At 47.7% G+C, this 72,089-nt stretch overlaps 1 pseudogene; it reads right to left on the bottom strand.

The window, feature by feature from the left end:
- Window positions 1–14,489: 14,489 nt before the first annotated feature.
- Window positions 14,490–33,536, bottom strand: LOC144146210 (uncharacterized; annotated as a pseudogene).
- Between the last annotated feature and the right edge of the window lie 38,553 nt (window positions 33,537–72,089).

Genomic DNA, 72,089 nt, shown 5'->3' with positions numbered 1-72,089 from the left:
TCGTTCGCTTGGAGGAAGAGCGGGAAATGAAGATACATCGGCCCGAGCAGAAGCACGAATAGGCGCGAAAACAATATACAGCCACTGCCGCCCCCATTGCGTCCTCTAGTTCTAGCTGGTCGAGTAGCTGCGAATCGTCCCGCATGAGCGGCAACTTGCCCACTTGGAATGCCGACGTTATGGAAAATTACTTGTTCAGCTTTTAGAGCGATATTTTCGACGGTTTGTTTCACTTCTAAGCACCCTCACATAACCGCTGCGGCGTGCACGGGTTAAGAGGGGGGCGAGCACGTGAAGCTGACCGCTCCAACGAGGGCGCCGCCATCTTGCGTGCGCAGCGCCCTCTCGTAGCTGGCCGACTTGCTGGCTTGGGCGTTTGCTCCCCGGCGCATGGGCGCCTACGGCGGCTCGGTGAATTTTTCATTGTAGCGCGTTGTACGTTCTTTTTCGTAATATACTTTAAAGGGAAAGTTGTTGCATAGCACCAGTTTAAGCGATCTGGCTTACATTGGCGGCTTTTTGGCGCCGCGGTGGAGCTGAAATTCGCCTCGAGGTAGCGTGGTCCACGGCGGGTAAACGATGCCGTGTCTAACATATATTTGCAGTACTTCGTCACAACTTTTTTTTTTGCGTGTGTGTGTCCGGGATCGCTTATAGCGGGTATTTTGATCGCTCTACTGCAAAAACTGCTGTTTGTTAAAACGATCTAACCGCGATACGCTCGGCGCTCATTGGAGACAAGCAGAAGAGCGTGCCAGTGTAACAGTCTTCTGGCTTCATATCCCGGCAGTGTTTAATACAGGTAGTTTTCTATGTTTTTTGGCATGTTACATAGTTTGTATATCTTATCGATACATCAACACATCATCCTCAGCCACCACTGCCGCGAACTATAAACAAAACTTCCTCTCTAAAATTTCAAGCTGCTCTGCAGCACAATTAAGCCGTGTAACTTAAGTACAACATACATAAATAAACACCGCTCCTGGAGAGCGGCATTTAAAGACTAATTAAGCGTCTTCCCTTTGGCAACCAGACAATCGTTCGCTTTTGCGTTGCTTATAGTCTGATGTTGCCGACAAAGAGACATCACATTTGGGTAATAGACTGAACTATTGGCGGGAGTAAGTGAACAACTGTATTTTGTCCGAGTCGGGGATGCGGGCAGAAGCTAAGGGGAGTCCCACCTCTCCCCCTTCCCCTCAGATTGGCTGGGGAAATGGACAACCTACGGAGGTGGTAGTCACTGTGAAAATGGCCAACGCGAGCCCATGAAATACTTTGAGCTGGGTATGCCGCAATGTGATGGCAGCAACGGTAGAGATGGAAATAATTGCATCTGCGGCACAGGCAAGTTTCAGTGACTCATTTTAGTCTGGAAAGACGGCAAAAGAATTTTCTGCCACTACTCCAACGTAGGTCTACAGAAACAGCTCATCAGAACTAAATTGCCAAAAAACATGTGTCCTTTAAAGTGCGCAACTCAGAAGCTGCTAGTTTGGCTCATTTATTAGCAACATTTTAATAACGTAATACGTAAATCAGTGGTAAACCCGCACGCGCGATGCCTACAAAGCGTATTCAGGGCAAAGGAGCAGCCGCGCCAGGCCCGCCGTGATCGGCGCGCACACTCCAGAGAGGGAGAAAGGTGTCCCGCGCGCCGCGACCGCTGAGTGCGAGAGTACGTTCATGCCCTTACTGATGACATGTCCGTTGTGCTGGCGGGAGGTTTAAACGAGGGCGTAAACAGCCCAATAAGGCTTGTCCGGTGTCCTCTCAGTAGTCGAGCGGATTGGGTTGGTGTGTAAGATTCCTACTACGTGGAGTGAAACAGACAGCTCCGTGTTTGTACAGAGGTCACAACTGTTCACAACAACGCGCGAACGCGTGGCCTTAGATACGTGCAGCCCAGCCTGCTGATAGCCACCGGCGTGGCCATCGACTAGGTGGCGGCGCGACTAGGTGGCGGCGCTGCGGCGGCTTGGAACGTGAAAGCTATTGCCGATGCTTCCGTGTTTGGGGAGGGGGGCAGAGGTTTTACGCCGAAAGTCCCTCACCACGACCGCCGCCAACGCCTATAGTGAACGTTATCTTACGCTGATAACCAGTGCAGTCTTATTTTCACCTTGGGTATGGTTCCGATATTTAAAAAAAAGTGGAATGTCGGAACCATACCTAATGTGAAAACGAGGCGGCGCTTGTTATCAGCGCAAGATAACGTTTCCTATAGGCTTTAGTGGCGGTCCTGGCGAGGGACTTTCGGCGTGAAACCTCTCCCCCCACCTCCCAAAACAAGGAAGTTTCGGCAATAGCTTTCGCATGCCTATAGCTGCTGCAACGCGGTCACCTAATCTCGCTGGTCACGCCGGTGGCTATCAGCAGGCTGCGCTGCACGTATCGAAAGCCAAGTGTTCGCGCGTTCTTGTTAACAGTTTTGACCTCTGTACGAAAGACTGAAGCAGGGGTCCCTGCAAGTTTCATGCAGCTTCTTGGATATGCTCAATCGCAAATTATGAACAATCGTGTTTTCTTTCGCGCACTCCGTGGACTGCGTCCTGTAGCTTCGCAGGTCATGCTTCTTCACAGAGTGCAAGGGCACTAATTGTTTCATAATGTGCAGCGTCTGCCATTTTCCACGCTGGTTCCCGCAGATCGGCATATGTGTCAGTACTTAAATGTGTGTTTTCAGGAATAAATATCAGTTCAAAGTAGCGCTTGTGCGTGTCACCACTTTTCGTCCTTTGTTCTATTTTTTCGCGGTGTAAACTTTCGTTCTGTGGTGTACGAACTAGCCCAAACCTACTTTATTCCGTTACACTTCTCTCTACTTTCCCCATTGGGTGAGCAGGTCCTTACACGTTCGGAGGTGAGGGAAAGGGGGGAGCGAGTTCCCCTTATATGAAGGTCGCTGAATGAAGGTCGCTAGGGCCTTCATATATGTGAGTGAGGCCGCTTATATTTCCCCTAAAAATGGTCCCAACGGAAGTTCGTTTGTGAGAGTAGTGAAGCCGCATTTAATGGAGCTCGCTGTACAGCGCTTCATACGGATGCACGGGGCCCTTGGAGATATTTAATGCAAGGCGCTAGGGCCTTCGTACTTTGATATCAAACTTCTTTTATTGCTCACAAAAGGTGTCTTCCGGGCGATGCATTTTTGTTTAGTAGTAAAGCCGCCTCGAAAAAGGATCGGTATATAGTGTTCTATAGGTATACGCATGGGGTCTTATCAATGGCTCTAGGACCTCCCCATTTTGGTGCCAGAACGCTTCATGATGTAGAGAACAGCGTTGTACACCGTACCTCTTTCTTATGTCCTTGTGTACCTTGCGCTGTTTTTAGGTGATGAGTTCCAACCAATTGTCCCAAATGGCCAATCCTCAAACTAGCTACACCCCACCTGTAAAAATTTCTTCCCAGCACAGCGTTTGTGTACAGCAGCGAAGCCAGCGGTAAAAGGGTTTGCTGTATTGCTGATCGGCTTATGTAGTAATCCGACGGTTTCCACTTGAGAATTTTTGCATTTTATGACAGTGCCGCGTTTGTGCGTCTAGACAAAAAATACAAAGAATATGATGCGAGCCCAGCCGACGGGTAATGCAGTGACCCTCAAGGTCAACACACGGGTTTCGGTCCCAGCGCAATGTCCAATTTCTCGTACAGGCCGCTGTATGGCCGCGCCACGGCCCTGTAAACATGACAGCTATTATTGTGGAAATATAAACGTCTCGCGAAATTTAATTTCGGTCTAAGCCAGTTTATTTCAACTTGGCCCAGTGCAGTTAGACCTGGATGTAAGGAAGCTGACAAAAGTTTCAAATTTATCGTTACATGCAGGTTTTGAGTTAAGGCTCGCTGGAATGAAACAGAAATGAAGCCAAAATGCTAGACATAGTGATGGTGAACTCACGATTCCAGGATTTACTTTGCAGCGAGTGAGCCTGCTGTTTTTCCACGAGCTTAGGCACCACACGGCGCTCCAAAAAAGCAAGGTCACTTACCCCCGTACTAACAAACGTAACCTGCTAAGTATCGATTTTGTCTTCTGAAACTTTTAGGCGTGTTACCACGTTTCAATAGCTAAACTTACGCTGAAAGGTCGCCTTTTTGCGAACTTGACGCTCTTTTCCCCATTCAAAACTGTTCAGAAACTGCTAGCTGGGACACTGTACCAGGCGGCGACATTCTTTCTCGTCGGCGGAGACGGCATTTAAAATCTTGAGCTTGTCTTGAAAAGACACCACCTTTCGTTTTAGAGCAGCAGAACACATCACCGACGAGCCGATACCGCAGGTTGCAGTGGAGAGGCTCGACAACACGCCGACAGGACGGCCTAGCGCCTCAAAACACAAGTCTCTAACCGAAACCGCCCTTACACGTGGAAACTCCCGGTAGTTTGCGGTGCTGGCGAAAAAAAAAAACATATAAGTATAGTTAGCAGTCACACTACACAAGCAAAAACAGAAGTGGATGCTACGTCACTCAAGGTACGGTCCCTTCGAACCGTACCTTGGTTTTAGGGACGTCTAGGACCGTACGGTTATAGATACCGTAGCCAAGGGATGGCGCTTGCCGCTCCATTCATCATCACGACCATGACGAATTTCGTTTTTAGGTGATTCTGGACGTTTTCGTTGGCGCCGGCTCTTTACAGTAGTGCTAGCATTCCCTATACTAGTTTATTTCACCGGTGTATTCTCAATAAAAGTACAAAAAAAATGACTGGTCAGCTTGCCGACTTCGTTACATGGGGGTCGCAAACACATGGCATTCAAGGGAGGCGGCAACGGGAAATTTAAAAAATTCGGCAAGTACAAGAATTTGTTACAGAGAGGTTTGTTGCATCAAGCTTTAACTGCACTAGCGCTGCCTGCAAAGAAGTGCGAAATGAAGAGGCCGTGGTCATCCCATTAAACATGCGCATTACTTGCTTACTTCATTTGACGAATGATTGATTGACGTAGTAAATACTAACACTGAGTATAAATTATCTGTGCAATGCTCTCAAATGTGGCTAGTAGCACGCGCTAAAAATGAGTGCAGGTGGTCGATTTCACGTACAAGGTAGCTTACCTCCCGACATTAAAAAAAAACGCACAGAAACCACCACAATGGTTGTCTATGAAACATCGTGTATGAAGACTCACGATGTCACCTAAAACAAGGACGACGCGGCTTAGTTTCTTGCTGCTTTGCCGTTGGCCACAACTCCGGGAAATCCAGCGCCGCCGCTCGCGCAAGCGCACTCATTGGCGTTGCGCTAGCGCCGATAGCGCGAGTCAGCGTTTATTTCCTTGTTTTGATTGTATAGTTTCTCGCGCCTCTCGCGCCAGTTAGAGGAAGTCTTTTGTTCACTTTTTGTTTTTGTTCCTCTTTTATCTCACATCTCTCCGCAAAAACCAATCAGTGTAATTCTCGTTGCCCCAACCGCAACACCAGCAGTCGTTCCGGTGTCCACCCCTAGGTGTGACAATTTACGCCTGCTGGTGGTCTTTCCTTTCCTTTTCTTTGACAATAAATTCATTCATTCATGCTCATTGGTGTACGCGTGTTCTGCCTCCAACAGACTTGGCAGTAATGAAATCACAGTAATTAAAGCACAGTAATTAAATTACTTTTTGCTGTAGTGCGTAATGTAAGGAATTACTTTTGACTGTTGGAAATTTAGTAATGTAATAAATTACGTCAGGCCAGTAATTTCATTGAAATTACTCATTACTTTCCGAATTACTTTCCACTACTATATAGCCTGTCTGCTTCTCTTACAGCATAAACAGTTCACCAGGAAAAGTTGACCAAGTAGAGTTCCAATGCCCAGAGTCTCTGGGCAATGGAACTCTATGAACGCGAAGGAAACAATGCTTCGATGAGGGCTATGCCTACTTTATCGTGCCTCGTCGTTCCCGTTTCATGCGTTCAGGGAATGCAATGGCGACAGTCAGTCTGGTTAAACAAAAACGTGCACATTGTGTTCAAGGCTTCGTTACACTGGTCACTCGTGTAGCCAGCTGCTGAAAATGAAAAAGTTCTTCATTATATATACGTTCAACAGAGCCCTGCCCTCATCCGCGCCAGCGGAGCGTCTTTTTGGCATGGCAAAATGCACTGTTTTGTACAAACGGGCACACCTCTCCGATGCCCACTTTGAATCGCAGCTCCTTCTGAGATGTAATAAAGATTTCCAATATATCAATGTATAGCGCTGTAAATACACTGTACATAAGTTGGTGTATAAATAAATATTTTTGAGATTGCAGTGTATATTGTCGCGAAGACAAGGACGATGCAGTTGTCTTGAATGAGAAACACGTTTATTGGAGCGAACTTGTGCTCCCCTAACAACTCAAAAGAATACAGATGCGGCGAAGCAGCGGTCAACAAAGTGACTTGCACAGGCGAGTGTCGTCGAATCGAATGCTCCGGCGTCCGCACTACAGGCTTTTTATCTTTCGGCGCGCGTGGTTCTCGAAACGTCGATTCGCATCGAGAACATAGTAGATCCAAGAAGATTATTCTGGGCTGTTCACGTTAGATCGGAATGCTCTCCCTATCACGACAGATAACACATGCGGCACAGAAAGAAAGAATGGAACACGCGCTTCCCTTGGCGCAGTGATAACACAGACCGGCGCAGCCGGGCGGTAAAAGCAAAATACAAATAAACAAACCCAATGTATGGTTCGCGGCAATATGTATATGAGCGTAAACAGAGTGTATGTGAGTTTGTAGTGTATGAGTGAAGAATTTTTTGTCAAAGTAATCTTCATTATTTTTGGAAAGTAATACTAATGTAATGTAATTTCTTTCGGCCACCTGTTTTTCCAATGTAATTTATTACAGTTTAGAAAATTCTAGGAAAGTAATGAGCAATGTAATTTAATTACATTTTTGAAGTAATTTTGCCATCTCTGGCCTCAAATATAACCCAAACGTTGCTTTGCGCCAAGGAAGTTTGGCATGTACACTCATGGACAAATGAAATGCGAACACGAAAATATGACCCGAAACGCGCAAAAGTGAACAATGCGTTGAGGTCGAACAATGGCGCTTTTGATATACTTGGATAGCCGCATTTCCCAAGTTTGTTACTGTAAATAGGCAACGCGTCAATTTGACCAGCATGGAAAGACATCGCATTTTTTGTGCGTTGTGGTTCCTATTTTTGCGATCACGTTTCATTTTCCGTGACTGTACGTGACGTGCCAAGAGATTTGGAGAGGTCGTGCCAATGTGAAGTGAGTCGTCCTCATACTGCTCGTTATGAGAGAATTGCTTCAAAGTGTAATGGCGGCTCAAAACAGCTTTCTGAGCCAAGGGACAACGCCAAGATTGCGACGCCAAAATCACCAACGTGAGAAACCCCTCTGGGTTCGCCGGGTTATGCTACGGATGTAAAATCACTGTACGCTCTTCTTAAAAAAAAGCAAACATCGTGGCCACAAACCCCCCGAAAGATTTCTTTTTTTGTGGTCCACAGGAGCAGAGAAGGCGGAAATTGAGATGACCCAAGCTGACAGAAGTGCTCAGTAAGTGGAAGCCTGCTTTTGCTTGCAGTCAACCACTGTACCATACCGTTTTTTTCTTCATTTCGTACTACGATACAGCTTTGCCGCTTGCCCCTTGTTTAGCATCACCCAAACAACAGCCACTTTGTCCCATTGAATCGCTGTGCGGAAAATGAGGAAGGGAAATGCGTCGTTTAGTTTGCGATTCCTCGGCATCTCTCGCCGCCGACTGAATACTTGAAAGGGCTACAGGAAGGTCTGATTTTAGTTTGAAGCAAACTTGCTAATTTCCTTCGCAGCATCAGGAGAGAAACGAATCAACGTTATGTCTTAGTGTGTCGGTATCCTATCAGCAGCTATGTTCTGATCCCAGTGGCGTACGAACTGATAAATGTTCATCCCCGAAGAGCACCCTCAGCGCACCGGTCGGCGTGTGCGCGAAATCTATGCAAAGCGAATCACCCGGTGCAACTTCCATCATCCAAGCCCTGAGTTGTGCTGAACGGCCGAGGCTTCAGGCCGACGTCATCCATGGCGACATTCCTGCGGGATTCGAGGCCCCGGCGAGCCCAAAGCTGACGGTGTTACTTTGAGAGATCCGCCATTTCCCGGTGAGAGCCGTTGATGAATCAAGCGAGACCCGGGCAGTGTTAAACACGGCGACGCACTCCAGCAATCGACTTGTAATTAAAATTTCACGTGATAATTTATATTTAGCAAAAAAGAGATCAGCCATTTGAGGCTGCCTTTTCGAGTTGGTAGCCATTTATTTTGCCTGAAAAGTTTTGGCGGCGAGGCGACAGCAGGCGACCACGTTCACCGTGGTAAAAGCTGGCATCCCTTTTTCTTTATCTTCACTTGAACCTTCCAGTTGGCCGTCCTCAGTCTGCTATAAGAGAGAAAAACGGATTCCCGTTGATGTATATAGGCAATAAGTTAAAGTGGGCACTAGTAAGTGACTATAGCTCTTAATTCACAAACTCTAGTTAATATTGTTCAATAATGCTTTACTATTGCATATGTTCATCGAGGAGCATGACTGAAAGAAGGCAAATTTGGAGAGGGAAAATAGGGCTACATTTTCCCCACTGCCATATAGCGACGTTGCTGCACCGTCCAAGGAGTTAAGTTGCATTGTCGCCGCCGTCGAGGTCCATCCGGATCTGTCAATACTTACAGGGGCACGTGTCACGCACTTTGTTAAAAGTATGACCAACCTATTTTATTTGAAACTATTATTACTAGTACTTCGCGAATATGCATACAAATGCGATGTCAAGCACACAGATGTATTCGATTTGTTGCACTGCAGCGGTAATAGGCGTCGCACTAATTAGCGTTATGAAAATGCCAGCGCGATAGTAGTCACCTTCCACGGGCCTCGAAAAGAGCAGTTTTGCGTTCCGGCTTCCCCCCCACCCCCCCCCCCCCTTTTTTTTTTTTTTTGTTGGCGCTTCGTTCTGAACAGAATAAAATGCATTGTATGCCCCAGCAGTCAACAGCACACGAGCCTTAAATTAGGCACTGCATTATACGCCTTAAATGTTGCATTAGGTGTTCTCGCATAGTACGTTTTTTCTGGTGTGTTGGTTTATCCGTACCCCGAAGGAAGTCTATACGCAAAGAAATAATAATTTATTTGTTTTATTTATTTATTTATTTATTTATTTATTTATTTATTTATATTTCATCATCATCATCATCATCATCATTTATTTATTTATTTATTTATTTATTTATTTATTTATTTATTTATTTATTTATTTATTTAGCTACCCTAACGGCCCAGAAGGGCATTACATTGGGGGGGGGGGATCAGAAAAGCAAAACTTGAACGTAAATTATACATAGGGTCAGTATACAGACAAAAACAGAAGATTTACCTCTACAAGGCAAGCAATACAATTTTTGCTTAGAGAGATTCCATCAGCCTAACAATGGACACAAAATGTGTTTTAACAGAGGCAAACGCAGCACTTGAGCATTTAACACTTGTTTTCACAATTTACAGAGTTATAACATAGATGAAGCAATGAAAGAACATATAACACTGGGCTTGAAATTGACTAAGTTCCATCAATTCGCTCAAGCTACTCATTTTGTAGATGTGATAATAGCGCTGTTTGAAAAGATGGCAAGTTTGTTGAAGAGACTATGTGTTCGGGTGACGTATTCCACCCTGTAATGCTCAGGACAAGAAGTGAATTCTGGTATTTATTTGTTCTTGCAAAAATTGGTACGATTTTACGGGAGTGGTCTGGTCTGGGGCAGTTCGAAGGTGGAGCTGGGAAAAGGAAGAAGCGCGGCGAAACACGGAGTAGAAAAAAGCAAGACGGTTATATTTTCGGCAGCATAGCAAGCGTTTTCACATCTAATGTCATCTCCCGCAATTTGCAGAAGCTGCAACATTTCCTAAGAAAGCAGCTATGCAAAATGCGCACCAACTAGCCCACAATGGGGCCCCGCTATTACGATACCTGAACGTGTGAAGCAACTACGGCCGGAAATGGGCATAAGCACGCTATTCGCTGTTTAGTCATTTATTTTTGATCACTTATGCCATGTACGCTGTCTAAAGAAACGAGCAGCCGGCGAAAGTCAAAACTTAAGTCTTGTTTGACGTGTCGAAAATACACAAGCCATTGCCATAGCGAACGATATCGGTATTCATTTACACTCCCTGCAAATCCTTCACAGCCGTGCTCTCAATGTCACGTATATTGGTCTTTTTCATTCCGCCTCCATCGGAAGCAATGTGCGCCGTGTTCGAGAATCATACCCAAGACCTCGTGCCCAGCATAGGAGCGCGTCGGCCACGAAGCCATCAAGACAGATGCAGAAGCTCTGTTTGTAGAGTTTGTTTACAGATTCCCATCCGTGAAACACAAGCGCATTGATTGTGACCCTTGACAGTTGCCCGGATTCGGAGCACACAGACTAAGGGAACGCTAAAACAGCTTCCCGGGCATGTTCATGTGACTGAGTGGTGCCGGCAACAAAGTCGCAGGGCCAATTACAGGCTGCCGCGGTGTCTCCACTGACTCGCTGTAAAGGGCGCGTCATAGCCATTTTCCTCAGCACCGGTACTATTGGGCCCATACAGCCTTGTACTCATCACACTTCGTAATCTCCTCTAGCAAGAATATTTTTAATTCGATACGCAATAACGGAGTTACCACGTATCAAAACAGAGCTTGTTTCTTTCCATCTCTCCCGTGTCAAACAATTTGTAACTATGTGGATGTTACGACGCGCTGGCTAGAGAAGGCCACCGGCCTTGTCTTGTGCACTACTTTGTACAAACTTGCACCTTGCTTTCTCAGACATTTCACAAAAGCTCCTCAGGAAGGTGATGCCATCTGTTGTGCCTGCAAACAGTTATATTATTATCGGAGCAGGGGTTCGCGAGTGGTGGTCGTCGCGGTCTAGCCTACGACCAATTAAGGCAGAATAACTCATAGAGCTGTGCACGAGCCAAACATTCGGGCCCGAGCCCTGCCCGGGCCCGGTGCTTATCGCAGTAGGCCCGGCCCGACCTGACGAAGAAGGCCGACGGGCCGGCCCGGGCCGCCCCGAAACCTTAACCTTATGGCCCGGGCGCGGCACCGCCCGGCCCGGCTGCGTGTTTCCAACCCAAATACCGTAAGAGCACGCGCCCGATTGGGGCGCGTTTGGAAGCGAAAACTATCTAAAGGCGGTAAAATGCATCGTAAGGGAAATGATAACTGGCAAAACCAACATTCAACGGGCAAAACAACCCAAATTAGACATAACAATCATGCACATATCCCTACCGCAGCTGTCCTTCGCTCAGCTACATACGAAAGAATTGAAACCGACGACATAAAGGTGACCGAACCGCCCAGCCTAAAAACAAGATGAACCAAAAAAACCCCCGACCACGCACAAATTCATGGTAATATTGAAAAATATTCAAGAAAAGTAGCCGAAACCGAAATGGCCCAAACCACTGAAAAGTAAAACATAAAAAGCTGGAGCTCACCTAACGGATACAAAACCACCCGGCATTTTGTGTAGAATTTCATAATGTTCCATAAATGAATTAAAACAAGCAATTAGAAATAGAATGGCACCTTGGGCATTTGAACCTGATTCTTGCGATTGCTATCCAGACATGGTACCTGTATGCCAGGGGACCAGCCGGTTCGTGTTTGTTTAAACAGGTTGTGTACTTGCTTTGTTGTTTCGTCCGTATACGTTTCCTTTTCTCGAGAGTATATAGGGCTGTCGGACTCGGTCCTTTCTTTTTATCGAGACGCAAAGTACACGCACGCTGAATTGCCATTCGTTGTACTACCCTATGCGGTGTGTCGCTGAGCCACATGTGTTGCTCCGTTCATCCCAAGACATACAGTTGCAAACATACTTACACTTACCGGCTTGCCATACGCCCACATGTGCCTCAGGGCCTAACGATAATTCCCGTGGAATGTAAAAACAAACTTGAACCGTGCTTTTACCGCGTCACCAACATGTAGTTTCTCTGATATCATAGAAAACCTAAGTATTGCTTCACTGTGCCGGGCCAGCCCCGGCCATCAGGACGGCCCGGCTAGGCCCGTCCGAAGCATTTACATTTCGGCCCGATTCCGGCACGGGCCCGGGCTTTTGGGTAAGCCCGGGCCCGTGCACACCTCTAATACCTCATGCGGATCATTCTTTGAATACCTCATCCTGTGTGCGGTATTTGGCTGGCTGACTGGCTGGCTATGAGGACTATCCAGCTAAATTTCGTACTCTGGGGGTCGCATTCCTCCCTTCCGAAAGGGGTGGCTTCGGAGACAGATCACGCCATTGACTCTGCCTATAACCATTACTGATAACCATATCTCTGTTACAAGCTTGGACAAAGCTTATGCGGCTTCACCGTATGATCTCAGCACGCTACGCAACCATTTTCAACACCCCTCAAGAAAATGAACAATTGTCAAAACAATTGTTTTCGTGCTCCTTTCATCTTTCCTGCCCTCTCCACCTACCTCCCCAAGTAAATCCTGGTTATCCCACTGATCTAGCCTCTTAAGCCCTGTTCATAGTGCTGCCGCAAGGGTCGCAATATTTTAAACAATGACGTCGTCTGAAGTCATAGACAGTTTAATTACGAGAAACGCTGCTTATTACGTGTACAGCTTACACACAGTATGACAATTGCGTCGGTAGTATGAACAATCCCTTCGCCGAGCCATCCATTACCGACTTGCCTGTAAAGGGTGCACCACAGCAGAAGAGACCTTGCGGCGGTGAAGCACACTTAAGTATTAGAGCGAAAAATACGTCCGCTTCCCGCACTACCCGACCTACTCGCACCACGCCCACTACATAATTTCTTTCCTGTAAGGATCCAGGAATCGCCATCTCTGGATGTCTGAGGGGTAATAGCGAACCATTCTTTCAAGTCAAAAATGATTCGCGTTTAAAAACGATCATCGGAGATGAAGACTTGTTTCTTTGACGCAAACTGAAATGCAGTCATGATGTGCTAAGCACTTTGGTTGAACTTCGGTGGCCCTGCTTCGCTCCAGTTCCCGTCTCCCCTGACGGATGCAGCAATCGCTGCCCCTATCAGTGGGGCAACTTCATTCAAATTTGTCTTTGTAATTCCGCCACTTGCGCTCATGAAGAAACCCAATTACAATGCGGAGAAAAGTAGGTTGCACCATACGCGTCTGTATATGCACAGCTCAGTCAGATGCTCGAACGCGCGCTGCTGTGACCTGCACACGAGGTTCTGAATCTAGCAGACTATACATCTCCTTGCCACGGGGCGCTTGCATGGTCGTGCGACAAAGTGCAAGAAAAGAAACCATTAAAAACTATAAAAACAGGCGAACACTACAACGCCTAAGCATACGTTCGCGAGTGGTACGTGGTCATTGCGGCCTAGCGTTCGACCAATTTAGGCAGGGCATCTAATGCGAATCATTCTTCGGACACGTAGAGTCGTGGACAAATAAAACACAAACATGAAAATATAAATAGGAACACAGAAATAGCGCAATTTCCTTCCATGGAAGTGAAATTAGACGTGGATTTATTACCGAAGCAAATATTGAAAACGTGGCTTTCGAAATGCCATTAGCGAGCCGTTATTTTATCTCCACAACCTACATTGTTTAATTTTGCGTGTTCTGGTTCATATTTTGGCGTTCTCCCTTCATTTGTCCGGGACCCTGCGATATGCAGACAATACTAATCCACGAGATTCAGTAAACGGTCACCATTGACACAGAGCGCACAGCGTAAGGGGACGCCTGCGCGTTACCGGAAGTGTACGAAAAAAGATGACCAATAGCTAGGATCTCTTCTTTGTGACACGTAAACACGGTGATGACGCGCGGCAAAAGATGGCTGAGATTAGAAATGAGCACAGGAAAGAGGTGGCAAACGTTGCAACGTTGCAGCGTAATTGCGAGCTTTCTGCGAAAAGCGATATGCTCAGATGTCCACTGGTACACAATTTCACTATTGACGGAGCTTGTTTGCCATGTTCAATACCTGCTTCGAAACCTTTTAACTGTTTCGTTGCAGTGCGTTAAGCACTGCAACCTACATGTTTTCCTTTTGTGACGCAGCCGGCTGAGCCCAAAGAATGGTGCGGCCAATGCCGGTGAAAGACAAGCTGCGCGCCAAGGAGGGCACCGAGAGATCAACACCGAAACGGGCATGTTCTAAGGTGAACCACTTGTGATAAGCCTCGCTCAGCGAGCTCTGTTTGTGCCAGTTGCGGTTCCAGGCATTGCAAAGGCACAGCTGCTACCTGGCATCGTAATTTTTTTTTTCAACTGTGGCCATCCGTAACTGCGTGCACGTGAAAGGTGATCAGTATCTTCCAGCGCACCCGCATAAATTACTCAAAAACTGCCCAAGATCCGCCGGGAGCAGCAGCACGAGTGCCAAGATTATACGCGGGTTCCTTCATTTATCAGCTGTCTTTCCTTACGTAGGGCTGTGCGGTCAATAGGTGAATCACTTATCCTCTGAAAAACACCAAACGGCGACTTTTATATGCCCGCGTCGGTGAGTTACACGTGAGAAATGCGGGAGGCACACGTATATCCTGCTCTTCCTCATTGCGGTCGAGAGCAGCCCTCAGCATGTGGCCTAGCCTCTCCAGAATGATCCTATCCCTCGGTGCCTGCGAGGAGATATAAATAATACGTACACCCGGCGACATTATAAGCCGGGGCACGCGAGCGCGTGGCAAAATGCATCGCCGCGACATCTGACGTTGCACATCTGGCGTCGAGACACCGATGTGCGCGTGCGCGTCCAACCACGCACGCTAGCCTGTCTTTTCATTCGCTTCAAACGGCAACGCTTGTCACATTCAGCGCTTGGCGCCAGGTGCCACTTTCTTTGGTCAACCCGTCTTTCTCGCACACGCTTCAGCGGCCGAGGGCGAGGGTGAACATGCGTTTCTCGCTCTGCGCTGCTCTGCCTCTGACAAAGGATACATGGCAACGGGACTGCTATCTTCAAAGATTCAAAGATTTTATTTCCTCTGAAGTACGAGGAGGCAGGCTGGGACTAAAGGCTACAAAGCCTGACAGAGGCCCCAGCCCCCTTTGGTAGAGTACAATGATGAGGCAAAAGTTTTAAACACTGCCTTCTTTTTTAAACGAAAGCTGTCTATGGCTAGGATCCAGCAGATCGTCTCCGGTAATAGAGCGATGTAGACAAGAATGTAGACAAGATGTAGACAAGAACTGCGTCTTCGGCCGGGTTCAGAGTGTTGTCGCAACTGTAGTAATGCCTTTAAATAATGACGTCAGTTGACGTCTCAGCCAACCGAACTGTGTGAAACGCCGTTTTTTACGTCCATAGCGCACGATACGGCTGTTACGTATTTAGTCTGAACATAGCATTAACGGAACGCACATCATTGTTGCGCGAACGCCCCCCTCACGTTTTCTCCAAGCGTCGAGCGCCTCGTGCGGGCACAGCATACTGCCCCTTCCCTTCCCCTACCGCACACTTTTGGAGAGTGCTGGCTCGCGCCACCACGGCGAACCTACTCCCCTCCCAATTTCGCGACATTCTCCTCCTTTGCTTTCCTTCACTCGTCGGTCTTCCCATCGTTCGCTCGGTCACGACAACGCCGACGCAGCTGAGCCCAGAGAAGGGCGCCAAAGGGCTGTTTTCTAAAATGTCTTCCTAGCAATTCTTTTGTGTTAGGAGGTGAAGCAGACATTAAGGGAATCGTTGTAAGCTTGATCTTTGTAAGATGGCTTTCCCACATCGACTGTTGAACAGTGAATCACGTCAATCTTCGGAGGGAATACCATCATAGAAAGCGGCGCTTACGCTTGTTTCATTGAAACTATACTGAAACAAATTATACGACAATTAGCCGTTAAGACGAATCTAACACAAAGCCGGGTTTTATATAGTTCTCAAAATTACATGGTTCACAGTGAAATTGTAAATATTGTGGAATTCTCGTCCGCTGTCAGTACATATGGGATTCTACGGGAGGGAAACGGACAGCCCCATGTTTGTTCACCGGAAGGAAAATCTAGTTCATCAAGTTCATTCAGTCAATTAACCGGGAACTATGCTCAATCGCAAATTACAAACAAACGTGTTTTGCTTCGTGCACCCCTTGGACTACGACACAGTTAAAGCTCGCGTTGAGGCTCGGCACCGCAGCTTTGATGGTCATCCTTCTTCCCAGAGTGGAAGGGCACTGAATTTTTTGTGAATTTTTTGTCAAACCCAGGACCACGCCGAACTCTTCTCCCGTTTCCCCTTCTTTAATTGTTTCAGAACGTGTGCAAGGTGAAGTCTCATAACACCTTCATAAAATAGATTATTTCTAAAGCTTCAGTTCGTATTGTGTTTTGTGTGCTCATTCTTAGTTAACAACCAATTACATGTGTTACGAAAAAAAATATTACAACTCGTTCTACCGATTGTGATTGATATCTACGGAACCTGCGTGGAGCCACAGTTTCAACCGTTTTCTCCAATACATGGCGATCTCTCTCCGTACATTGCATTATAATGACAACAAACGAATCCTTCAACGTTTACAACTTCACTACCTAATTACGACAAGTAAAAGAAACTCGGCATAGCGGTATAATCGTCCGATCAGCATAGTTTCATAGAACTGGTTTTTGGATACATTTAATAACACATGAGTTAAAGCCATTTTCTTTAAATCGTACTCCCTCCGTCGATTTCCATGCTTCGCTGCGCAACAGGCAGTGTCGGAAGGCCAGCTTGCAAAGACCAAGCTTCCGCCTATCTTCATAAAGGCGGCTTTACCTGTAAACACAAACGCTTTGCTGGGAACTCCGGAGGGAGCGTAAAACGATACAAGGACAGGCTGTAGTCAAGCCCAGCCCAAGAACAGCGTCGCTGTTAGAAATACCGAAGTGGGAGAGCATATGTGGGACACAATTTTGTCACCGCGAGACGGGCAAGATTAGTTATCTGTCATAGCAGGGCAGGGCGAGCAACGCATTTTCACCCTCACCCTCGGCCGCTGAAGCGTGTACGAGCAAGACATGTTGAGCAAAGAAAGTGACCCCTGGCGCCAAGCTCTGAATGTGGCCAGCGCTGCCGATTGAAGCGTAGTAAAAGACAGGCTATCGAGCGTGGTTGGACGCGCACGCGCACATCGATGTCTCGACACCAGAAGTGCGACGTCAGATGTCGCGGCAATGCATTTTGCCACGCGATCGCGTGCCCCGGCTTATTTTGACGCGGGGTGTACACAGCGCAGACTTTATTGACGTCGGGCAACACACCTAGGCCTTGTGCATTGCGTCTTCTTTTCTTTTCTATTATGCACCTTGAGTAGATTAGTTAAAAATAGGCATTACTTGCAAGACCAAAACGCGACTTATACGTCTTATCACTTGTATATGCAGTTTGAGTGGATTAGTTATTAGTATTCGCCATTTTTAAGACCAATATAGCCAAAATAAAAGTGTGCTCGTGTCCTGCAATGGGATAACCGCCGTCAACGCTGAAGAAATTCTTGGCCGAGGCTTTCAGCGGACGAAATATGGTAACGCGGCCGCAGCGATGTGTCGAGGGCATGGCCCGGCGGCGCTATTACGTTTCGTCTACTTTCCAACGGGGGCGTGGCCCTCGGGGCCGCTGACATCTCTGACGTCGACGGCGCGGCGCCGTCACATCCGCTGCACGCTTTGCAGTGGCAGCATCTGCCCCAAATAAATTTGACGATTTACCTGTAGAACTCCTAAACTGTAAACGAGAACATATGCGCTTTTGAGATGATTACGTTAGGCACCGAAAAATTTTCGAATCCACGCCCGCATCCATTGCGAAGTCACGCTCTAGTCTAGCCGATCCGCTGAGCGAAGAAAAATGTCGCGCACTATGTGCGATTAACAAGCTGTGCTACGCTGTAGCTGCTGCGCCGTAAAGTTTCGCTGAGCTGTGCTACCACATAACCCCTCGCTGGGTTAGGTGGGTGGTGGTGACTATGATGAAAGTGCGCCGTGTGCTTCATAAGCCGTTGTATTGTGAGGTGCTGAGAAACCGTGCGAGATTCCCAGCCAACTTTCCGAACATGCGATCGTCCATTTCATCGTCAAAGGATTTACTGCGTGACTTGATGTGTTCGCTTCTTTTTTGCTTTTTATTTACGCATCACGGTGTGCTCGACGCCTGAGCGAGCATGTTTCGTATGCCCAAACGCATCGCCGCATACCTTATGGTTTTCTTACGGACCAAGGCGGAGTGGCACTGTGTTCGTGTATCCTCTCTGCAGGCATCAAACAAAGCTTATCATCTCAGGCTAATCAAGCGTACAAGGTTCCCACTAGTTGAATACGTTGAATAATGCCTTTAACAATACCTTTAAGACGAAAAATAGCGTGTAGTACTTCCTAAATTAAAAGATAATGCCGACGCCGGCGCCGCTCTTTTTCGTATTGTAGCAAGCACACTTGTTTAATTCAAATATATTGCACAATTGTCCAGTTTTGAATATGCTTTTGTTTCCCTTTTAAATTGCGTGAAGTTTCTAATAACAATGTATTAGTAGCTTTTTGCGAAACTGCGGCCTGCGTTAACATGCGTGCTACGAGGCTTTCGGCTGCGGTTGCTGCGGTGGCATGCCTGCGGTGGGAACCGCTGTGTCGTTCCAGTTTCTGGTGCTTCAGGCATGTAATTTGACTGCTGGTAAGCTGCCTGCTTTCTGTCCGGGAATTGGAATGTAGTGTGCCAGCTCTGTCAAGCAACTGTTGGTGGGTGAGCCTCTTACCGGCAGTTGTGGAAAGCCAAATATCGTGCTGTGCTTCGTAACTCCTGAAAAAGTGGTGCGCAGCATTGTTATCTTTTGTGAACGCTTCTTTTTTTTGTGGGATAGAGGCATTCAGTGGGCAGGTGCCGTGCGTGACGTTGACTGTTCTAGATGACGAACAGCTGTATTGCTTTCATTGCCGATGTGCTTCAAGCTGTACCCAAAAGGTCGACATGTCAACAGTGGACCTGTATTGTCTAATATTAATCGGCGCTTCCTGTATCTAGGCCAACCCACTAAGTTTCTCTGTATTTGTCTCATGCGTTAGCAAACAAATACCAATTGAGCTATTTAAATCCAGCCCTGTAAAACCGGCTTCACTAAGCACAAACGCATTGCTAGAAAGACATCTAATAAGGGGAAATATAAGCAGTGTGACAACAAAATGTGGGGTTCCAAAGACTTTTTTAAATGCCCAATTAGTGCATTACGTCACACTTTTTATTCCTATCGGGTCTGAAGGTACGAGTCTCTCATAATTACGCATGTTAATTTGCCTGATTTAGTGTTTACATAGCATGTATTACGTACTGCCCTTTTTTTCATTAAGGGCCGACTTGCCAAAGAATGCTGACACATTAACACTGTTACACTTCTCGTCATTGAATTTTTTAGTGAAAAGAACTGCTGAAATGACCCCTTAAATGCTGCTCATCCGATACCATTTTCACAATTTTCACATCAGTTCTTACAGTGTCCACCATGTGCCCCTAGCATACAGCCAAAGACTTGTGGAGGCATGCACAAAAAATTTTGATGCATATCAAATAATTGGGTACCACTGCATAGTTACATGTTCTCTGAGCATGCCTAGACTGGAGCTCTCCATTGCAAAGTACTGGTTTGGTGCATAAGGGTGTGAATTTTGTGAAGCAACCAGTCTCGCAAAAACAACTTTATTTTATGTTAGCTGAAAGTCTGGTTTCTGATTACTCTGATCGCTGATTACTGTGGTTTCTGTTGGCGCCACGTGCCCGGTCTTGAAGAAAAATTTCGAGTATGGCAGGCAGTGTGATAAGCGAATAACAAAAAATGGGGCAGCTGTCTGCTCTTCAAACAGCCTAGCAAAAATGACGGCAGCAGCGGCCTTTGCTTAGTGCGCATGCGGCCACTTTCGCCGAGTTTGCTGTATCACTCCATCACGAGGCGCTGATCGACCGAACGGTCGATGCTCCGGTGATATTGGTAAAAAATTGGACGGGTGTACATTGTTGGCAGCTGTTTGTCTTGTGTTACTCTCCGATAGTACATCTTAGGCACCTGTTTGTTTTGTGTCACTTATTTATTTTGTTTAGCTGGACTTGTCCTGCCACCAATTATTTCTAATATTTTAGGACGTTCAGTTTCCATTTTTAATGTTTGTTTGCACTGCCTGTGATGTGTAAGGCGGCAACTGTGGCTATTAAACACAGATTTCCTGGGCACATTATTCTCACCATATTGCACATAGCTTGTTCTTAGCTTATGAACCTATGATTCCAAGCTATTGCCTTCAAACCTACCGCAAAAACGTTAGTTATACCGGGGTGTCAGCTCAGACCAAGTTATGAATCTATGTGGTACTGAGAATTCTTTCAGGCATGCCGCTTGTTGCATTTTAAGTTGTCGGATACACAGAGATAACCCAGATGAAGAGAAGGACGGACCAAGGGGGCAGCCTTAGTCTGAACAAGGAAGTCGAGGATGGTGCCTGGAAAGCCGAGAAGGAAGAAGTCGGGGGATATTGAACCGGCCTATCATGTCCAGTCGGTAGGACCAACGTTGGTGACCACAATGTGGAGAAGGCATTGTTATAATCCGGAAAGAAGAATGCTTTGGCTGAAAGTAAACAACAGCTCGTCAGCAACAAAACACAAGGCTTTTAAATGAAGCAAAGACGGTGTTGGATACTCCTGATGTGGAAAGTTCAGGCTCACTCATAGAGTGGCTGCAGTCCAACAACAATGAGTTGAGCAAGCTGAATGCCGAGGTAAAAAATGTTTACCTGACGACGAGTTCGACATGCAGTAGAATCTCGATAAACGGAAATCGCTTAAACGGAATTGCCGCTTAAACGGAACAGTCGCCTGTAAGTTGGTTGGTTTTGTATTCAGATAACGCAAAAAAACTCGGTAATCAGAACTAAAATTTCCGCGCCACCGTGTAAACGGAACTAGAAATGGAACTTCTTATGAAACCCATCGGGATGAGAATCAGCTTTCTACGCTTCCGGCTGTTTTGTTTTTGTTTGTTTTTCTTCCATGTTTTTTTTACCTCATTGGTCTCGTAAGCCTCATCTCATTAGTGGTCAGCCGTATTAGCGCAACGAATGCAACATCGCAGTTCTTGTTCCAGTCGTTTGGTCTCGATTCAAGGCGGTCAGGTTACAGGGCTTAGCTCCTTCTGCCTTGTTTGTGCCATCGTGGTGCTATTCGCGCTTCATTACCGCGTTGCCGTATTCTACATTCGGTGGCTCGTAATACTCGCGAAGTTGAGGCCTCTAACCTCCGTGAAGACGCAGTTTCAAGGACTCAAAGATAATTGATGCATTTTGTAGTGCACAGCGACTAATTGTTGTCAAATCAACTTTGTAAATGCTGTGCCTAAACCTTTTTTTAGTTTTCTTGCTTTCTAAAAAACTATCAGCTACATTCACCTCCTAGTGCTTAGAGTTCCATGAAGTGGTATGAAGAGTGCGTACGCACACAAATGTGCACTTTTACACATCTATCTCAGTAAACGGAACTCCTGTTAAACGGAACTAATTTTTTTCGGTTCCGTCTATCGAGAGTCTGCTGTAATTATGAGGTACGATGACGCCACCGAAGGCATGCTGGGCTAGCTAAAGGCTAAGAAGAGAACGGAGTGTAATTAGGATTAATGATTAATAAATACATATTACAACAACAAGAGATCGCTATGGAATGGTCAACGGCTGCCGGGATCGACAGCCCCAGCACCTTCTGTAGTGTATTCTCAGAGTGACGAGTGTCATCTCCATGGAAGCTCCATGAAGCTCCCAATGCTGCAGCTCCAAACATTTAGTGGGGAGTTGTGCCAGTGGCTCAGCTTTTGGACGCAGTTTAAAGGAGCCATGAAGACAAATACGAAGACAAAGTTAGATGGGCAGATGAGATCAAGAAGTTTGCAGAGATAAATTGGTCACAGTTGGCACAGGACCAGGGGAATTGGAGAATAATGAGAGAGGCCTTTGCCCTGCAGTGGGCGTAGACAGGCTGGTGATGAAGACAAATACAAGTTTATTTGATTCGAAAGATTTCGTGTTTTATCGCGCCCCAGCGCTTGTCCGGATGTGAACGATGCTTTATTCATTGAGAAATTAAGTTAAAATTTTGATTTTCCCACTAAATTGTGCGTTTTCGTGGTCTGCAATGACATCACAGGAGCCGACGTCTCTGCAGCCGATTGGGAAGCCTTGTTTACCGGTTATTGAACCTAGATGGCACCATCATAAAGTTGCAAGCCATTTTCTGCCTTTGGTTTGTTTTTGACCGCATTTAAACCGGGCTTGTTTTTGTTCAGGGAGAAAAGAATCGTTTCGTGAAACATAGTGCTCGCTTGACAGATATGGTCGCATAAGACACCGTTGCTTGCGTCAATCGGCCAGTATCGTCAAGCCTCGCAGTCCTGTGCAGCTACACCAAGCATAGTGCGCACAGTACCAACAGCAGTACGCATCGGTACTTCTGTGTGCTTTCATAACTTCCACTGTTTGTCCGCCCATTATTACTACTTTAAAAAGAATGTGCACTAAAATTAAGCGCAAATAGCTCGTTCACCAAGCTTATAAGCTCTGCCTAATTTGCGTTTGCTTTTGCCGGCCTCCACCAATCCCAGAGCTGGCTGGTATGACATCATAGGTTCTGTTGTGGAAAATGAGCTAGTGAGTCGCATGGCCATTCTCTTTTTTCCTAATTACATAGCTTTTTGAGCGAAGTTTATGTAAAGTGGTGTCAGTATGATTCTAACGAGGCAATCGTTTGAATGAACCAAACTTGAGTTTTCTCTTCATGGCTCCTTTAAGGCAGCCATCCACAAAAATCCCAGCCTGAACAGTAGACAGAAGTTTCATTACCTTTGGTCGCTGCTGCATCCATTGCCAGACTGCAACCGATGTTACCCAGACGCCGTGGAAATTCTATTGCGACACTTTGGTGACACGCCGGATTGTACAGGAACATCTGGTACAGCTTCGATCGCTCCCTTCAGTGGTGTCATCGAATAATGTTGGCGGGCTCCAGCGAATGCTGGACCACGTGCAGTGTCACGTGCGTGGTCTGGCAGCCCTGAAGGTTTCTTCACACGTACTTTACGATGATGACAAGCGTGCTTCTGACATTTTAAGCAAACACTACATCGCAGTGGGTGGCTAAGGCGTTGTGCAGCTGAGCCCAAGGACGTGGGTTTGATTCCTGGCCGCGGCAGCCGCTTTTCTAATGGAGGCAAAATGCAAAAATGCCTGTGTTCGAGATTTTAGTGTGCGTTAAAGATCCCCAGGTGGTCAAAATTAATCCAGAGCCTTCCACTGCGGTGTGCCTCATCGCCTGTGTAGCGTTGGCTCGTTAAACCCCATAATCAGGTCGCGTGGGTCTGTCGTATGCGGCAACAGTGTTGTTTTCGAATAAAGTTGCATAGATTACATAAAGCGTCACTGTAGTTTGGTTCCGTCAGACGTAAATTTTCTTACTTGACCTTTAATTGAACGTAACTTCCATTTACATTTACTTATTTATACATTTGTTTACAACACTGCTGGCCCTTGCAGGTTTCAGCAGGGGTAAAAGGTGAACAATACACGTACGTCCTCATAAAAAACAAATCTAGCTGCCCTTCAAAGTTTTCAGAGGATTTGCATCTTGTGAACATTTTGGGAGGAAGAATTTCAATGCACCATTGTACAAGAAACAAAATTTTTATCAATTTGTGGTGCATACGACTGAACGAATGGATTCAATTTCTTGTTCTGTCAGATGGGAGTAATTCTTTACTGTAAATGTCAGGTTACATCAGACGTAACTTGAAGCATATGAATAAGGTTACATCGGACATAATTTTAACTTTTCATATTGGGTTACATCAAATACATCCGGCTAAATTTTTTGCATGGCATGTGTTTTAAAGTCAGCTTCTTCTGAAACAAACAAGCCATACAAAAAAGCCCGACAAACTAAAGCGCATGTATATTTATAAGTAACTTTAGCCATAACACACTGTTTCTCAATATGGCATGGGTCTACATATTTAATCGAGTTGGTAAATACATGGAAAATATATAGCTGTCATTCAGCAATATTCTGGTTTGCCTTGACAGGATGCATTGCCGATGATCAAAAACCAAGGCTAGCATTCTAATTGTGTGACACTCAGTTCTTAGCTAGGCTGAAGACAGCTTTTTTTTTACTTCTACTTTTCTATGGTTTAATAGTTAATTTCAGTGTCTGTCAACATCCTCAAGGCCTGCAGGACAGCACCACTTCTTGTACATGAGTTTGGCTTAAAGCATTTGAAAGAAGTGGTTTATCTAATTTTTTTTAATAAAGAAAGGAAGTCAAGGAGATAACAAAAAAGAAAAGGACTCTCACTTCCAAAGACATGCTATCACGCTTCAATGCATAATGGGAAGAATGTACAAAAACTGAAAGATGTCATGCAGGAACATCAAAATGTATGCGCTCACTTGTGTCGGTGGGCCATGTGGAAGAATATTTACATAAGCAGTGTGCATAGTACCACTAATGCGTCCTGCCGGTGACAAGATATGGGGCAGAAACGGCGGCTTGCTTTAAGAACCAGAAAGAAAACTAATGTTGCCTCAATATGCCATGAAATGAAGAACGTTGGGAGTAATGCTTAGGGTCAGGAAAAGAGCGGCTTTGGATGGGGAAACAAATTCGCGTGTAGGATAGTATGTATAGTTAAAGTAACCTAAGAAAAAGTCGACTTGGGCTGGCCGTGAAATAAGATGAAATGACAACCAGTATTACCAAGGTAACTCGATGGAGAGGAGAAGTAAAAAAATTTGGGTGCAAAGAACGGACTGGGGTGGCTCAGGACAGGAGCTGTTGGAGGTTAATGGGAGAGGCCTTCCCCCTGCAGTGGACCTAAATAGGCTATTGGTGATTGATGTTGAGTATATGTGCACTTGCGTGTTTTTCCAGATGGGATGTACTAGAAAAGCAGCGCCAAGAACTGGCGACAGTCTCAAATTCAGAGCCAAACTTGACGTAAAAATATCGAGTCATGTGCAACCTTCCCGTCGCAAAGCAAAAGGTAGATTTGATGCTGCAAAAAATTGCAACCAATGCATTTGAACAGTGAAAATGAACCTACACTGCACTCTTTCATATCATTACTTTTAGACAGATGCTCAATTTGACACGACAGACTACATGTAAAATTGGCTTGGTTGTGCCTATTAAAGGCTGGCTTTCAGTTTTTAGTGCCTATTGTTGCACCTAAATTTTCGCTTTAGTTCTGAAAAGTTTGCTTGGCAAGTGTCAAATGTTTGATCTTGCTTAGAGCTTTTCATTTTCATTTTTGTAAACAAAGCAACGTCACCGATAAAAAATTTACCACAAGGCTGAATTTTGCCTGTCAACTTTCTTTAGAGGGACATTAAAAGCTAAATATTTTACTTGAACTGTTGGAACTGAAGTTTTAATTCTGCTTTGCGACCGATGACGCTTTGTTTGCAGGGGATTAAAAAAATTGTGCAGCACTTGCTTCATTTCCCTCCCATCTTGCATGATGCAGCAGAATGTGTATGAACTGCCACGTAGTTCTTGGTAAAACTTAAGCAGGTTTGGCCCCTTTTACAGAAACTGTGTGAACGACCACAGTTAAAGGCAAAGCTGATGCCTAACTTAGTTGCCTATTTGCTGGTTGTAGTACACTACAGTTGAGCGAAAGATGTTTCATGTACTATACTTGGTCGTTATGATTTAGGGCACCCATAAAGTCAAGGCACTTGTACACAGCCATTGTGAGTGCATGTGTCGGCTTTCACTTCCACAAAAATGGTATGTTCCAATCAGTTATTCCACCGATGCATGGCTATAAGCATTACTAGTCTTTTATTGTGGTAATATTTGGCACGGAATATACCGCAAGCATTTCACACCCTGCAAGTTCTTCAACAGAGAAAATAGAGCAAAGGCAAACCATCTGTATACAGCAGGTAAGAAATGCTGTACACAATGGCTCTGGTGATTGTCATCATTTAGCAGAAAATGGGACATGAAATTGAGAGCAATAAGTTACACTTTGTTGCAACTGGTTTCGAATATCACTGCTTCATATTTATGGTACATTAAAAAAATCTTGTAAACTGTGTACTTCAAAGCACCTTAATTGTATTTGCAGAGAGAAGGATGTTCACAGCATTTATGTTTGTAAATGCATTTACGTTTGCAAACTCCATTGGCATTACATTTCACCGAGCATCAAAAAAGAAAAGCACTGCACTTTCACTGCATAAATATACAGATGCACTAAAAAAATGTTTGGTCATCCAAATAACCTCACTGCACCAGCTCCGTGATCACTAAGCGTTGCACAACTACAAGCTACGAGAAAGAACTGTATGGAACCCATCAGAGAGGAGGTTTGGAGGACACAAGTTTTTGTGCTAGCAGCAGCCAGTGCAGCCATGAATTTTGTGGAGAGCTCTACAGCTGGAGTATTGTATTGCTGCCTGAAATGCAGTGCCACACAATTATTGTTTACTAGTCACTCTTGTCCACGCTCTAATGGCTACGAAATTGAAAAGAAATGAAGGGAATTATGCGCAAAAAATTGCTTGTATTCAAGCACATTCTTTGGATATAAACAGAACAATGTAACAGTGGTGGTTAGTAAAACCAGTGGAGTTTAAAAATTTTACATGCAACATAAAAAACAATAACAGAACTTCTCTTCTGAACAGAGAAACTTTCGAGAAACTAAGCAACAGTACCAATTTGTCCAAAGGTGTACTCGCCTTTCTATTACTACTTGAAAGATTTCAGAGGGCAGCACTTGAATGCATTTTTTTTATTACTCGCGCTAACGAACTTCGGTTACCCATTCAACCCGTCAAGCCCGTGCAATTGTCTCGCCATAATCGCTGGCATTGCGCAAGCTGAGTGAGTACAGCAGGCATAAACAAATTCACACTAACATAACGGCGAAACTGCAGACTGTTTGTTAATCTTGACATGAGTTGTTCAACCAGTGTAAATCTAGTACGCTTGCTTGGCCCGAGATGAAAATCCTGGTTTCATTCTTTCAGCGCGCATACAAGAACATGTAGTTCCCCTCCGCCTTGATCACTACAAAACCCAAGATAAACGGCAATGCGTTTGGACATACGAAACATGTTCACTCATCTTAATGCGTAAATAATAATAATAAAAAAAAAAGACACATCACGTCACGTAGAAAATTCCCTGGCAGTGATGCGGGCAATCGCAGGCTTCAAAAAGTTTGGCTGGGGATCTCACACCATCCTTCAGCATCGGACAATGGTAAGTATTCTGAAGCACAATGCGCAATTTTTTGAAGTCACCACCACCCACCCAACCCAGCGGGCGGTTCTGGGGTTGCACGCACAGAACCGGGAGGATTTGTTGCACAGCTGGCACACACCATGGCAGCTGTCACCAGCTGGCACACAGCATTTTGAATCGGCTATAGCGTGATTGCGCAATGGATGCTGGCGTGGATTAAAAAATTTTTCGGTGCTTAACAAAATCATCGCAAAAGCACATATATTCCCGATGAACAGTTTAGAAGCTCTACAGGCGAATTTCAAAATGTATTTGGGACAGCTCCGCTGCTGCTACTGCCACTGCACAGCGTGCAGCGGATGTGACGGCTGTGTGGCCTCGACGTCAGAGACATCAGAGGCCCCAAAGGCTACGCCCCTGTTGGAAAGTAGACGAAACAGAATAGCGCGTTTCGGTTCGTCTACTTTTCCAAAAGCAGACTGTTCCAAGAGCAGACGGCCGCCCCATTTTTTGTTATTCGCTTATCACACTGCCTGCCATACTCGAAATTTTAAAGACCGGGCACGTGGCGCCAACAGAAACCAGAGTAATCAGCGTTGTCAAACGCAAAGTTCGTTCAGCGCAAGGTTCGTTCAGCAACGCTGACTACTCTGTTTTCAGTTGGCGCCACGTGCCCGGTGTTGAAGAAAAATTTCGAGTATGGCAGGCAGTGTGATTAGCTAATAACAAAAATCGGGGGCGGCCGTCTCCTCTCGGAACAGCCTAGCAGACAACGGCAGCAGCGGCCTTTGCTTAGTGCGCATGCGGCTACCCTCGCCGAGTTTGCCGTATCACTCCATCACGAGGCGCTGATCGACCGAATGGTCGACGCTCCGGTGCTATTGGTAAAAAATTGGGTGGGTGTACAATTGGATAGATTTTAAGTATTCAGAGAACTGCAGTCCAAGGGCTGTCAGGCACAAAGCTAATCACTTTCAGCTAACATAAAATAAAGTTGTTTTTGCGAGACTGGTTGCATCACAAAATTCACACCCTTGTGCACCAAACCAGTACTTTGCAATGGAGAGCTCCAGTCTGGGCATGGTCAGAGAACATGTACAGGTGCAGTCAAAAGTAATTGGAGCACGGGAGCTGTGGCCGAACCGCATCGGAGCGCCGTGTAGGTGCACCGGCGGTAAACGAAAGGAGCAGAACACGCATGCGCGCCTGCCGACGGTGATAGCCCATCTATACTTCTCAACCCACTTCTTTTAACGCGGCTTCGAGCAAATTATTCGCAGCATACTGGTCTCAGCGATGGTGCTGATAGCATACCCACCTAAACATATTAGAAAAGAAAAATTGTCATTTCAGACCCTAGCGATTACGACGCTTCTCCAGCAACTCGCGGGCGCTGAAAGTGTGTGAGCGACGCTGCCAGATACCACCTCTGCTATCAGCGCCATCGCCGAGACCAGTATGCTGCGAATAATTCATTCGAAGCCGCGTTAAAAGAAATGGGTTGAGAAGTATAGATGGGCTCTCACCGTCGGCAGGCGCGCATGCGTGTTCTGCTCCTTTCATTTACCGCCGGTGCAGCTACACGGCGCTCCGATGCGGTTCGGCCACATATCCCGTGCTCCAATTACTTCTGACGGCACCTGTAACTATGCAGTGGTACCCAATTATTTGATATGCATCAAAATTTTTTGTGCATGCCTCAACAAGTCTTTGGCTGTATGCTAGGGGCACATGGTGGACACTGTAAGAACTGATGTGACAACGGTATCGGATGAGCAGCATTTAAGGGGTCATTTCAGCAGTTCTTTTCACTAAAAAATTCAATGACGAGAAGTGTAACAGTGTTAATGTGCCAGCATTCTTTGGCAAGTCGGCCCTTAATGAAAAAAAGGGCAGTACGTAATACACGCTATGTAAACACATAATCAGGCAAATTAACATGCGTAATTATGAGAGACTCGTACCTTCAGACCCGATAGGAATAAAAAGCGTGACGTAATGCACTAATTGGGTATTTAAAAAAGGCTTTGAAACCCCACATTTTGTTGTCACACTGCTTATATTTCCCCTCATTAGATGTCTTTCTAACAATGCGTTTGTGCTTAGTGAAGCCGGTTTTACAGGGCTGGATTTAAATAGCTCAATTGGTATTTGTTTGCTAACGCATGAGACAAATACAGAGAAACTTAGTGGGTTGGCCTAGATACAGGAAGCGCCGATTAATATTAGACAATACAGGTCCACTGTTGACATGTCGACCTTTTGGGTACAGCTTGAAGCACATCGGCAATGAAAGCAATACAGCTGTTCGTCATCTAGAACAGTCAACGTCACGCACGGCACCTGCCCACTGAATGCCTCTATCCCACAAAAAAAAGAAGCGTTCACAAAAGATAACAATGCTGCGCACCACTTTTTCAGGAGTTACGAAGCACAGCACGATATTTGGCTTTCCACAACTGCCGGTAAGAGGCTGGCACACTACATTCCAATTCCCGGACAGAAAGCAGGCAGCTTACCAGCAGTCAAATTACATGCCTGAAGCACCAGAAACTGGAACGACACAGCGGTTCCCACCGCAGCTGACCGCAGCCGAAAGCCTCGTAGTACGCATGTTAACGCAAGCCGCAGTTTCGCAAAAAGCTACTAATACATTGTTATTAGAAACTTCACGCAATTTAAAAAGGAAACAAAAGCACATGCTTGCAGAGCGGATACACGAACACAGTGCCACTCCGCCTTGGTCCGTAAGAAAACCATAAGGTATGCGGCGATGCGTTTGGGCATACGAAACATGCTCGCTCAGGCGTCGAGCACACCGTGATGCGTAAATAAAAAGCAAAAAAGAAGCGAACACATCAAGTCACGCAGTAAATCCTTTGACGATGAAATGGACGATCGCATGTTCGGAAAGTTGGCTGGGAATCTCGCACGGTTTCTCAGCACCTCACAATACAACGGCTTATGAAGCACACGGCGCACTTTCATCATAGTCACCACCACCCACCTAACCCAGCGAGGGGTTATGTGGTAGCACAGCTCAGCGAAACTTTACGGCGCAGCAGCTACAGCGTAGCACAGCTTGTTAATCGCACATAGTGCGCGACATTTTTCTTCGCTCAGCGGATCGGCTAGACTAGAGCGTGACTTCGCAATGGATGCGGGCGTGGATTCGAAAATTTTTCGGCGCTTAACGTAATCCTCTCAAAAGCGCATGTGTTCCCGTTTACAGTTTAGAAGTTCTACAGGTAAATCGTCAAATTTATTTGGGGCAGCTCCGTTGCTGCTACTGCCACTGCAAAGCGTGCAGCGGATGTGACGGCGGCGCGTCGTCGACGTCAGAGGCGTCAGCGGCCCCGAAGGCCACGCCCCCGTTGGAAAGTAGACGAAACGTAATAGCGCGGCCCGGCGAGGGGGACAGCAAGCGCCAAGCACACACGCAGCAAGTTAAAAGAATGCTTGAACGAGACGCTTATGTAGGCAAACTTTTATACTTGCCAACATTATTCAGGAAAAAGAAAACGTTAAGCCTATTTGAGGCAAGACATCAATATACAGGGTGTCCCAGCTATGATGCACCAAGATTTAAAAAAAGAGAAATTGCGTAACTCGAAGAAAACCTAGTGCATAATGTTTGCAGTACTCTGAAGAAGCGGAGAGTAATTTTTTCGTTAATGAGACATAATTAATTAATTGTAATTAATTATCTAACTCGAGAAATACTGTCCTAATCACTAAAGTGTTAATGAGGCATTTGTAGGTAACCACGAGGGGCATCTAACTGCGCTATTTTCAGCGACGAACTAATTGCGTACTCATTTATTCTGACTGATAAAGTAAACCCGCGAAATATGAAAAATACCACGTGACGACGCTTACGCGCGCATTGTAAAGCAGCGTCCCCAAACAAAGCTGATTGAAAGCAACTGCTTCGCGTGTTACCCGACCGAAGAGACAGCGCATCACCTTGATAATAGCATGCATGGAAGGAGCAGCAGCAGCACGATTCGCGGGACGCGTGTGCAGATAAGGAACAAACTCGGTCGCGATTTATTCTTTCTTTCTTTTGTCTGTTTCATTCTGGCTAACTCAGAGGCAGCCTGTTTGAGGGCGTTGCTTTACGGTACGCGCGGAGGCGCCGTCACGTGGTATTTTTCATATTTCGCGGGTTTCCTTTATCAGTCAGAATAAATGTGTACGCAATTAGTTCGTCGCTGAAAATACCGCAGTTAGATGCCCCTCATGGTTACCTACAAGTGCCTCATTGACACTTTAGTGATTAGGACAGTATTTCTCGAGTTAGATAATTAATTGCAATTAGTTAATTAAGTCTCATTAAAGAAAAAAATACTGTCCGCTTCTTCACAGTACTGCAAACATTATGCACCTGCTTTATTTCGAGTTACGCCTTTACTCTTTTTTTAAATCTTGGTGCATGATAGCTGGGACACCCTGTATAGGTGATATTTGCATTTTTGATTTAAGCGAGAATACACGGCAGACTAACTTTTGCGATAGAAATAAAAAAATGCGCCTTGAAAAAACCAAAAAGCGCTTGCGGCAGCCCCTCGTGGCTGTGCTCCAAGCTCAAAAGCAAAAAACGCGGCCAAAGTGAATCTTCGCGAACGGAAATCGATCTGCTGGCTCTGTTGTTGAATTGGTTGAATGCTCTGTCGGCGTTGTTTACCGCATCTCCCTGAACTGCAAAAGAGGCTATATCGGACAGGCAGGAAGGCCGCTACCGATGACATACCCGTTGTGGTGGTGGGAGATCTAAACATGGGAGTCGCGTGCACCCGGTCAGCTGCCCTCCACAGTCGAGCTCTATGGGTCTCGGTTAGTGTGCTGCACAGACAATAAGGTGCCTAAAACTTGGCCGCGAAAGGGACGCCTACGTGTATGTCCGCTAGTATAGAGATCGAAGCCCTCGAGGTGTTAACTCGCTATTGGACGGACGCGTGTCTTTCGCTTGGAGGAAGAAGAGCGGAAACTGAAGGGGCGTCAGCCCGAACAAAAGCGTTAATGGGCACCAAAACAGCGGAAAGCCGTTGCCGCCACCGTTGCCGCCTCAAATTCCATCTGGTCGTATAGCTGCGATACCCTCACGGATCAACAGCAACTGCACCGCTTGGAAAGCCGACGTGGGCCAATATCATTTGTTCAGCTTCAAGGGACTTCACAGCGACATGTTCGACCGTCTCTTTCACTTCTAAGCACCCGCTCGTGACCGGTCGCGGGTTTATGCCTGCACTGGTTGCGAGTGGAAGGAGGGCGAGGGGCACGTGCAGCTATAAGCTTCATGCCCTTACTGATGACATATAAGTTGTGTTGGCGTGAGCTTTAAACGTGGCCGCCAACAGCCCAGTGCGTGCGTTCGCTTTCGTGCACTCCGTGGACGTCCGTGCATCTTCGTAGGTCATTCGTTTTCACTCAGTGGAAGGACAGTGTTTTTTTCGTCCCCCCCCCCCCTTCCCCCAGTTTTTTAGCGTTTGTTTCTTCTTTCATGCGCAGCCGTGCGTTCCAAAGAATAAACAGTTAGTTTGCGCTTTCACGTTCGTGTTGTGTTTCCTCGTCCGTGTATCGGAAGCCTAAGCAGCGCAATAATCTAACCTAAGTCTTTAATGAACCAACTATCCCACAGCAGTGCGCCTTTGAGAAGTTCTATGAAGCTTAGCCTTGCGATTATGGAACGCAAGGCAGCGTCTCTGTTAGCATCAGCGTTCGCGGCATTAGGTAAGGGAAGTTGGGCTAATTTCTCTTTCCCCTGCCCTTTTTCTGCTACGCAGCACTCACGAATTTCGAGAGGAGGTCGTCCTCGACGCGGTGGTCAGCTGCGACGCGGGCCGGAACAGCCACGATCGGTCCGTCCCTTCTCTTGCCGTTGGTCCATCCGCGGCTGTACTCGAACGTCTGGCAGTTAGGCGCCCATCGCCAGGCACACCAGTGGCACCCCGCACGCAGCGACGCCGTGGCTCATGGCTGCAGCAAGACAAGGCGCGCTCAAGAAACTGATCCTCGGCACAACTTCCGTGCAGTGCAGAAAACATTGCACAGAAATTGCGAGAATTGCCTGCTAATGCGTAAGCATTCTTAAGACGCTTCCCGGTTTTATCGCAATCGCTTTTCCTTGGGGGCGTTAAAGTAACCCGCTCGTTTTAATTTTTTTTACATGTTTTCACAAACTTCCTTTGATTTCCTTATTTCTTCTTTTAGAGTTAACCCGGTGATGGCGAAGGATCAGACTTTTGTAATTTAGTTAGTTCATTTCCAATTTTTTGTATAACTTGTTGTTTCAATTGTTCCGTATATTTTCTTGTGTTATTTCTTTTTCACTGAATCGCACGAGGGCGCACCTTTGTGATTTCGCAAGTTCGTTTTCAGATTTTTTATGTCCGCTTCAGTACTATAACCAATACATTGCGGGGAAGGTATTTTTAGGGGCAATGTGAGCAGTCCTATGTCAAAGTAGGGAGGCCTCGGGGCCTTTTTTTTACATCTGTGTCTCTAATGAGCGGGATACAGAGCACACAGTTCGCCTGAAGACGGCTTTATTACCATATATACAAAGGCATTGCTAGCGCATAATGTCATCATTTTTTTTTCTTTTTTTGTAGTTCGTATCAATCTTGAAAGTGCCAATCATTAACATTTGCACCGTCGTAAAGGTCAGAAATGTTAACTTGATCAATTATGCACTTTCCCCAGGCATGAGGCTTCCCGCGTTTGCAGTGGGATACACGCCAAAGAATGCTGAGGCATTGTTACGTATCGGCCCGCCGACGGGCTTTCTTTTAGCACTCCTCGGCTGTGCGGCGAAGCCATTACGTGCGCCTTTCAGACAGGCCCCACCGTGTCGGTGAATCATACTTTCACGTCGAGAAGCGCTCCAAGGACACAGAGGCCCCGCGATCGCAGCGGAGTCCTCCTCTCTCCCTTCTCTCGAACTCAACGTGCGCCGATGCTAGCGACTGCTCATGAACTCTGGAAAGAGCGTTGTGTGTGTCTGTGACGTTCGTAGCGTGTGCACAAAATAGAGGGAACGCTGTTTCGACTGTTACCGCTTTTGGGTGTAAATAGAGCCGCCCAAGCGCTGTAACCCATTACTGTTTTAGCAGTGAAACCATGCTGTCACCCTGCTCGAGTCCTGTACTGTTACCTGGCCCGTCGGGGCGTTGTTCTTTGGCTTAGGCTCACCCCTCGCTATGAAGTAAACAGTTACGTTAGCCTACCGCTTCTGGACTTCTTCACGGCTGCAACAGCGGCTGGCCGCTCGCTCGTCCCACCACGCTACCACATGGATGTCGGAGGCGACGGTGCTCGGCTCGGGTCGGCCCAACCGGTCGCAACAGCATTGAAACACATCCTACGTTCTAAACGGGTACTCTTGATGAACTGAAATAGGTGTTCACGACGGCTTTAGTTGGATCACAAAACTTTCACCTCCGCTACACATTAACGTTTATGTAGTTTGTAGCCCTATTCGGTGCCTTTGCATTAATTAAAAAAAATAGAATGTCACACTGCTTTCCGGTAAAGTCAACCAGTTCCTCATGTTTCAAACCTGTCTAAGGGCACTGCACCAGCGCAGTTCACCCGTGTAATCGACAATATTGGGGTAATTACGGCTGAGTGTACCACATTTCAGGGCCAGACAACGGCGCTTCACCGTTCATCCATTCCACTGTTTCTCCCTTCCACTGTGTTCATCCTGCTCACTGTTCATCATGTTCACACGAATTCCGCCGTAAAGCCTTTACTGGCACGCACCACAGTAGGAAAAAAAACAGTTAACTTCCGATTATTATTTTTGCATGCGGCGCATATTTTGGCTTGAGAGATTTAGTGCGTGCGTGCGTGCGTGTGTACGTGGATCTAACGCGCCTTCTAACCACGATTTTAACCCATTCGTGTGGCGTTTCTAACGCTAGGAGGTTTTTGATAGGAAGTCAGAAAGTGAGATAGGCAAGCCTTTGGAACCGGGATTACTAGCTGAAGGATGCTTCCCTTAAAATTTTGGCGAGTCTGAAACTTGATACCGCTTACAAATACCGGGAAGCACAGAATGTGTTGATCCATTTTTCCCAGTGCGGACAGCGTTAAGTTGTGTGGCAAAGTTAGTCTTTGGAGTGCCGTGGAGTGGGGCAATTCACCGGGACGCCAGCTGTGCGGCTACTGAGCGTTGCGAGAAAGCCTCCATGCCTTTGTCATATTTTTTTGTCGCGTGTGGCACGTGAGCAGCGCCGCAGAACTGCTCCGGCCTAAGGCACGTCGCATCTTTCTTTTTTTGCGTGTGCTGCTATTTCGCCTTTTTTTGGAACAGTTTTCTAAGTAAGATGCAGCGATTCAAATTAATGTTCGTGACAATACACCAAAATTTTTATTTTTCATTAAAAGAGCGGTGTTAGCACTTGTTGCGCACCTTTGCTTTGCCTCAAATGTGTTCAACGTTGTTTTTTTTGCGCTAAATAATGCTGATATGTATGAAGTGTGTCATCAGTACTTGTATAATTGGTAAAAAAGTTTACCTATATATACTTGCAAGGGGTCACCTCGAATGCGCTGCACATAACCTAAAGGGACACTAAAGTGTAAAAGTTGGTTTATGGTAGATGAAGGTGCCGTATATTGAAATATACCACTCGCAGAAGCAGTAGTTCCTAATTAATAAATTCAGAAAACAGAAAATTTTGAATGTTTAAGAACAGGTATCGCTACCCAATACACGTTTTTTTTTTTACCCGCTGCGGTGGCTCAGTGGCTAAGGCGTTGTGCAGCTAAGCTTAAGGACGCGGGTTCGATTCCCGGCCACGACGACCACTTTTCTGATGAGGCGAGAAGAGAAAACGCCGTGTGTTCGAGATTTTGGCGCACGTTAACGATCCACAGGTGGTCAAAATTAATCCGGAGCCCTTCACTACGACGCGCCTCATCGCCTGTGCAGCGTCGGCGCGTTAAACCTCCTAATAAATCAACCAATACACTATTCCGCGCTACACTTTGTGACGTCACAAATCTTAAAGGGTGAAGCGTGGGATTGGTGGGGCTTGCCTGAGGATTTTTTATGAAGCAAGCACTAAGGCAGAAGGGACATATAAATGTACTATAAATGTAGACGAGAACTTCTGCTGGTCATGTGCTGTTCAAAAGACACAAATCCCCGTTAGCAAATGCTTTGCTTTGCATTCAAGCTTAAGCAAAAAACGCATGCTTATGTGGGTGAAAGCGAGAGCCTAGCACACCTACTTATATACTCCTACCGCACAAATATGACGCAGCCAGGGGCAAAATCATATAGCTACGAAACATCTTAAAACAGCGCGAAAGAGACGAGACAAAGGAGAGAGAGAAAGAAACAACATTTATTCGTCCAACATTGTTTTGAAGCAAAGGAGGCCGAGCCTTTTCGCCCCCTCAGACGGCGGCCAGAAGTCATTGGTCTCCGGCGGCGTCTTCGGCCATTTGGGCGACCCGGATCTGTACGTCCGGATCGGAGCTGCGCACAACGGTCTCCCACTGCTCCTCGATCTTAATTACTAGCAAAGCACCTAACGAATTATTTGTCTGGGGACATTCCCAAATATAATGGCGCAGGTCTTCCCTGCCCGTACATAGCTTACATTCGCTCGTGTAGAGCTCCGGGTAACAATGGCTGTACATGACCGGATTGGGGAATGTATTTGTCTGTAAGAGGCGCCATGCTACAGATTGCCATTTGTTGAGAGTACAGTGAGGGGGAGGATACTGAACCCGTTGCAATCTGTAATGATTAATTATGTCTCTCTACTAGACCATGCGGTCCCTCCCCATCCCAGCGCGCGTGAAGTGCTCAGATGTTTCCTCGACGTGATCGGCTCGGTTAGCCAAACCTCGAACCGCGTCGTGAGCGTTCTCGTTACCGGGAAGAGAAGAGTGTTCCGGCGTCCACACAATTTGGACCTTTCTCCGGTCTTTGAAGCCGACCAGAATTCTCAGTGCCTCGGACGAGATCCGACCCTTTGCGAAATTCTTAATTGCAGTTTTAGAGTCGCTGACAATAAATTTAGCTTTCGTGGAGGCCATCGCCATCGCAATGGCCGCCTCTTCGCCGCATCCCGCGACGACGTCAGTATCGTGCCGCTAGTTAAGGAATTGCCGTTGCAATCGATAGCTACCACGGTCATGGCATCGCGGGCTGCGTATTCCGCGGCGTCCACGTAGACCACGTTCTCAGAGTTTTTGAATCTCTTTTGTAAGGCTTTCCCTCTTTCGCGTCTTCTTTCTTTGTTGTGTTCGGGATGCATATTCCTCGGTATAGGAGGGACGTGTATGCATTCCCATACTTCACATGGAATCTCGCGTTTGGTGCCGAATTGAGATCCGTACCGAATGCCTAGAGTCATTAAAGTTTGACGGCCAGTCGATGTCTTTGTGAGTCTCTCTAGCTGGGCAACTCTCTGCGCCTCTATTAGTTCCTCCAATGTATTATGAATTCCTAACGCCTCGAAACGTTCGTTGGACGTGGTAGCTGGTATCCCGAGAGCTTGTTTGTATGATTTCCTGATCATGGTATTAATTTTGGTCTTTTCGTCCGCACTTAGTCTCAAGAAAGGTGTTACGTACGCTATGCGACTCAGGACGAACGCTTGTACTAGTCTGATCAAATTTCCCTCCTTCATTCCATGATGTCTGCCTGGAAATCAGTCTGGAGGTTTGACGGACGCCTTTTTTCTGAATATTTAACGGTTTCAGTATTTTGTCCGTTGGCCTGAATTCTCAAGCCGAGAATCCTGATACTAGTCACAACTGGAATGAGATTACCATCAGCGAAAAGCTCGATTTTGGGGACTTCCAAGGCACGGTTGCGTCCTCTCATCGTGGGTTGGTAAAGCAACAACTCGGATTTTTGCGGAGAGCACGCTAGACCTGTCGGCTTCACGTATGTTTCGATTGCGTCGATCGCTGTCTGGAGAATATCCTGAATTCGACCATCACTACCTCCGGTTATCCAGAGGGTGATGTCATCAGCGTAGAGGCTGTGATTCAAGCCTTCTATCCGATCAAGTATTTCAGGAAGCCCAATCATAGCGACATTAAAAAAAAATGGCGAGAGGACGGAACGTTGCGGTGTTCCCCGGCTACCCAATTCTATGTCCTCTGATCTGACCCCTCCGATAGTTACATGAGCTTTCCGGTAGGAGAGAAAGTCTTTTATGTAATCGCAAGTTCTACGACCCACTTCCAGTTTTTGTAAGTTTTCTAGGACGGCCTCGTGAGCGATGTTATCGAAGGCCTTTGTTAAGTCCAATCCCAAAATTGCTTTAGTGTCTAAGGCCGAGCTCTCGTCTCCATCTAGGATCTGATGTTCGAGGCGTAGCATTACGTCCTGCTTGGACAATTTGAGTCTAAAACCTATCATGGTGTGAGGGAAGAGCCCTCTGTCCTCCATGTAGGCGTTCAGTCTATTGAGGATGACGTGCTCCATCAGCTTGCCCACGCACGACGTCAGTGAGATGGATCTCAAGTTTTCCTATTGTAATTTCTTTCCAGGCTTTGGAATCATGACCACTTGGGCAGTCTTCCATTGCCGCGGGATGCTACCCCTTTCCCAGCATACATTAATGTACTTCGTCAAGGCTTCTATAGATTCGTCGTCTACGTTTCTTAAAATTTTGTTCGATATACCGTCGGGGCCAGGGGTGGACCTTGTCCGGAGATTGCCCAAAGCTGCCCGAATCTCGGATATCGTAACGGGTCGGTAAAGGTCTGCGTTTTCTTTACCGGTGTACGGTTTTAGCGCCTTCTTTTGAGTAGATCCAATGTACCTATCTTTAATTTCTTTAAGCGAGTCCTGATCAGTTCCCTGGTAAGTGTGAACAATCTTACTCAGGTTGTGTTTCTAGGTAGTTCTACTATTTTCGGGATCGATGAAGTATCTGAGAATATGCCAAGTTTTAGCGAGCCCCACCTGATGTTCCATGCCGTCGCACATACTGTGCTAGTTCTGGCGGGTGAGCTGATTCGCGTAGTCCTCAATTTGTTTGTTTAAAAGTGCTATTCTTCTGTGCAGGCTACGATTATGTTTCTGCTTACTGAGCCGTCTCTGCAGGCCATTCTTGGCTTCCCACATGTGCAGGAGCCTGCTGTCAGCCACTTTCAGTGCGGATTCCTCGGGGATGGTTTTAGTAGCTTTTTCTACGCATTTGTGTATATTTTTGGTCCAAGACTCGATGTCATCAATTTCGCTACTCAAGTTCTCTGCTCTTCTGATATCCCGAAAAGAATCCCATTCTGTTATTTTGATCTTGTTACCCTTTAATTTGGAAGGACCGGCCTTCACAGCGGTGGCTACAATAAAGTGATCACTTCCCAAATTTTCTTGAGTGTTTAGCCAATCAGGATCCGGCACGTTCTTGACGAAGGTTAAGTCGGGAGTGGTGTCGCGGCATACGCTGTTACCCATCCTAGTGGGATGAGCGGGATCGGTCACCAGAGTGAGACCCTGCTGCTGTGCGTCCATCCAGACGTTTCGTTCTTTGGCGACCTCCCTACCGTACCCCCAGGCTGGGTGAGGCGCGTTAAAGTCGCCTACTACGACGAGTGGTTGTTTTTTGACTATGTCTAAGACCTTACGGAATAGAGATCCGAACCTGTGTCTTTTCATGGGACTACTGTATACGTTTAGGACGAAAACGCTGCCTTCGCTTCCTTTTTTGGTCAGAATAATTTCGACGAGGACGTGGTCCACGGTGGCAACTCCAGTCTCGTGTTCCATAACCGGTAAATTTCGTCTTACTAGAGTAGTGACGGCGTTTTATTGTCCGAGGCTTAACTGAAGTTTTATACCCGGATAATTTTGCCTGTGCCCCTGTCTCCTGCAGCGCTATTACGTCTGGCGCCTCTTGCACATTGGTGTCGATGAACTGCTGCAGGTTCCCTCGTTTCCGGCGAAACCCACGACAGTTCCATTGCCAAATCACGTATTTCTCGTTACGCCGGGCCATTGTTCGAGTTCGAATCTTCCTTGTTAAATTTCGTCATGTCCGCCGAAGCGGGTCTACTGTAAGGTTTTGAGGATTTGATCGGCCCAACTCCAGCCGGACGGGAGTTCCTATGGGTAGCCTCTAAGGCTGTAAGCCAGGTTACCACCTTGTCAAATTGATTTTTAATGGCGTTGGTTAGCTCAGAGATTGCAGCCTCGATCCTTCGGTCCATAGCTTCAAACCTGCAGTTAATACTCTGGTTCAATTGTTTTAGTTCTTCGGAGTCGTTATGTTCTTTGTGTTGTTCACCCGCCTTTCTTTTGAAATGTGGTGAAGAATCCCCATCACTCTGCATCGCTACTGCGACCGGAACAGTTTCCGTTTCTGGTTGCCCCGTGTCATGTAAGAGACAAAGGAAAGAGCCCACGAGCTCTCGACATGCTAGTCCTGCGTGTGCAGCGCTAGTCCTGGGTGTCCTCTTCGTCTCGTCTCTTTCGCGCTGTTTTAAGATGTTTCATAGCTCCAGCAACCAACTAGCGCACATTTATGCCTTGACAGGCAAAAGCAGAGAGTAACGAAATCGACTTGAAACGAGACACCCGTCGGCTTTTCTGTTCAGTTGTGCGAGTATTTACCACACCTGCTCCCAGGCGACAGCGTTTGCGTGAAAAACTTCGCCAAAGTTATCAAGACCCGCCTATACAGGGTGGGGCTTGATGACTAACTTTTTCTGGGCGCCGCCACGCTAACATAACGTCAAAAAACAACCCCTTTATGATTGGTTTTCAATCTTTGCGATGAAAGGGAAAGCCAATGAGAACAATCACTCAGAAAGATGGCCACGATTGAGTAAAGTCGAGAATTGGGCCCCGGCTTGCTCTGGACACTGTGATGTGCTCTTCAACCTCCATAAAATGTAAGGGCAACTGTACAGGAAAGCACCAACTTTAACGATTTATTTCCCAGGAAACAAGGCATCGTTAGGCGTCGAACGAAAGACGAGAAAGCAACGACACGTATGGTCTTTTCGTTAAAACAATAGCTATTTCAACCATTAGTGTCCCTTTAGGAGGCACGTTTGGTAGGGTAAAGTGAGAACGCTTCGCATTAAAAAAATCCATGGATAAGTTGCAGTGAGAACATCCAAACTACGGTAGGGCTTTCTCGACAACGTAGCCCGAAGAAGGAGCAGTTGAGACCGGGTTTGCTCGAAGCATAGCTACAGCTGACACAATGTATGTCTCTAATACAGCTTGCGAAAAATCAGTTCCCATGCTTCGTATGGTTCTGCTCGCAATAAATTTCTGAAAAGTATTTTCTCCTGGTTCCCGAAATTGACGTCAGCGGTGCATACTGTACACAAATTATGCTAGCGCTGCATAAAGTCAAAAGTGTTTTGTCTCGTTCGCGTTTCACAGACCAAGTTTAAGTAAAGTTCCCTTCTCTGTGTACTCTTGCTCAAGAAAAAAAAGGTTAGAATTATACGCTCGCAACATATAACTCGTGTTTATCCAGTCGATTCGTTGTTTAGTTGCGGTTTGAGGGCAACTGCTGTAATGAACTGAGAGCGCTGGCGACGCCAACTTTCGGGGACATCCCGAAAGCTTCGAAAATCTGACACCACGTGGCGTTCCGAAGTGGATACTTTTTCTTTTCTTTTTTTTCTTTCCTTCTCCCCTACTCGGGAGGCCCGAAGCCGCTCTTACCAACGCGCCCCAAGGGATCTTTCCGGTGGATTCCGAGTCACTAGATCCAACGCGTCAGTAGATCCAACGAGTCATTACATCCATTCGTGGATTTACTGACTCGTTGGATATAGTGACGCGTTGGATCTTGTGACTCGGTTGGATCTACTGACCCATTGGATCTAGTGACGCGTTGGATCTAATGGCTCGGATGGATGTACCGACCCTTTTGATCTTATGACTCGTTGGATCTAGTGACTCGGTGGGGCGGGAGGGAGAGGAGGATAGTTAGGGCAGAAACCTTTTTGCCCCCTCCGCCTACCCTTCCCGCTTTACAAATGAACAAAAGAAGCGCCCCTCAGCTTACTGCTTCGGTAGCGGGTATGCTTTCTCCCGACTCGTTGGATCTAATGACACGTTGGATCTAGTGACCATAAGCGTTTCCGGTGAAGCATGCCGAATTATCAAAAGAAGGAAATAGGAAAGTCGGGACGGGCACAAAAGGCCGTGCTCTTTTGTGCTCTTCGGGTCTTCACCATTCCTAAACATACAAGAAAACACGGCTGGGCGCTCGCGGGCCGCGCACGAGTGGGTGTCTTCGGTCCCGTGAATGCGACTTCTTACCTCTAGAGATGTAGCCGTTTTATGCTCCTTGCGCAGTGTGCCTGCGAGGGGCTGCAGCTGTACATATGTGTTGGAAGCAAGCGCTAACAGCAATTAACTGCACTTCTCCATGCGTTTTAACGTGGTAAATATTCAGGGAGTGGTCTACAGTAAAATTATTATTCAAAGGCTTGTGTTTAGAATTGTGTTTAGTCATCGCTACTGAACATTTTAGGTGAGGCGTTGCTGACGGTTTTTTACTTCGCGGGCAACTTTAGCTGCCGAAAAGGTGCGATGTTTATAGCGTATATTATCTCGGGAAAAATTATGGTGTGACCTGACAGATCTTTCATCACCGCGAGTTCATTTACTTGTCGTAATTAGGTGGGCCACAGTGAAATAGTAAACGTTGAGGAATTGTTGTAAACATATGAACGTCTACGGGATGAGAATGGTTACAGAAAATGGCTGTAACTCTTGTTGTGCTGAAGAGACCCCGAAACATATTAATGAAGTCTGACTGCTCAGGAGGCTACATGTTCATGTATAGTTTCATCTTAGGCGATATCGCGCGCAGGTAATTACGAGTCACAGTTTTAACACAAAGAACATGAAGCCGCTGCCCTAAGACATTCCATTAGCGTGCTGAAAACACCGTAAAACGGACAGCCTCATGTTTGTCTGCTTGAATAAAACTGCAGGCTTTTCAAATTTGGTTACTATATTGAACAGCAGAATAGCTTAAATCGCAAACAACAATCGTGTCGTGTTCCTTGTGCTCGTTCGGACTACATCCGGTCAATACGCTCGCAAACAAGATACAATCGACTCCCGACAATAAAAAGTCGCTTAGTTCGAATTTTCGGTTAACTTGAAGTGATGTTCTGGTTCCGGAAATTATACCGGCAATTCGATTTAAAAATTGCCTGATAATTCGACACCAAAACCAATTTTGTCGGTTAATTGGGAAGTATTTTGAATAAAAACATACAGGTAGCAGTCATTTCTCGAGGAAATTCAAATTTCTCGGCGTCAAAACACCACCGTGATGTGTTATGTCGGCGCCCTCGCAACTGAGGCCGCCCGCAGCCATGCAGTTCACTTGAAACTCGCGCCAGCGTTCGCATGCCTACGTTCTTTGTAGTTTCCTGGCTGCACACAACTCCGAGTAAGCATTTGGGTGGTGTAGGCTTCAGGCTTAGCGATAAGTCTTCACACTCAGAACAAACCATGTCGTGCGCCTGTATTGGCAAGGAAAGTCGAGGTTGTGACCAAAATCAAGAAGGAAGACGTGTAGCGTAGTTATGGCATTGCTCTCATTGTGCTTTCTGTTTGATTGATTGATTGATTATGAGGTTAACGCTCCGACGCAACACAGCCGGTGAGGCGTGCTGCAGTGGAGGATTAATTTATACAACCTGGAAATCTTTAACGTGCGCCGAAATTACGAATACATGGGCGTTTTCACTTCTCGCTTCCATCGGAAAAGCGGCCGCCGCGGCTGGTAATCGACCCCGCGTCCCTGGGCTCAGCAGCACAACGCCATAGCCACGGCGGGATTCTGTTTGTTTGAGAGTTTTGTTAGTTCGAAGCTTTGTACGGTCCACATGGAGTTCGTATTAGTAGGAGTCAACTGTATTGCGAAATTGCAATTCGAAGCGCTTTTGTAACTCATTTCGTAGAATCATTTTCATTAATATCTAACAGCTTAGCTGTCTTATCAGCTGAGCAGGAGTAATGGTCAGTTTTTATACGAAGATTCCGTATTTTGGTACCAACTGTGCGCATCGCTGTCGAAGTTGTTCATTTTGGCTTTCTGAGTTTTTAAAGCGAAGCTTCAGAAAGGTTCACATATTCCAGCAAATATTCAACAAATAAACATGTTTTTGGCAATGCCGCACAACCAACCCCTGGCCTAACTTATCGCAGGATTGCGAACAAGAACATCTGTAATAAATAGGTTCGTATACTAAGTCCGAATCAAAAGGTCCGCGGGCCGCGTCTTTGAGACCCCTGCCTCAGAAGAACAGATCAGGAGCCCGGCGGGCCGGGAACGGCTAGCGGGGCTCCGGCCGTGGTTGGGGTCAAGATGACGACGTAGGCCACGCCTGAAGCAGTATTGTACAGAACGGCGTTCCTTGCAAGGGCGAACGTCTGTGCACCGAAATGTCCGCACCGAAACGTCCTGCACCGCAATGTCCTACACCGAAATGTCTGGATCCCCGGCGGAGCTTACGCGGCATTCGATGGAGGAATAGCGCAGCCACGGGTATGGCTTTTCACCTTTCATCGTTTCTCTGGAATGGCCAGGATGCACGTTGGCCGGCAGAATTGTTCCCTGCCGAGGAAAGGTTGTCGGAAAAAACTGTCTGGCGTGGGGTGCCGACGGGGGAGTTGCGCTCGCTGTGAGGTCATTCGAAGTGTCGATTGATTGATTATAGGGTTTAACACGCCGGCGCAACGCAGGCGATGAGGCGGGCCGGATTAATTTTGACCGCCTGGGGATCTTTAACGTGCACCGAAATCTAGTACACACGGGCGTTTTTGCTTTTCGCCTCCATCAGAAAAGCAGCCGCCGCGGCTGGTGATCGAACCCACGACGTCGTGCTCAGCAGCGCAACTAAGTTCTTAGCCACTGAGCTACCGCGGCGGGTTCATCCGAAGTTTCACCGGCTATGAATAGGGCTGGGCGCGCCGCAGTGTCTCGGTATGCTGTACTGCTCAAAGTTAGAGTACGCATGCAGTTCGTCACGGCGCAGTCTGGGGGTCGACGGGAATGGGTCGAAGGGAGTGCCAGGACCTTTTGTATTGCCCGCGTCGTGTTGACAAAGGACAGGAATTTCGTCATTGTTGGGCATACTTTTGTCGCATGCGGTATGGACAATACCTGATAGAGGCCGCTGGAACGTGGACGGCCAGCGTTCAGAGTTACTTTAGTTGGTCGGTTTCAACCTGTGCTTTTATTTCCTGTGCTTTTCCCTTATGCGTATTTCTAACCACAGCAACTGATTTGTGCGTCGAGTCAACATGTTTGGCTATTTTCGGTTGTTTACTTTATCTACTACCCTGATTGTGTTCGGTATACTTTGTAATTCTTGCGCGTAGATTTCATGTGTGACTACAGTGCTGACTTTTATTTTTTTTATTTTTCTTGACTAAAACTTGTATTGTGAACCTTGCAGCCATTACGTGTTCTGTTATTTTTTGTTAATCGCAAATTTGTGCTGTATGATCTGCAAAGCTTACTCAATTACTCTTACAAAGCTTACTCAAAGCTTACCCCCTTACTCAATTCCCTGCGCAGGGCCTGTAAGGCATTTTAGATAACCTGCAATAATGTAATAACCATTCATTAAACGCCTATGTATTGCTCCTTTCGACACAGTTCTTTATGCAAGAATTTTAATTATGTGCCTGCATGTAACTTTCTATCTGCACATCTCAAGCGCAGTAAGCTTACTGCGCATTCGTAAAACCGAAGTTGAAAGTGCCATATGTGTTGCATCCATAATAGACGAGCACCAAAATCGCAGTTAGACATGTCTAAAGTTTTTCCGGTTCTCACCGAAAAAATTTGTCTAGGGGCGTTTCTGTGGATCCATTTTATCTCAAGATAATCTGCCGCCGGTAAGACTCCTATTCGTATAATAAACGTAGTTTGGTGTGAGTTTTAAATTTCACACTTTATTTCGCCTCGGCATTATCCGACACCACACTTTTATTTAACAAATGAAATGTAACGTTAATGTAACGACACGTTCCAATGTTCGAAGTGGAGCTGGAACGCGTGCCTTTCGCAATAAAGGAACTTGTAACGGTAACTCGTTTCAAAATTGGGAAGGAACGAGGAACGAGCTTCTTTCCTGTTTTAGAGTAACGTGCACAACACTGGTCTGAAGTATATTTGCTGACTTTACTGCATGATCAATAAATATTTCTTCCAGTCGATAATGAAAAAAATAAATAAAATGAATACAACATAATCGAGGAACGATTCTCAATAAAGAATGACAGGAGAAATCATTTCAAGGAAGTCGAGTGCATTTATATTAGGCTGTGTTTATATGCCGTCCGACAGTATTGTAAGCCCTCCACTGAAGCGCGCCCACCGGCGTTGTTTCGATGAAAAATGTCCACCCTGGCTGTAGGGCCTAGAATGTACTAGGCACTGTAGTCTGGCACTGCTTCGCTTTCCATTAACGCACCTAAGGTGAACGAATCGAACATAACCTAACGAACAGAAAAAAATTGAAGACACCGAAAACTAACCTGAGCTGCGAAAATTACAATAAAATATGAAGATGTAAAAAATAATCAGCAGAGAACCGACAAAGACTCCTGGGTTATAAGGTTAAATGGATCTTTTTTCCAGTACCGGTCCTCCAAGCAGCCACCACGGCGAACTGAAATTAGTCGTAAGGCACTTCCCCCCAAAGTCGGGCTTTCGCAGTACCTTTGCACAAGATATCTTCGGCCTGCAGTGCCTCCCGCACCCACGCGTCACCTGCGCTATTCACGTGAATGTAGCAGGCGCACGCTCACGTGACCAATCTGCAGTGGCCGGAGCGCCCCTTTTTCTTCAATTTTTTTCTTTTTTTTATTTTCGTTGTTCCCTCACTGGTAACCAAGTGATCGCAGGGTGGTCAGCCTCAAAAATTTTCGCCCCTTTCTTTTGAACGCCTTTTTTGTGTGCACGTACGGATTCGCTGGGAACTGTCCGAAAAGAGGAAACAAAAACGTGCAGCCCTAGGAAGCATAACCACTCCCTAAGCAGCAAGCTGAGGGGCGCCCTTTTGTTTATTTCACCTGAGGCTACTGCCAAGAATGGCGTGCCGGCAGTCCACGCATGCGCAGATCGCTACTGGTAAAAGGTCCATATTGTTTAAGGTACGTGGTAATGTATTTTTATGTGGTTTTCTCTAAATGAGCTTCACAAACATTCGGTTACCTGAAAAAAATGCAGAAAATCGTATGAAAAGATTTATGTAGGCTGGACTGTCACGCTAAAATGAATTTGCAAACACTGTTGTCGCTAGCTTTTTCGCAGACAAGCCTATAGGATATTGTCGTGGAGGAAAAACGGTCCTTTTTTGGAAACAGCTGTTCAAGCTCGTACGGGTTGTGCTCGCAAATACCACTCATTCCCGTATTAGGGCTTTCTGGTTGCACGCGTACTTCCATTTCATTTTAATTTTTCGCCCAAGCCTTCACCCATTCCCTCCCCACCCTCGTCTTTAGGTTTCAATCTCCCCCGGATTCCTTTCCCACTCATATTATTTTCGGTTTCCCTTGAAAACCTTACAGGCCTCTCTGAAGCCTCACTGCATTGATGCAAGAAAAAGCTATACGGTCACCATGAGCTCACACAACCTCAATTACGCAACAAAAAACCACCCGAACTTGAAGCCGCTGAGGACACAATGTCCAGGTATCGTTGGCGCCTGTCCACCCATCGAGGAACAAGCTTGCTGGCGACACCTTTTCGCGCGTGGGGTCTTGCCGACTGCGCCTCCGCTCCAGGAATCGCCCTTTTTTCGCCTTCTGTCGCCCCGCCGGAAATTACCTCTTCAAGTCGTGCATATTGCCGCGAACCATACATTGGGTTTGTTTATTTGTGTTTTGCTTTTACCGCCCGGCTGCGCCGGTCTGTGTTATCTCTGCGCCAAGGGAAGCGCGTGTTCCATTCTTTCTTTCTGTGCCGCATGTGTTATCTGTTGTGATAGGGAGAGCATTCCGATCTAACGTGAACAGCCCAGAATAATCTTCTTGGATCTACTATGTTCTCGATGCGAATCGACGTTTCGAGAACCACGCGCGCCAAAAGATAAAAAGCCTGCAGTGCGGACGCCGGGGCATTCGATTCGACGACACTGTGCAAGTCACTTTGTTGACCGCTGCTTCGCCGCCTCTGCATTATTTTGAGTTGTTAGGGGAGCACAAGTTCGCTCCAATAAACGTGTTTCTTATTCAAGACAACTGCATCGTCCTTGTCTTCGTGACATCTGGTGGAGGTGCTGGGTACGCACCCTTCATGCCCACTACAACCTCGAGAAGCCGCCAAGCCAGTCCAACAAGAGCCAGCCCCCGCCTGCAAGATTTACCACCCGAGTTCGGTTTGATGCCAGAAGGGCCCAAGAAAAGGAACGCTGCAACCAACACCATGGTGCAAGAGACAACGTCGCCAATCGTCCTGCAGCAGCCCCGGGAACCGCCATCGTTCCGGGGAGCCCCCGCTGAAGACCCCGAAGAATGGTTGGAGAAGCTGGAGCGCGTCCGCATCTTCAACAGGTGGGACGACGCAGAAACTTTCCGGCATGTCTTCTTTTACTTAGAAGATGCTGCTCGAACTTGGTTCGAGAACCATGAGAGTTCTTTGACCGACTGGACTCACTTCAAAAGGGAGTTCCTGAAGACATTCACTACCGTTGTGAGAAAAGAGCGAGCTGCGCTTTTGCTTGAAACTCGGACACAACACCCCAACGAAGGGGTCGTGATCTTCGTTGAGGAGATGAAGCAACTATTTCGCCGCGCGGACCCCGAAATGACGGAAGAAAAGAAGTTACGCTTCTTGATGCGCGGTGTGAAGGAGGAGCTGTTTGCTGGACTTGTCCGCAACCCGCCCAAAACCATCGCTGAATTCGTGACCGAAGCCAGCATGATTGAGAAGGCTCTCGAAATGCGTGCTAAGCAGAATGACCGGAACTTTGTTGGCGCGGCCAGTGCGAACTACATCGACAACATGCGGATTCCGGCTGATAGCCTACGCGAGACCATCCGCGCAGTAGTAAGAGAGGAGCTGCGGAAACTTTTCCCGACGACGCCGCAACCCCAAGTCGCTTGCCTAACTGACGTGATCCGGGAAGAAGTTCAAAACGCTTTGGGAACTTCTGTGGCATCCGAAGTACACTGCGAGCCCCAAGCTATGACGTACTCCGCGGCTGTTCACCGACCCCGCCCTGCTCCAACACATCGTCAAGAGGCACGTCGTCAAGAGGCCCCGCCCTACCGCCGCCCACTGTCGCCCGCCCGACCCCCGGTAGCACAAACCCAGACGCCGAGGAAGACTGACGTATGGCGAACACCGGATAACCGTCCTCTGTGCTACCACTGCGGAGAGGCCGACCACATCTACCGTCGCTGCCCATACGAGAGACTCGGACTACGTGGTTTCTCCGTCGACGCACCACGCCCCCGACCCGGCCAGCACCCATCTGAGATTGAAGAATACCTGTCGAACACCAGCCGTGGACCAGCCCGTTTCAACCGTTCGCCGTCGCCCTACCCGTACAAGTCGCCGGACCGCCGTAGCAGTGCTGACTTCTCACGTGGAAGGTCCCCCAGCCCACGCGGGGGAAACTAAAAGCAGCAACTTCGGGAGGTAAAGTTGCACAACGGCGGAAAAATGAAAACCCTCCAACGACGCAGCGACTCGCTGAAGACCATCATTCACATGCCCTCATCCCGACGACCCGACCTAGCCCTAACGAGACTCCTGAACACGACGACAGCTACACGGCGCGACGCGTACCCGACCTGACCAAGACGTCCGTTGAGAAGACGACGACAACGACGATGCACAGTGCCCGACCATCAACACGTACAAGCAGAGATACGACGCCCCGACGAACCCGCAACTCGAGGACGACTGCATCTGACGTCAAGGTGTCCATCGACGGCTTTGACGTAGTCGCCCTCGTAGACACGGGAGCTGACTATTCGGTAATGAGCGGACCATTTGCGTCTAAACTGAAGAAAGTTATGACCAGATGGGACGGTCCGCACATACGCACAGCAGGAGGCCACCTCGTGACGCCAAGTGGAACGTGCACATCGCGCGTCACCATAGACGGCACAACGTACCCTGCGGCGTTCTGCCTAACTGCTCCCGCGACGTGATTCTCGGAATGGACTTTTTGACGGACAACGGCGCAATAATTGATCTGCAGACCAAGTCGATAACATTTTCCTCCAATCACTCCACGACGCCGCAGCCGAACCCCGATCACCGTGCTGCTGTCAGGATCGCCGACGATCACATCACCGTGCCACCCCGCGCAAGCTTGATGATCGCCGTCTACTGTGAGGATGCTGCTTCTGACATCGACGCTATCGTAGAGAGTGATCGAAGGTTGCTTCTCGACCGCGGTGTCTCCGTCGCAAGAGGCATTGCGCACTTTAAGCAACGCCAATCTCACGTTTTGGTCACTAATTTCACCGAAGAGTACCAGCATTTAAACAAGGGAGCTGCAATTGCGTTCCTCGAAGAAACGCAAGAAGCAAGTGATGTGATCGCAGTCGCCGACTTTGAACGCACACCCGTAGAAACATTCAAGCTCCCGCAGCCATTCGACGTGAATCCGGCGCTACCGCAAGAACAACGGAAAAAATTATTGGCTTTGCTGCGTCGCTATAGCGAATGTTTTTCGTCGAGCGCAAAACTACGTCAGACCCCTCTAGCGAAGCACCGAATAATAACCGAAGATGGAGCCCGACCTACCCGACAGTCACCGTACCGCGTCTCTTCACACGAACGGGAAGCCATCCGGACTCAAGCCGACGACATGCTGAGCGATGACATTATACAGCCATTGAAAAGCCCCTGGGCTGCGCCCGTCGTACTCGTAAAGAAAAAAGACGGCACATTAAGGTTTTGCGTTGACTACCGGCGACTGAACAAAATCACGAAAAAGGACGTGTACCCCCTCCCCCGAATCGACGACGCCCTCGACCACCTCTGCCACGCGAAGTACTTCTCATCGATGGACCTGAAGACCGGCTACTGGCAAATTGAAGTGGACGAGAGAGACCGAGAGAAGACTGCATTTATAACCCCAGACGGCCTATACGAGTTCAAGGTGATGCCGTTTGGGCTGTGCACAGCACCAGCGACGTTTCAAAGAGTCATGGACACTGTGCTAGCTGGCCTTAAGTGGCACACCTGCCTCGTATACCTCGACGACGTAGTGGTATTCGCCCGGACTTTCGACGAACACCTTGCAAGGTTGGAGTCTGTACTCGAGGCCATTCGTACGTCGGGGTTGACGCTGAAGCCTGAAAAGTGCCGTTTCGCATACGGGGAACTCAAGTTCTTGGGCCACGTCGTCAACGCCGCGGGAGTCCTACCTGACCCGGCAAAAACTTCAGCCATTGCGAACTTCCCAAGGCCAAAAGACAAGAAGGGCGTGCGGAGATTTCTCGGGCTGTGCGCATACTACCGGCGCTTCGTCGCAAACTTCGCACGCATTGCAGAGCCACTCACGCGCTTGACGAAAGATAGCACCCCTTTCAGCTGGGAAAACGACCAAGAAAAAGCATTCGGCGAGCTGCAAAAACGCCTGCAAAGCCCGCCCGTGCTCGCTCATTTCGACGGAAATGCCGAAACGGAAATGCATACGGACGCCAGTGATATAGGCTTGGGTGCCGTCCTTGTCCAAAAGCAAAGCGGCTGCGAAAGGGTAATCGCCTATGCTAGCCGTGGTCTGTCGAAGGAGGAGAAAAACTATTCTGCCTCTGAGAAAGAGTGCCTGGCTATTATATGGGCGATTTCAAAATTTCGCCCATACGTGTATGGAAGGCCATTCAAGGTTGTAACAGACCACCATGCGCTGTGTTGGCTCGCCAATTTGAAGGACCCCTCTGGCCGTCTTGGGCGGTGGAGCTTGCGCCTGCAGGAGTTCGACGTTACAGTCGTTTATAAATCCGGCAGGAAACACTCCGACGCCGACTGCCTGTCCCGCGCCCCCGTCGACCCACCACCACAAGACTCTGATGAAGACAGCGCGTTCTTCGGGATCGTGACGGAGAGCGACCTAGCCGCCCAGCAGCGTGCCGACCCCGACTTACGCGTCATAATCGAGTACCTCGAGGGATGCAACGTTGCCGTTCCTAGGACCTTCAAACGCAGTTTACCAGCATTCAGCCTGAGAAACTCCGTCCTTGTGAAGAAGAATTTCAGCCCCGGAACAAGAGCGAATTACCTTCTCGTCATCCCCGCGGACCTTCGTGACGAAATTTTGGAAGCGTGCCACGACGACCCGTCTTCCGGACATCTGGGCACAGCCCGCACTATCGGAAAAATCAAGGCGAGGTACTACTGGCCCGGCCTTACCTCTGACGTCACCCACTACGTCCGGAGCTGCCGTGACTGCCAGCGACGAAAAACGCCGCCGACAAGACCCGCCGGACTTCTGCAACCGATCGCCGTCCCATCGAGACCATTTCAACAGATTGGAATGGACCTTTTAGGCCCGTTCCCTACGTCACGATCACAGAACAAGTGGATTGTCGTAGCGACAGACTACATGACGCGCTACGCAGAGACCGCCGCTCTTCCGAGGGGGACTGCACAAGAAGTGGCGAAGTTCTTTATAAGCCAGGTTGTGCTGCGACATGGAGCCCCGGAAGTCCTAATCACAGACCGCGGAACGGCATTTACTGCGGAGCTGATGCAAGGAGTATTACGCTACAGCAACACGGATCACCGAAGAACGACGGCGTACCACCCCCAAACGAACGGACTAACAGAACGTCTGAACAAGACAATCGCAGATATGCTGTCAATGTACGTTGACGTTGAACATAAGACTTGGGACGAAGTGCTCCCGTATGTCACGTTTGCGTACAACACGGCTATCCAGGAGACGACACAGCTGACGCCGTTCGAGCTTGTCTACGGTAGAAGGCCGACTACGATGCTCGACGCCATGCTTCCGCACGTAGAAGACGACGACCTCAACGCCGACGTCCACGGATATCTTCAACGTGCGGAGGAGGCCCGCCAGCTCGCTCGAGTTCGTATAACGGACCAGCAGCTGGTGGATGCGGGCCGCTACAACCTCCGACGCCGAGACGCCGAGTACCAACCAGGGGATCGTGTGTGGGTTTGGACTCCCATCCGACGACGCGGACTCAGTGAGAAGCTCCTGCGAAGGTATTTCGGACCCTACCAGATTCTACGACGTGTTGGCCAACTTACCTACGAAGTGATCCCCGATGGTGACTCCGGCACATCACGACGACGCACGCGGCCTGAAGTCGTCCACGTGGTTCGCTTAAAACCTTTCTACGGACGATGACGAACTTTTATTTTCATTTGTTCGGACTGTCGCTTATGTTAGCATCGGGTCGATGCACTCTTAGAGGGGGGGGGGGGGGGGGGTAACGCCGCGAACCATACATTGGGTTTGTTTATTTGTGTTTTGCTTTTACCGCCCGGCTGCGCCGGTCTGTGTTATCTCTGCGCCAAGGGAAGCGCGTGTTCCATTCTTTCTTTCTGTGCCGCATGTGTTATCTGTTGTGATAGGGAGAGCATTCCGATCTAACGTGAACAGCCCAGAATAATCTTCTTGGATCTACTATGTTCTCGATGCGAATCGACGTTTCGAGAACCACGCGCGCCAAAAGATAAAAAGCCTGCAGTGCGGACGCCGGGGCATTCGATTCGACGACACTGTGCAAGTCACTTTGTTGACCGCTGCTTCGCCGCCTCTGTATTATTTTGAGTTGTTAGGGGAGCACAAGTTCGCTCCAATAAACGTGTTTCTTATTCAAGACAACTGCATCGTCCTTGTCTTCGTGACAATATCATAGACACCCCAGATAAACATCGCTTTCTTCCATTATAAAAAGGAAAAAAAGTTGAATAGGCTGGTTTGGCGAGAGCTAAGACAGTCGTCTTCATGAGAAAAACAAGTGACACACCCCTCTCTTTACCAAGGGGGCTGGTATATGAATAGAAGAAAGCCTGAAAATTACCAATAAATATAGTTATCAAACGAACTAGAAATGTGCTCGGAATTGCGATTTCATAATACCTTCTTATTGAATGTATTGACTGGGCTCACTCTAAGCGTGTGTGTAAGGAGTAGAACAACCTTTACCACTGTGATGCTACTGGATTGTTTCAGGAGGAGCGGCTTTGTGCTCCTTGTATGAAAACTACGACTGGCAATTACTCATAATATCGATTGAGATAAAACTTCCTCCGATTATATAGCCGCTTGATCCGCCAAGCGTCATTCATTCGTTTCATGGCAATTACGATAAGTAAAGAAACTGCGCGGGGCGTAGTGACATATCAATCCTATCGCACCGTGATTTCTTCCCGAGATACAGAACTAAAGAAGCTTCGCGGGAATGTTGGCTTCGTCGCAAAGCATATTCTGCTGAACGATCCCGCTTACGGGCCGCGACAAGAGGAAATGAAGTCGAGTGAGCCATATACAGCTTCACGCAAAATAAAGATTAATTACTGCCACCAAATTCTCACATAAAACATAATAATTGCCATCATTTATCGGCTCATCAATCAATCATTTAAATTATTTGGCTAATTAAAATGTTTGATTGATTGATTGATTGATTGATTGATTGATTGATTGATTGATTGATTGATTGATTGATTGATTGATTGATTGATCAAAACGTTGTTATTCGGATATGGGGAAAATTCCCCTTTGTTAATAAAATGCCGTCGGGGTCGAAGCCCCTTAGGGGGTCGGGCTGTCGGCGTCCCGTGTCATCGTTGTCGTCGTATCATGTAGTCACAGCACTAAAACACCGGGACACTCGTTTTTCAATTCCTCGCGCTAGAACGTAACGCATACTAAACGAACGCACCGGGACACTCGTTATACAACGCTTCGCGCCAGAACGTTTTATCTCCGTCGTCAAAAACTCCTACTAAAAAACGCACCGTTCACTCGCTTTCCAACGACTCGCGCTAGGACGCTTCGTGCTTCAAAGACACGAGGCTTACAGCAAAGCTGTATATCATACCCCCGAACGGTTTCATCTCCGTGGGCATAACCGCCAAGCCGCCGAGAATACACATAGAGTCGTACACCCTTCGCCCCTCCGCAGGTTTCACGTTAGTGAAGATGGCCCGGGACTAGTTTGCTAATCATGCGCAGGTCCAACCTTCGACTCCGCGTCCTTTAAATGTACGTGTACAGAATATAACTTGCAGAAACGGCCTCTGCAGAAGGTTTTGTACCGAAAAGCCTTTGTCCAAACGTTTAAATGTTCGATGAAACGGCCGCCGGGAGTTCGATAAAATGGCGTTTGATGAATTGCCGGGAACAATTTCGCAATCCGCCCACCTGCTCTCTCCCTTTTTTATTTGTGAGGGTTATTTTTCCCGTGAGTGCGCATTAAGTAGTTTTAAATATTTCCCGAAGGTAATTTGAAAAATCTCTATTTGCGGCCCCAGTGTCGCGACACAAGGAAGAAATCGAGAAGTTCGCTCTGGGAATTCGAAAACTTTAGGGGGGTGAGGAACCAACAATTTATGCTCGGCAGGGCTGAAATTTTACCTGTGAGTGCGCTTTAAGTAGTTTTTAGGTATTTCGCGAAGGCCTTTTTAAAAATCTTGCTGTGCAGCACTAGTACATATAACCGCTAGTATGGCGAAACAAATCAGAATCAGAAATTAAGGGCCCCGTTTGGAAAACTTTAGGTGTGTGAGGAACCGGTAATTAATGCTTTACACTGCTCTAATTTTCGCCGCGAGTGCGCTTTAAGTAATTCTAGGTATTTCAAGAAGGCCTTTTGAAAAACCTGCTTCTGTTCGAGAGCTACGATTTTTTTTTTTTTTTTTTTTGCTCCCTCCCATTCAGTTACGCTCGCCGCCGACGGCTGCCGCCGAGGAGGGCGCTAGGCGTCTTCGGAGGCGCGTGTCCCCGAAAGTGACCATGCGACACCTATGGAATTTGTATCCCGATTCGCAAGTCCACCGCACGAACACCTAATGCAATACTCTAAAAACAAGGTGGGTGAGTTCGCCGTCATTTATTCTTTGAACCAGCGCAACGGACACGCAGAAAAATAAGCGCCACAACAAGCGCCGTAGCTGCCACTCCACTTTCTGTCTTTGTTGTGCTCCTTTGAAGAATCGGCGATACGCGGTTACGACAAAAACCTTGAACGCAATATCACAAAAACAAGCACTTTCGATGAGACCTTGTTCATAGACATGGCGCTTTTAATCCATCGGGCATCGAATATTTCTATATCCTAACTCTTATGCTGCTTACCGGTGCAGCTGAGGCTACCCAGAAGGAGGAAAAATCCCTGAAGAGAGTAAAAGTGCATGTTAAAAAGAAAAACACTTGCAGAGCTAAGCGATTATACGTTCATTACGTGTACGCGCACGTGCAGTAACGTGCCCACTCTCCTGTTTCCTTATTTTTGGAACCTAAACTTCGGTAGATACAAAATGGTCTGTCCAATTTAGTTTTCTTTGTCCCAACGATTGGCTAATTTTTGACGTGTTTGCCGCACAACATTGTAAGGTAAACCGAAGACAAGCTATAGCACATCTTCCGATGCGTTGGTCAAACGAAGCAGACATGCGCAGACGATATGAGAGCATGTCAAGTTCAACAGCCTTAGGGGGCCGTCGATGCCGTCAAACGCCATCTTTGGACACGAGCGCACAGCAGTACCGGGGAACAACAGGCGATGGCGGCGCTTACCTTCGGAAGTGCCGTTGAGACTGCGGTGCCCAGGAGCTTACACTGACGCGATATAGTGAAGCCCACTCCTCTGGTAGTTGTGGTCCCGGGGAGGCTGATGTGGGGGCCTTTTATGCATCCGGGGCCCGGGCTACGGTCGGGGCTAGGGCTGCGGGCATGTGGGAAAGGTTCCCTCCTCTCCCCTCGCCGGCGAGACGCCCGCCTCGTGGACGACAATCAGCGCGAAAAGCAAATAATCCACCTAGAATCGCGCTGACACCCCCTCGGCGCACGAGTTCATTAGGATGCTGGTGGGAAAAAGTTTGGGGAGCGAGTCCAGCGCGCCTCAAGCGAGACACCCTGTCGTCCCGGGGCCAAGAGAGGGAGACACTGTGTGCATGCCTCCTGTCTGCAGGTCTGAAATTCCTGCTTGATTAATTATTCAAGACGACAGCGACCAGCGCGAGCAAACCGCAAGCGAACAGGCGGGAATAACGTGCTCCGACGGCTTTTCGCCCACTCGGCGCCATTTCGTCGGCTCTTTCCTTTCGCCTTATAAACTCCGCCGCCGCGACAGCCGCCCGCCCTACGTTGCGCTCTCTTCAAGATTGCACTGCAGCGCTGCGCACGTCGGAGTGCTGAATGCGAGGGAAGCGCCGAAATTCGTATTAAAGCCGATATCGAGAAAACACCCCGTGACGTAGGACTAGGATGCCAGAATGCGCGGCGGCGCAAATCTACGCTCAGTACGAGCCCGAATCTGGTCCTTTCTATTATGCCACTTTGCCACAAACTAGAAAAGTCGTGTTTAAGTGTCTCGGATCGTGTTTTCTGTTTGGGGAGAATAATGAAGCGGGGACTTTCTCGCCTCCTAAGCCTATTCCACGCGTAATTTCAAGGGCGTTGGCATGGAATGCGTGCCATTAGGTTTGCGCACTATGAGCACTATGCCGCCTTACACAGCGCTGTCACTGGGGCGTAGGCTACTACCACTTAAAAGGTCTCTTATGCACTTTTTCAACTTTTTTCAACGTATAGACAGCTTTTAGAACATGGCCAATAAGCACGTCCAGTCTTCTGATCAAGGACCCACTGCGGTGGCACGACGGTTCGATCCCGCCGCGGTAGCCGCTTTTTTGATGCAAACGAAAAGCGAAAACTCCCGTTTGTCGAGATTTCTGTGCACGGTAAAGATCCCCAGGGGGTCAACCTTAACCCGGAGCCCTCCACTACGCCGCGCCTCATTGTGCAGGTGTAGCTTCGATGCGTTAAACTACCCAAATCAATCACTCAACTTTTTAAAGCGAAACTTTTCTTAGTGGGATCGATGGCATCCTCCCGAAAAGCTAATGCATTTCCCCGTAGACCGGTTGGTCGACCGAAAACCTCTGAGAAGGTCTCTGGACACACGGCGCATGCGTGAAAGCGGGCTTTCATTGTGTCAAAACGGTTACTTGAAAATCGCGAGAAAGGAACGGTTCTAGATAGGACAATACACGCGCCGATAACGACGCGTAGGCGCAAAATAGTATACCTTTGTCCCATAAACCGGATATCGGTATAGATTTAGATTGTTCGTATATACACGCGTTTACTTAGTGCACGAAAAATCACGCAGGGGTTCATTTCTCGTTTCCGATTTGTATCTTTAAAGGTTTGACGATCGATTGGACGCACTTTCAGCGAAGGTTTCCGCATTTCTGGCAAACGTTGTAACGCAGTTTTGATGCGAGAAAGCTTCCGTGCTTCTCTCAAGTTTTTTTTTTAAGGAAGGGGTGGTAAAGTTTTTTCAACTTCCGGAAAACTTTCCGGACGTGGTCAAAAAGCACGTCCACTCTTTTAATTAAGGGGTCATAAAATATCTGAGCCGTATTGCACCTTAGCCTACACCAGATAACTTAGAAACTCGCTCAAACGGTTCCTTTCTCTCCCGCATTAAGCCCGGGAAATTTGTGCGCGCTTATGTGTCGTCATAGAAGCAACATCAGCGCTATTGACCAGCTTCCTTTCAGCTGCAGCCATAACAAGCATCCTCTGCTGCGGTGAGGAGCAGATCATGAAATTCCATTTTGCGCTCGCGATAGCTGTAGCTTTCGCGGATCTTCCTGGCACGAATGAATGAATTGATGAATGAAATCTTTATTGACAACAACAGGTGCAGTTGTTAGGGTACCCGCCCCGTGGAGGGGATTCCCAGTTCGGGATCCCCCGGCTGCGGCTGGCTGCGCCGGCCCTTTGCACCAGGTCAAGCTGGAACGTAGGGTCCTTGCTGCAGGTCAACCGCGCCGTCCACTGTTGTATGGAGGGGTTGGGTATTGATTGCAGGTCCAGTGTTTTTTGGCACTTCCACACCTGATGGTATAGGGTACCGGGCGTTGGGCAGTAGTTGCAGGTGGCTTGAGAGTCTGGTGGATAAATGGCACGAAGAAGGGTACGGTGTGGATACGTGTTAGTTTGAAGTCGTCTGAACGTTGTTTCTTCATCCCTTGTGAGTTGGTGGTGTGGAATGTGGAAAGTGTGCCGTTTGTGTCGGCAGTCCGCCAAGATATCAGTGTAGCGCAAGAGAGGTTGCAAGTTAGGTGAAAGATGTGGTGACTGCCCCGTGAGGGAAACGGCCCGGTGTATGTAAGAGCGGGCAGCGGCGCGAGCCGCCTCATCCCCCTCAAGGGATTCGTGTCCTGGCAAGAAAACTATATAAACTTCGGGAATGCTCGATCTCCACCGCAGTGCTCCTTAGGTGGCACGATGTCCGAGTCCTCCACTTTCCTTTCTGTGCTGAAGCTAGCCCACTGTGATCGTTTCGATCGTATACCCACGGACCAATGAACGTGCGTGCAGCTTTGAAGCGTTCTGCCAATCTAATAATCTAATCAGCACGCTTACCACTCAGTGATACATCCAAGGGTTTTTGCTTCTACTAATTTTTACCTGGAGTGGGCCGCACCTACCGAGCAAGATGAAGAAAAACAAACAGTTCATCTAGCCACTGAGCACTCAAAGTTAATAATTTAAAAATCAAGATGACTGTGAACGGGCTGGGCAGGCTCTCTCAAGTACTTCCCCACTTACGAAGTGCCTGGGGAAGGATGGAGGCAGTCGCTTTCGCGCTCTCAGCAGAACCATTTGGTCAGCGCAGGACGTGCGTGTCTCGCTATCAGCGGTGCGCGCTCAGAAAGCGTTTCACTTAGCTGAGATGAGAGAAGGTCCGAGTGCGGTGCGGGTAATGGAATTGTAATACAAAAAAAAAAAAAGCAGTGGGCATTGGTTTCAGGGAAAACCCAAGTTGAGGGGGACTTTGCTATCGCTTCTTTGCTTCGATCAAAATATCCCCTGTTGTATATAACCGGGTCATCTTAATGCGCGAAATCACCTAGCAGCAGTTCATTTATACGATACGACGTATGTGAACAACGTGCGAATATCGCGTAGCTGGGATCTATTTCGCCGCAACACGTTTCCATGAATGGGCTGTCATGAAACTAAATCCAGTGATGGATTTCGTCCTTTGACAGCCCTGACGTTTCGCCTTCGCTCGCCCTACATCATTGCGCGTAGTGCAGCGTCCACGCACTGAGGGGCGGTTGGGTGCCATCACATCACTTGCAGCGTTCTGAGCGCGAATCTCGCGTACAGTCTTGAGCTCCTCAACTTGTATCGACCGTCTAGCACTTCTGCCGAAGTCTGCAATGGCAAACTAGGCACTTGCGGCGTAATATCCTTCCATCCCCTGCGATCGGCGACATGATCTTCAAAAACAATAAAATTCGCAGCGAGTGGTCTGTCAGCTGGACAAAACCTTGTCCAAAGCTGTTCCTGCCCTGCTACCACATTGAACGCAACAGACCGCAAAAAATGCAGGCAAGATTGGGGCAAAAATGAGCACTGGAGCTGGTTTTTTCTGCCCAGCTGGTCTGTCGTGCTGTTGGCAACTTTATTGAAATGGTACCAGTAGCCCGTAAGTCGCTGCGGTGTCTTCCCACACTCACCCTCCCTTCTTGCTCGAAGGGAAATAATCAGCACCACTGTTGTTATTATCACCAGCAGCATCATCTTTTTTAAACACGGAGCGTTTCTTAGTCGCACGATGTCCCTCGACCGTCGGCGGCGGCGTCCACACGCTCACTGCGCATGCGCGTCGCGGCGAGGCGCAGGAGCGCGTCTGTCCCCCGTACCCTCCTCGCTCTCAACAACAGGTGCAGCGTTGTTGTCCGTCCGCACCCCTCCCCCTACACTATAAAAAAAATGATAGTTATCGGCGCCTGGTTTCGATCCCGCGACCCTGTGGGCGGAACGCGAGGTACATGGTGCTCTTCCTACTGCGCCACAAAAGCGACACAGAATGAAAGGCTACGAACGCGCCTTATAACCTTGACTCATTCAAACTACGTCAAGAAGCTGCTGATACACGGCAGAAGTTGCATCAATCTCGTCTTCACCAGTTGCTGCAACGCACGACCACTGCTTAAAGGGACACTGAAGTGATATGTAAACATTGCGGGATTACTAGCGCAAGTTGTAGTCCGGAGTCCCCAGGCCATGTTTCGACTACTCTGGGCGCGTTTACGCGATTTTATTTAGTAGAAAAATTAATTCGAAAATGCTGTCCTCCTCTCTTTGCGCTCGCCCATTTTCTGTGGCGTTTTCGTGTGACGTCGGGAGGAGCCGAGCTCGCAATTGGCTGCGCTACTGCAAGGCTCCCCGCCGCCCGGCCTTCAGACAGAGTCAGTCGGCCCAGCGTTTCGTCCGCCGGCCGCCGACAGGTCGCCGCAATTCGTTCGCTCAGTTGAAACGAAGCCAGGACACGCTTGTGAATGGAAGAATGCGCCTTTCTTTACTTGGTTAGTTTGTACACTGTATCTAGCTCCAAATCAAGGTCGCTTCGCTTCACACAAGCGCTGCACAAGCGCACATGCAACGCTTCGCTGACTGGTACGCCAGTATATAAGGCCTCTTGAAGGCGGGAGAAGAGTCAGCGAAGTCAATATAGGTACTAAGGAAATAAAATAAACTGATATTTTTACCGTACAGCGTAAAACTAGGGTGCGGGAAGCACTTTTTTGCGCTGGGCGAACAAGCACAGCGGCCAGCAGCACGACAACGCATCTGCGAACGCTTTTCCGTCTAAGAAATGCAATTGCTAGACGTGAAATATTGTGGAAACTTGGGGGATGCTTACTGCACGAGAGCAAAACAACAAATAGTCACCGAAGCTGCTTGGAATGCTAAAACTAAATAAAAGTGTAAACTGGTTATACATTATATACCCTATATTTCCAAGGTCGTTGGGTCTGGCTTGTGGCCTAGTGATTTGGAGTGCTTGGTATGTTTTCGTAAGTGTTTTGCAAGTCACAAATTCGATTCCCCGCGAGTACGTGCTTTTTTTTTTTTACAAGTTAACTTTGTCGTTTTCCGCCGATGTTTTCTACACTGAGTTCACCTTTGTTTGGGCCGCAACGTGCATTGCTCCACGAACTAGTTCACAGAACGCGTGCAGGCTGGCACTGGCGCGCTAGCGAGTTCTCGTTGGCGTGCTGTTGCCGTAAGCACCGACTGCTTGCGGGGTGAGCACAGGCCAGAATCAACAGACCCTTGGCCTGGTGCGAACACGCTTTTTACGATACAGGCATGAGGGAGGCAAGCTCCAAATATAGGGGAAAAGCGCATGGCATTTGAGCGTCGGGGACGCGGAGGGCGTTCATGCACTGCGTAGGCCTCGGCTAGTGAATGCTACGATTTCAAGCCATCCTGGGAGGCTTATCTTATGCATTTTTACAGCCGACAACATGACAGAAGCGCGGTACGATGATTACTGAGATATTGAGAATGCCCATCCAACAACGCCATTGGTTGTGTTTCACAGAACCGAAACCGAAACTTGTTTGCTAACCTTGGGTATCGTCCAATCACGGTGCCCCCTCCTCCCAACGTCACAGCCTTAGTTGGTGCGGCCGCCGTAAACCGCGCATGGTAGTTTTTCTTCTTTCGCGCTTTGTAAAATAATTACCGATTTGTCAACCGGATAAATGATGAAAAGTGTGCTAATTTGAGCCAGTCTACGCAGTGCAAGCAAAAACGGGAGCTTGACAAATTCACTTCAGTGTCCCTTTAAAGACCCCTTAAAGGGACACTGAATTGATATGTAAACATTGCGGGATTACTAGCGCAAATTGTAGTCCGGAGTCCCCGGGCCATGTTTCGACCACTCTAGGCGCGTTTACGCGATTTTATTTAGTAGAAAAACTAATTCGAAAACGCTGTCCTCCTCTCTTTACGCTCGCCCATTTTCTGTGGCGTTTTCGTGTGACGTCAGGAGGGGATGAGCTGGCAATTGGCTGCGCCACGGCTGCGCTACTGCACGGCTCCCCGGCCGACAGAGTCAGTCGGCCCAGCGTTTCGTCCGCCGGCCGCCGGCGGGTCGTCGCAATCAAGGAGGTTAAAAAAAATTGCTTGGTCGCAATTCGTTCGCTTAGTTGAAACGAAGCCAGGACACGTTTGTGAATGGAAGAATGTGCCTTTCTTTACTTGGTTTGTTTGTACCAGGGTGTCGAACCGGAACCGGAACCGAACCGAAAACCGGAACCGAACCCGAATTTTTGCCCGGAACCGGAACTGAACCGGAACCGTATTTTTTCCGCCATTTTGGAACTGAACCCGAACCGGAACGAATTGAAGGAACCGTTCCGAACCGGTTCCGGGGCCTCAAAACTGTGATTTCTAGTTTTCCATCCCGGTACCCTACCTTGCATCCGAAGATACTTTTACCATTCGCCAGACGGCACCACGCAATATTTTGCATATTCTGCAGTTCCCAAGGCCCATAAGGTTCTCATCTTATTATTACCCTAAATTTAATGTAAAGTCCGTATACACTATTAGTTTGCTTTAGGTATTGCCCATCTCCCCAAATTATCTTTTTGCATTTACAATAACTTAAGTTAGGACGCATATTCCGTGGCAACATATCATGGGGTATTCTTTATGGTTTCTATGTGCAGTGTGTTTAAAATCGTGTGAAGTTTTCATGTTGTTAATTCGAATGCATCCGTGTCCGCTTGTGAAGGCCTTCAGGGACACCATCAACAATAAATCCGTATCTTTCACTTATTTTAGTTTGAGTGGGCACTTCTATAAAAACAGCACTGAGACACAAACACTCACAGTTCTCTACGTCACCATCACTTTTTCTTGTACAGTGCCGTTGTGTCCTTTGGTTACTGCCCTAGGAGAACATGAGAATTGAAAAAAAAAAGTTGGGGCCTTCTCATTTTCCCTTTTAAAGTAAATGCGATAGCATTTCGATGCATGGATTTAAGTCGATTAACGCGGATTAGCGGGTAGACTAGGGTGGTTTAGTGAGATGAGTGAATGAACTAATGTGAATTAGTGGGATTGCGGTGTTGATTAATATGGATTAGAGGAATTAGCGGGTCAGTTAGGCGGATTAGAGGGTTGGACCAAACATGATAGATTTGGGGTCCTTGGCATTTGCAAATTTTGCAGCGTTCTCTTTCTCGCCCAATCAGGAAATTTAGTTACGCACAAAATAGTCGGAAAGTTATGTGTCGACCACCTGAATGCTATAAAAGGCCTTTTTTATGCACGTATTACGCTCTTATGTTATTTCTCGCGTAAGATTTACATCTCGCAATGAATTTAAAAACTAATTGTCTAATGCATGTCTTATATTCACCAAAAGGTTCTCAAAATGTGTATATATAGGAGGTAAGACTAAGAAGCAACTAAACTGAAAGAAAAAAAATGGAACGATCAACTGGTTTGATGCGAAAGACGCCCGATAGCATACTCCGATACCTTCTCTTTCTTCGTGCTACCGTTCTGCAGCCTTCCGCAGGTGTAGCATCTCAACCCCCGAACACAGCCCCTTCCAAGCTGAGGAAGAGGCGATAGCACGTGCGCTTAGCCAAAGGGCCGCCAAAAGTCTAATAACAGACTCTTATCAGGCGTGGCGCAACTTTGCCAACAGTCTATTGCATGTTACAACACTTCGAATGAACAAGCAGAGACCACCAACGAGACCAGCCAGGATTGTATGGGCACCAGCTCATACTGGCATCGCCGGCAGACAAGATCACCAACCTCGTGGCTGGACATTTGACCCGCTTAGCCAGCGCTGATGAAGCCGAGCCCGAGCGCATGCATCCTGTATACATACCAGGAAATTAATTAGCACTATAGGCTCTCCCGTAGAACGTATTCCTTCCCGCACAAATCGCTAGCGAATAACCAGGAAAGATTATTTCGTGCACTGCGAATTAACACCTTCCCACACATCACCAGTCTTCACCTCTTTGACAGGACACAATTCTCTCCATTTCGTCGCTTCCGTGGGGAGCCTGGGAACCTCATACACACAGTAGGCGGCTGCGACAAGTCCACCCTAGATCCATCCAACCTACACGTTTCCATAAAGATTTGGGAGAAAGCCTTGGCCAGCTCCGGCCTGGAAGATCAGTTTTTCTTGATGGAAACGACTGTCGACTCTACCTCTCGAATGAGGACGCCTCTCTGAAACTTTTCCTCGATTTATTTAAAGTTCATTTTCTCTCTCTCTGCGAGGGATATTTACTGCTGCTTGTGACTTCACTCAGCTATTATCTTTCGTAGAGCCCAACCGCTCTCACCTGTCGCTGAAGTGCCATGTAGCAAGTTCCTGTCTCCGGTGGTTCCCTATCTAATGCCATCCTGTACACGGCGTCCAATGAGTCATTAAAGCCGTTCTTTCTTTCTAACTGATACGTTAGCATATGAAAGATGAGCAGAAGGAAATCGCTTTAAACGCCACCAGCCACGCTTGACAGTCGGAGGTTGACGCCGACGCGGGACTGTTTTCGACTTCTAGCAGTGCTAATGATTTCGTGTTAAAGCTAAAGCGCCGTTGAAACAAGGGGTGCATGAAAAGCGTAGCAGACCAATCAATTTATTTAAAGGCAAAATTATTTGCCTCATTGTGCGAAAACAGGGGTGCATGCGCGCGTGCGTGCCTAGACATTTGGTGGAACCAAAAAAGATGTTGGGCGCTCAGGCTCTCCTGCGCGCCAAAAAGACTTCCCGCTCGCCAGTAAACTACCTGCCTGCCTGGCTGCCTGCCAGGCAGGCGATTCCTGCGAGGATGCGTGATTTCGTGACGAGGGGCGGCCCGCCACGAGACGCCCGGGCGGAGGGGGGAGGCGGCGGAGACGCAAAATACTGTACCATGGCGACACTCCAGGGTACTAAAACATTTCTGCAGAAATTCAAACAATTATCTACTAATGCGTAGCATTCCTATGCCGCTTGTCCTCAGTGTGAGTTTCTACAGCCAATTTTTTTGGTTTTATAAATCCTGTCCGACCAATTGTCTCAATTGACGCTGCTATAATTACAAATATAATATTCGCGAAATATCCATTATTGTGGAAATGCAGGCAGTTATACGGTTTCCCATTTTCCTTAATTGCTTAATATTTTTCTTATTTTATAGTTTCTCAAAATTTTGTTCTACCAATTATTTCTATTTGCACCATTATAACGATTACATTTGTAACTCGCGAAATCTGCCTTATTGTGGAAAAGCGGGGTGTTACACGGTTCGCCAGTTTCCACAATTATTTTACATTTTTTTATTTTTTACATTTATAAATTTTGTTGGACTAATTATCCCCATTTACCCTATATAACGATTACAGGTGGAAATTTCCAATAATCGTCATTATTGTGTAAATGCAGGGTATCACACAGTTTGCCAGTTTCGGTTATTACTTTTTTTATTTTTTAGTTTTTCAGAAATTTTGTGCGACCAGTTATCTCCATTTACGCTATTATAGCGATTACAGGTGGAACTCCCGCGAAATCGGTATTTTTGTGGAAATGAAGGGGGTTACACGGTCCTTGCTGTGGGCAAAGAATGGTACGCGTTAAAACGATTGTGGACGGACGGGTCGTCTGCTTAGTAGGACGGGGCAATAGGCAGTCTGCAGGGAGGCTGCCCATTACCAGAAGATTCTGGCGAAGATGCATTGAGGGGGAGGCGTCGAAGGCACCAGTGTGCTGCCCACTGGTCAGGAGGCTACCTGTTTGCCTTCCAGAAGACTGTGGCGAGAACGCATTATTTGGAGACGATGTGCGGCCCGTCACTTGTCGGCGAAGGGAGTGGATCACATGGCTGCACAGCGGCTACGTAGAGCCATGCGTTAGAGCGCAGCCCTTAAGCACCCGCTCCTGTGGTTTCGCGTAGTCCCTCAGCGTTGGACTCGTTGTAACCGAGAGAACGAAGACGCCACCGGAGATAGAGCTGGCAGGAAAACGGAGGTTGCAAGTATGACGAAAGTGTAAGGGGGAGGGCGTAATTCCGTGACCGTGCGAGACGTGCTTCCCAGTGGCGACCCCTTACGAGATAACGACAGAGTATGCCGCGCGCCGTCGTGCATTAGATGATGACACGACCACTTCCTGAGGCACAGCATCTATGCGCCGTCGCCGAGAAGACTACAGTTCGCGCTGCACTCAAATTTCGCATTAGCGAGTGTCGTAATCGTCCGTCATTTTCTTCCTCAAGAAAACAACTGCGGGGTATAAAACTGCAGCGTTATGATCCAAGAATAAATTAAATTAAATTATAAAAATGAAAGAAACTAAATCAATAAAAATAAACTTGCGGCCATAAAAAGCAGGGCTTTCAAATTCATACAAATACGCAGTCTTATGTGTCCGAGCGAATTTTTCATTTCGCTTCAGTTAATGTTGTAATCGTAGACCTACTATAGAAAACATTTTGCAGTACATTTTACAGTTAAAGGAACTCTTCAACACTTTAGATCAACGCTCTCACTCTTATCTTCGCATCTGGAAACACTGCAAAAGTTATAGCTATTGCCAGCACAGCCACCTTAACAGAGGAGCAGTGCGGGATTTGCTCGTCCCAGCAGATACGCCTTCCGTTTCTGCTTCGCTGTTGTGGTTTCATTTTAATGTCGCAACTTAAGGAAAGCCGGCAAATAGCCGCTACATCGCTGTAATGACGTCATTCCAGCGGTAGAAGAACGCCAAGACTGGGGAAGAAAGAAAAGTATTTCAAGCAAGTTTGTAAGTTATCTGACGGGGACAGAGCAGTACTTTTTGTCCGAGGGACTTTCCGACTCCCTGATCTAAGTACTGGATGTGTTGGTTGACTACTTTCTGCAAGCATTCAAGATTTCGAACAAAGTTGAAAAAAGTGTTGCAGGGTTACTTATTTTTGGCCAAAACAAAACACTTGCACAAAAAAACCTACATTATGGCTTCGTTTTTGACAAGGAAACCTGACAAGGAAACAAAACACTAGCACAAAAAATGAACAGAAAAAAACACGCTTGCTTTTTTTTTTCTCCGAACCCGTTCGAACCCGTTTGAACCGGTTCGAACCGGTTCGAACCGGAACAGAATGGTGCGCCGGAACTGAACCCGAACCGAACCCGAAAGGCCTGAACCCGAACCCGAACCGAACCCGAAAAAATACCGGTTCGACACCCTGGTTTGTACACTGTATCTAGCTCCAAGCCAAGGTCGCTTCACACAAGCGCTGCACATGCGACGCTTCGCTGACTGGTACGCCAGTAGGAAAATATAAGGCCTCTTGAAGGCGGGAGAAGAGTCAGCGAAGTCAATATAGGTACTAAGCAAATAAAATCAACTGATATTTTTACCGTACAGCGTAAAACTAGGGCGCGGGAAGCACTTTTTTTGCGCTGGGCGAACAAGCACAGCGGTCAGCAGCACGACTACGCATCTGTGAACGCTTTTCCGTCTACGAAATGCAATTGCTAGACGTGAGCTACTGTGGAAACTCGGGCGACGCTTACTGCACGATCGCAGTACAACAAATAGTCACCTAAGCGGCTTGAAATGCCAAAACTAAATAAAAGTGTAAACCGGTTGTACAATATATACCCTATATTAGCAACGGAGTCGCGTCTCACTCCGTGGCCTAGCAGTCTGGGGCGCTGAGATTTCACTCCAAATGTTTTGCGAGTCACGAGTTCGAATCCCCGCGGGTACGTGTTTTTTTTTTTTTTGTAAGTTAACTTTTTTGTTTTCCGCCGATGTTTTCTATATTGAGTTCACCTTTTTTGGGGCCGCAACGTTCATGGCTACATGAACTAGTTCACAAAACGCGCGCAGGCTGGCACTGGCGCGCTAGCGAGTTCTCGTTGGCGTGCTGTTGCCATAAGCACCGACTGCTTGCAGGCAGTGGGCACAGGCCAGAATCAACAGACCCTTGGCCTGGTGCGAGCACGCTTTTTACGATACAGGCATGAGTGCGGCAAGCTCCAAATATGGGGGAAAAGCGCATGGCATTTGAGCGTCTGCGGGGACGCGGAGGGCGTTCATGCACTGCGTAGGCCTCGGGTAGTGAATGCTACGATTCCAAGCCGTCCTGGGAGGCTTATCTTACGCATTTTACAGCCGACAGCATGGCAGAAGCGCGGTACGATGATTACTGAGATATTGAGAATGCCCATCCAACAAAGCCATTGGTTATGTTTTACAGAACCGAAACCGAAACCGAAACTTGTGTGATTGCTAACCTTGGGCATCGTCCAATCACGGCGCCCCTCCTCTCAACGTCACAGCCTTAGTTGGTGCGGCCGCCGCAAACCGCGCATGGTAGTTTTTCTTCTTTCGCGCTTTGTAAAATAATTACCGATTTTTCAACCGGATAAACGATGAAAAGTGTGCTAATTTGAGCCAGTCTACGCAGTGCAAGCAAAAACGGGAGCTTGACAAATTCACTTCAGTGTCCCTTTAACAGTACACTTTAGCGACCACAAAGCCGTCGTTCTCAGCGTCCAATACAACGACAACAGCAACAAATAAATAAATAACGAACAACCTACTCCTTGCCTTCACTTCTTGCGTCACAAAAAAAGAAAAAATGGGCCCATCTCTCCACGAGGGGGCCCCGCACGGGGCACCTTGAGTATTCATGGTGACGGTGTTGGCGACACCGCGGACCCCGAGCCCCCAACATAAACTGTAACCTACCGTGGTGATGTGTTTAAAGGTGAAGGGTAGAAGCCTCAAACGGTGGCCGTCGGAGCCCAGGTCAAGCTCCGGAGGATGGGCTCCCTGTCTGTCTACCAGGCAGGGAGCTCCGGGACCTCTCAGGCTATCAGGGTAAGGTTTGAGAAGAAAGTACCCCCGTCCCCTGCTTCTATTACATGCCATATGGTAAATCGTAAAACCCCCCCCAAACATGATCGGACCTTGAAAAGGGTCCGCACCGAAGAATCTTTTCCACCTCTTCCTGCCATCAACTCACCGAAACCTGACAACTACCCACGTTTTTTGATAGTTGAATCGGTTGACAAATCCAAGCCTCTTTCCTCACAATCTGTATTCCTTGTATCCAAGTTTCTTGAATCTATCCTAGGCAACACATACAATGCTAAAAAACTAAGAACTGGCGAGGTCCTAGTTGAGGTTAACTCACAGAAGCAAGCCACAACTCTCATGAGCCAAACCCGCATGGCAGACCTGGATATCAGAGTCACACCCCACCGCAGCCTCAACAGCTCCCAGGGTGTGATATCTGAGCCAGACCTCCTAACCGAGACAGAGACCGATCTGCTCGAAGGCCTAAAAGATCAAGGCGTGACAGCCGTAAGGCGCATCGTCATTAGGAGAGATAACAAAGAAATAGCCACCAAACATCTGATTCTGACTTTCGACCGCTGCACACTGCCCGAGCATATCAACGCAGGTTTCATCCGTTGTTCTGTCCGGCCATACATCCCGAACCCGCGGCGCTGTTTCAAGTGCCAGAGGTTCGGGCATGGTACCAACTCCTGTCGTGGCAGAACATGTGCCAAATGTGGCCAGCATGATCATCTATCTGACAACTGCACTGCAACCAACCTTACCTGCCCGAATTGCCAGGGTCCACATGCAGCATACTCTCGCGCCTGTGAAAAGTTTCAACTAGAGAAAAAAATCATTAACATAAAGATAACAGAAAACATCACCTTCCCCGAGGCGCGAAAGAGGTTCGCCTCTTTTCCCCTGGGGAGGTACGCCGACGCAGCTCGCCGGGGGGCGGGGCGGCGTCTGGTTTCGGCGGGGACCCAGTACCGCGAGTCGGACTTGGTCCCGCCCCCGCCCCCCCCCCCCTGGGTTGCCTCTGGCAGCCCAACCCGCCATCACACCGCTTGCTGAGGCAGCAGCGGTTGTGGTGTCAACCTCTTCCGTCGGGACCGGTGCCGCTCCCGCCTCTGTCTCCCCATCCTCCAGTGCGTTGGAGGGTACCGAGGTGATGGACACCACGGGCCCCGCACCGGTTCCCACCGCCACCGCACCGCCCGTGCCACCTCTGGCGCCCCGGACGCCCTCGGCGGTGGCGGCTCAAACGAAGGGCTCCCGAGGGGGGGGGGGGGCCAAGTCCGGGGGGCCCGGTCCGTCGGGCACCCCTCGGACATCCGACGACGACATGGATGTCGGGCCGTTCCTGCTTGCAACGCAGCGCAAGGAACGCGTCCCGACGCCAAAGCCTCCCGACAAGCCAAAAAAAGGCGAGAGTCACAGCCCCGAAAGACGACACATAAACAAACACACACACTCCAGTAGCTCTCACACTAAATAATGGGAAGAGAAAACATAATTCAATGGAACTGTAGAGGCCTTCTTAAAAATCTTGACGATGTATACGAACTACTGCATGCTAATCAGCCAAGTGTAATGTGTGTTCAGGAAACACATTTGAATTCCAAGCACACAAATTTCTTGAATAGTTACATGGTCTTCAGAAAGGACAGGGATGGCTGCACACACTCTTCTGGCGGTGCGGCCATAATTGCCCGGAAATCCTTTGCCTGCCACCCTGTCACTCTGAACACTATCCTTGAGGCTGTAGCAATACGCTTGATAATATTTAATAGGTTGATAACGGTATGCTCCATATACATTCCTCCTGATGTTTCACTTTTAAGCTCTGACTTCGAGGCGCTGGTTGACCAGCTGCCCGAACCATACATCCTGACAGGCGACCTTAATGCTCACAACACTCTTTGGGGCTCTTCTCGCACGGATGCCCGAGGTCGCCTTATAGAGAAATTCCTTACATCTTCA

The sequence above is a fragment of the Haemaphysalis longicornis genome, unplaced genomic scaffold (assembly GCF_048455015.1).
Source record: "Haemaphysalis longicornis isolate Haplotype H1 unplaced genomic scaffold, Haemaphysalis longicornis Haplotype H1 scaffold_1, whole genome shotgun sequence".
Classification (NCBI taxonomy): domain Eukaryota; kingdom Metazoa; phylum Arthropoda; class Arachnida; order Ixodida; family Ixodidae; genus Haemaphysalis; species Haemaphysalis longicornis.
The sequence above is the reverse complement of the archived record's forward strand: the minus strand, read 5'-3'. Positions and strand labels throughout refer to the sequence as shown.